At 37.4% G+C, this 72,089-nt stretch overlaps 3 protein-coding genes across 7 annotated transcripts; 1 reads left to right on the forward strand and 2 right to left on the reverse strand.

Annotated features, from left to right (window-relative positions):
• Positions 1-11,899: 11,899 nt before the first annotated feature.
• Scaf6 (SR-related CTD associated factor 6) lies at positions 11,900-19,201 on the reverse strand. 2 transcript variants are annotated; one of them, XM_076762203.1, is made up of 8 exons: positions 19,034-19,201; positions 18,348-18,518; positions 17,060-17,723; positions 16,910-16,981; positions 16,277-16,673; positions 15,801-16,204; positions 15,269-15,634; positions 11,900-15,037 (listed from the first exon to the last, which is right to left on the reverse strand). In XM_076762203.1, exons 1-8 carry the CDS (start codon positions 19,050-19,052, stop codon positions 14,743-14,745), a joined length of 2,388 nt encoding a protein of 795 aa, XP_076618318.1. In that variant the 5' UTR covers positions 19,053-19,201; the 3' UTR covers positions 11,900-14,742. The 2 variants fall into 2 exon arrangements, with proteins under 2 accessions (XP_076618318.1, XP_076618319.1); XM_076762204.1 differs by lacking the exon at positions 19,034-19,201 and having other exon boundaries at positions 17,060-17,661; positions 18,348-18,455.
• Positions 19,202-19,237: 36 nt separating this feature from the next.
• Eif3g1 (eukaryotic translation initiation factor 3 subunit g1) lies at positions 19,238-21,063 on the forward strand. The gene is made up of 3 exons (XM_076762238.1): positions 19,238-19,388; positions 19,700-20,161; positions 20,239-21,063. The coding sequence occupies exons 2-3, from the start codon at positions 19,714-19,716 to the stop codon at positions 20,649-20,651; spliced, it is 861 nt and encodes a 286-aa protein (XP_076618353.1). The 5' UTR covers positions 19,238-19,388; positions 19,700-19,713; the 3' UTR covers positions 20,652-21,063.
• A 117-nt stretch (positions 21,064-21,180) lies between these two features.
• Nep2 (M13 family metallopeptidase neprilysin 2) lies at positions 21,181-49,336 on the reverse strand. Of its 4 annotated transcripts, none has more exons than XM_076762206.1 (11): positions 48,830-49,336; positions 38,262-38,454; positions 29,427-29,572; positions 25,848-25,952; positions 25,521-25,766; positions 25,179-25,390; positions 24,692-24,868; positions 23,803-24,297; positions 23,148-23,439; positions 22,838-23,088; positions 21,181-22,605 (listed from the first exon to the last, which is right to left on the reverse strand). In XM_076762206.1, exons 2-11 carry the CDS (start codon positions 38,342-38,344, stop codon positions 22,267-22,269), a joined length of 2,346 nt encoding a protein of 781 aa, XP_076618321.1. In that variant the 5' UTR covers positions 38,345-38,454; positions 48,830-49,336; the 3' UTR covers positions 21,181-22,266. The 4 variants fall into 4 exon arrangements, with proteins under 4 accessions (XP_076618321.1, XP_076618324.1, XP_076618320.1 ...); XM_076762209.1 differs by having other exon boundaries at positions 25,848-25,904; positions 48,830-49,331; XM_076762205.1 differs by having other exon boundaries at positions 25,848-25,985; positions 48,830-49,329.
• Positions 49,337-72,089: the final 22,753 nt, after the last annotated feature.

Genomic DNA, 72,089 nt, shown 5'->3' on the forward strand with positions numbered 1-72,089 from the left:
ATGCAACATTGTTCGGCGCTGGAATACGAAACCGGCTAAAAAAAATTCACGCGAGCGCGCTTTCACCCTTCCTTCATTTCCCTAATATCTCACCGATACAATTCAACGATAGCCGAAGAGAAACCAGCTCTTTTTCTTCGTTCCGCAAACGAGGAGGATCACCGTGTCACGTAACGTCTCTGCGTGATGCAAATCCAGCGTTACGACGAGAAACATGCGGGAGGACTGACGCACGGAGAATCTAGAACCCAGAAAAGTCGGAAAATAAATTGAGTTAGAATAATTTAATACAAAAGATGAACGCCATTTTCTATTTTTCGAAAATGAAAACTAATGCTCCTTACTACTTCTGAGGGTTGTTCTGCGTGTCCTCCCATGTATCTGAAAAAAATAATAAATATCAGTACAACTATAAAACTATTATTTATTTATTTAACAGCCAACCTTTTAATCCCAGAAGTCGAATTTGATTTAGATAAACGGGAGAGTAATAAAGCTACTTCAACACGTTCACTGCCAGATGAAAACTGTATGATATTCTGCAAGATTAAAATTTTGACTTTACACTATTGTAAGCTACATAATCTAAAATTTGTTTGAGTACTTATTTTCGTAACCTTGTTAAAATTCACAAATTCCATCTAAATCGCAGTCGAAGTGTTAAAAGCCTTATTTGCTTGGTCCCTTCATACTGCTTGATGCGCCATCTTTACGTATATTCTGCTTCTTCTTCTTCTTTACCTAAAAATAAATAAAATAGAGCTGTAGTTAACTTCGACGAATCATGAAGTAATTTGAAGTACAGCTGCTCCGAACGAATAAGTGCAAGTATGCGCTTCGAATTGCTTGGAGAATCGTTACTTATGAAATCACGAAAATCGATTTTTGATCGTCGCGAGAGTTCATTGCCTGGCTATGGAAGGGATTGACGAGGGTGAAGCATGGTTGAGGGGAAACGATGATTTCCCGGGTGAAAGTGTGGGACGGGAGGGGTGAAGCAGAGTCTTGAGACGCTACTGACCAGGATGCGAAGTGGTGAACGCGCGGAGGGAGGGCATGGAAGGTAAGGAACGTTCGCCGGGCCGTGGAGCTCCGAGAGGAGAGGAACAAGCGGTTACCACGCTATGTGACACGTGCGCGTGACGTCACGGGGCCGGTCACGCGAGTACCGTGTGCTCCCGGTCACGTGTCCTGTCACGCGCTCGCTTCACCTCCCGCGCCCCACCGTTCCATGTCATGCCGCCACATCGACTGCATCCCTTCCTTCGAGACTGCCAACCGTCTCTCTTTCTGCCATTTATTTTTCTCTCCTTTTTCTCGTCTGTTGTCGATCATGGTCTACGCGCCTCGAGACTTCTCTCAATCTTTCTCTTGCTTACATTGCTGGACGAAACGATAGGACGCTTCGTACATACAGAGAGACAGTTGTCGATCACGAGTTTTTTTTTTTTATTAACGACAGCTAAGCCTCTCTCAGGCTTATGTGTCCCTTTGGTTGGTACATTGACTATACATTTTCTAATTGCACTTATGAATGTATGTACACATCTTAAGTATTAGCCTACGTAACCTAGTCAGTCTTGGGTTATTTGTACTTATTTTACTACTTATGCCTAGGTTATATTGATAGTCTATGGTGGAGATCACGAAAAAGTATTATGTACACTCTATTCGCCACGCCATATACATGTAGATATTTTTATGGTGAGATGTTAAGGCAGATGATACCTTCCAATTGTACTATTTGTTCCAAAGCGACGAACACTAAATATGAATTCCATATAAAGTGGGCAGCATTGTGGAAAAGACGAATAGACATGCTGAATTTTCCCAGACCGAAGCACTATGCAAAACTGTGTCTGTCAGGTTCTAGACATAAATAAACATTTTAACTATTAGAAGATTATTTAAGCGTGACCACTTACTTCAGCTATAAAATATGTTTCTATATATTATTAAGTAAGACATGCAACAGTGAAAAGCTTAGTTCCAACAAAGGTATTAGTGGATTTGGTTAGAAACTCAAAAAATGGGTCGAAGAAAGTCCCTGGAAAAAGGTGAAATCGGGTCGAATTCTGCTTTTACGTTCAGAAATGTATACATAGAACCTGTGTGGAGGAAAAAACCAAACTTTTTAGAAACTTAAAAATTGTATTACTGAAAAGTGGAGTAGAACTAAATAAAAGAGTAGTAAGAACTTGTATTTTTATTTAGTTCTACTCCACTTTTAAGTAGTACAGGTTTCAAGTTTCTAAAAAGTTTAATTTTGTATGAGCCCTCTGTGGCTCCGTGGCTTGAACACTTGTCTTCGATTCTCGAGGTCTCAAGTTCGATCCCACGGGACTTGGAAAAGAACTTGTAATAACAGGAAGATCTCACCAAATGTTAGTACTCGTTTGTCCATCATATTCTGTATGATACCTGTAATAAATTAGACTATCTTATATCTAGTACAAAAATATGAAATAAAATAATTGTAAGATCACTATTGTATAATAATATTTGATAGAATAATTGTTTCGAGTGTCTTATCGTTCTGTCTTGGACTGTATATCGCAATAAGGTTTCGACCTAAACCTGAATGACACATGAGAATTGATAGTCTCGTTTCTACGTTTCGACGACGTGTTTACGTATACCTGCGCCGTAAGGATTTTTACTGGGATCGTTTACACGGTTCGCTTGAACGATACGTCTTACTTTTCCACCTATGATTAAATATAACAAGGAAAATATTACTATCATTATTTTATTACAAAAAATAATAGTTTCTTAATTGTTCAGACGCGTAGAAACACAATTACAGAATCGAAAGTCCACTGGATGACCGTGTTGGTACGCTTTTAAGTTTCGAAGCAAACACAGATCGATACGAGTGATAATATTTAAAGATCGAAAGTCCAAAAGACACGACTGGGGTTATCTAAGAACCGAAATAAAAATAGACATCGTTTGCAGGTAAGTAACAGATACACGCGTGAGAACTGGACAAAGTTTGCAAGTTCAGCGAAAAAACATTGAAAGTGAGTGGCGATTAGGATATTACCGTAGATCCGACTCACGTTTATCGTGTTATACATTTCATGATAATTCTGTCCAAACTAAAGCGAATTACTAAAATGTAAAAAGTGCGAAAGCGATGATGTAATGGTTCAGTAAAGTCAACAGATAAATTAATATGGGAATTATCTGTGTATTACGGTTTAGCGATACGAAGAGACCCTAAATTCCGTCGATGATACGGAAAAAAGCGATTTGGATGACTTTTTATCACGAGCGCTCTACAAATAAAAATTCGTTGTACACAAATTGTTCTTCCGGGCAGGACTGATGGTGCAAACGAAGATAAGCGTAATTCTTGTCTAAATAAAAATTTCGAAGAACGAATAAAACAAAAACAAAAATTTTAATCGTACAATTAAATATTCCACGATGTATATGTATATATAAACAAATCTGCGAAGATGGGAATGTATGGAGTTCCTGTTTCCACCGGGAATTTTCAATATTTTTGGGTTTATTTAAATATCAAAGCCAAAAATGTATTTTCAGAGTGTCTGTTTGTTCATCTGTCTGCAAGTCTGTTTGTTCCGCTCATAACGCGAAAACACCTAACATTAACATTCTTGCACACGTGTAGACATATTTACAACTTAGTGAACATGCCACTTTACACGAGACTTTGATAGAACAAATTTTAATCCTAATTATGATTAAAATTTATGATTGTAATTACACGTATTTATAGTCTAAACGTTAATAAATCGCTATGGTAAATATTAATGTGCAACTATTATTTTTTGAGATAAACGTTCTTGAAAATTAGTCATTTTATCACTTATAGTGAACATGTCATTTTACACGAGACTTTGATAGAACAAATTTTAATCCTAATTATGATTAAAATTTATGATTGTAATTACACGTATTTATAGTCTAAACGTTAATAAATCGCTATGGTAAATATTAATGTGCAACTATTATTTTTTGAGATAAACGTTCTTGAAAATTAGTCATTTTATCACTTATAGTGAACATGTCATTTTACACGAGACTTTGATAGAACAAATTTTAATCCTAATTATGATTAAAATTTATGATTGTAATTACACGTATTTATAGTCTAAACGTTAATAAATCGCTATGGTAAATATTAATGTGCAACTATTATTTTTTGAGATAAACGTTCTTGAAAATTAGTCATTTTATCACTTATAGTGAACATGTCATTTTACACGAGACTTTGATAGAACAAATTTTAATCCTAATTATGATTAAAATTTATGATTGTAATTACACGTATTTATAGTTTAAACGTTAATAAATCGCTATGGTAAAGTTTAATGTGCAACTATTATTTTTTGAGATAAATGTTCTTGAAAATTAGTCATTTTATCACTTAGTGAACATTAACACTTTACACGAGACTTTGATACAACAAATTTCAATCTTAATTATGATTAAAATTTATGATTGTAATTACACGTATTTATAGTTTAAACGTTAATAAATCGCTATAGTAAATTTTAATGTCGTGCAACTATTATTTTTCGAAATAAACGTTCTTGAAAATGAGTCATTTTATCATCCAACAAACCAGTACCCTGCACAGTTCAGGTAAGTGGCGTTGAGTCTATTATTGGCATAGCGATTCGGAGTGTGTACTACTTGCGGGCAATTTCCAGCCGTATAAGTCTCCTTTACATAATACATACAGTAGCTACGGTTGACGAAGAGTAAACTTTTCTGAATAAGGTCGTTGGACGCCTGCATTGCGGATGTCGAAATGTTGTGGACGAATAGAAACGGAATAAGCACGTCAAACGGCCTGATCTGCGCTGCAAAATTAATCGAATTCAATCTCGATCATAATGCTCGCTCTAGACGACATACTTTTCTAGTTTTACGGGTCAGCCAGTGGTATCCAGATCTCGTTTCTGTTACACACGATTGGTCACCGCGCGCAGGTGATTACGTTCGTAGCCTGATTGTGCGACTGACTTAAAGTTGAAAAGAACTCGGAGCGGAGCCGCGCGGAAAGAATGCAGCTAACGATGGGTGTTTTTTCTTTTTCTTTTTTCAACCGAAGCGAGATTTACTCATTACGAAACATTTTTATAACGCTCTAGTCCGCTGACGGACTAGAAAGTATAAAAGTTCGCGATTATGTAAACGGTGGCCTGTCGGTGGACACCTAATTCCGATACGAAGTAACGATTCAATCTAGAAATAGGCAACGTTATTAATAGAGCGTGCCTCTAAAAATATAGAAATCTCAATGCTTTTCAAAGCATAACAATACGAAAGACGGTATGCTGATTGCAAATTGTTCTCACGGATATCGTTTGCGATCCAGAATAGCTCGATTAATTTTCATGCTGACGCTTCGATCGCGAAATACAGTGGTCGACGAAACTATTCGAACACTTGGATTTATCATTTTTAGCGCATCAAACGGATATGTTAAAATTTTTAAAACACTATAATATAACTATGTTTAATGAAACTAAATATAACTTTAAATATTACTATGTTTACAATAAAAGTTACATCGACGTCCAACCAGTGGAACATTTATCTTAGTTATCTGTTTTTATCAATATTAAATGTTTTATAGACGTGACGAAATCTGAAACCACATTTATCCGAATTTTCTATAGAGGGTGTTCGGTCCTGGGAAAAATTTTAATGGGGGATTCTAGAGGCCAAAATAAGACGAAAATCGAGAATATCAATTTCTTGATTAAGGCTTCGTTACGAAGCTATTAACGTTTAAAGTTCCATAATGACTGGAAATTTTTCAACAAAATTAAAAAATTTCAAATCGTTCTGGAAAAATTATTTTCGGTTGCGGAGGTCAATTACAATAATTTTTGGTGAATACACATATCCTTGAAATCCTACCCACTTTCCAGAAAAAAATTCGAGTAAGTATTGAAATTTTTGAACGAAATTAAAAAAATTCAAATCACACTAAAAAAATTATATTTAATTACAGGGGTCAATTACAAGCATTTTTGGTGAATAGACATACCCCCAAAATCCTACCCACTTTGTAGAAAAAAATTCGAAAAGGTGTGAAATTTTTCAACAAAATTAAAAAATTTCAAATCGTTCTGGAAAAATTATTTTCGGTTGCGGAGGTCAATTACAATAATTTTTGGTGAATACACATATCCTTGAAATCCTATCCACTTTCCAGAAAAAAATTCGAGTAAGTATTGAAATTTTTGAACGAAATTAAAAAAATTCAAATCATACTAAAAAAATTATATTTAGTTACAGGGGTCAATTACAAGCATTTTTGGTGAATAGACGTACCCCCGAAATCTTGCGCATTTTCGAGAAAAAAATTCAGTACGGGAGGAACTTTAAACGTTAATAACTTTTTAACGAAGCCTCCATCAAGAAATTGGTATTCTTGATTTTTGTCTTATTTTGGCCTCGAGAATCCCCCATTAAAATTTTTCCCATGTGTGACCAAACACTCTGTATATGTAGCTGTTGATACCATTTGTTTTCTAAAGAAGATTCATTAATATTGATTGTTCGAAACAGTATGATGATTTCATGTAACGAAGACAAATGGAATACCATAAACGCGCGAAATATAGCGCCATAGATGAATCACTATGTATACGATTTAAATGGTTCACGTTACCGAGAAAGTGAACCGCTTGGCTCCCGGTCTCTTTAAAGCGGCTACGAACTTGACGTATGCGCGAGTACGCGCGTAACGCGACCGATTCGAAAATAGGCGTCTTATTTTCTGCACGGCTCGGTAGAAAATAAACGCAATCTGTGGCAACTGCGAGTTATTTTTGATCTGGTACACCATTACGTGCATCGTGTCGCGGTTCGTCGTCTCGCTCGAGGACCCTCTGAAAAGAAATTATTGGAGCCAATGTTCGTCAATTGAGGGACATCAAGACGACGATATTTCGGTACCCCCAGAACGATGAATGTAACTGGGTTTGATAGGGGGCGGGGTCGTCGATTCGTTATCGACGAACAAGATCTTTAACCTTTGATTCCGGATTCTGCCGCGAGACGGAGCAATTTAAATTCCTACCAGAGCACTCGACGGATTCCTCTTCGAGCCGGAATTAAATTATGCATCGTCCAAACGGTGACCGTGTCTCACCGAGCCTACGTGACTTTCAGATCGAACGACTGCCGTGGGTGGACAGATGTCGATAAATATTCAGCGATGCTCGCGTGCTTCCGTCGCGTATTTTTGGATACCACGATCGTCGGGGAAACACCAATACCCGACGGACTTTCTACAATTTTATAAACAAATACTGCGTCTGTAAATACTAGCTATGAAACGTAAAGCTGCGCAGGGTCTCCTTAAAAGAAACTGATAAAAAGACTACTAACGCTATCTAATTTGTAGAATTATGTACTAATCTAACCTCATTTTCCAACATGGAGGTGCGAAATTTAGATTGACTGTAATCATTTGTAAATACTAGCTATAAAACGTATAACTGCACAGGGTCTCCTTAGAAGAAATTGATAAAAAGACTATTAACATTATCTAATTTGTAGAATTGCATACTAACCTAACCTCATATTCCGAAATGGAGATAGCATTGCATCTGTAAATACTAGCTATAAAACGTATAGCTGCACAGGGTCTCCTTAGAATAAATTGATAAAAAGACTACTAACGCTATCTAATTTGTAGAATTGCATACTAACCTAACCTCATTTTCCAATATGGAGGCGTGAAATTTAGATTGGTTGTAGTCTGATAACCTAGCAACTGAGATCTCCAGATTTGTCACTTCTTGATTTTTATCTATAGAATTATATTGAATCAAAAATTGACAAGAAAATTACAAATCTTGTACTAAAACAAGGTACAGAGACATAGAACTATGGAACATTGCTTTCGATTATTATCGATGTATAAAATGACTAATCGATCGACGAATATTTCATCCTTTCTTTTGCGCCTAACCTTTACGCAATACATTACTTTTTTACGTACACACAATTTCCGTTACGTAAAACTCGAAGACCGGTTGAATTAGCAACGACGCGACAAAGTGAAATTGATGTGCCCACGGTTTTAGAACAGAAAGAAAAAGAAAAGTTTACACAAGGGTCGCGAGAGGGCACCGCGAAAGCAATTACGTCACGGTGATTGCATCGCGGTGGATCGAGGTGCTTCCCCTCGATCATCACCTGAAAATCACGTCTCGCATAAATGTCCGCTCGTTTGTCCTTGGTAAATTAGAACATTCGCTCGCTCGGCGCATAATTATAGCCGTTACGACGTTCCCTTCTCGCCCTGGATAGTTCTTCGATTCCGTGGAAAAGAAATCCCGATAGGTTCGCGCGTTCCCAACGAGCACTCTCGGAACTCGGCTTCGTACTTGAACCTGAAAATCCTACGAGCGTTTCTTGCCTATTAATCCGTACGCGTATCTACTCGATAGGTTATGTTACGCTGTCTCACGCTCTAATTTAAGTTCCCCCATTACGAACCATCATCAACTAACCAATAACATAGAAAACTCCGTTAAAAAGCGATTACCTACTGTTTCTAAATTTACATAGCCACCGGTGTAACCTACGATTTTACAAACACGCAACGGATGTTAACGTACAATGTATTGCATCGTAAGGATGCCATAATTTCAGCTTCGCGGATACATAAAGTGCCAATCACTTCCAATTACCTGCCACGGTCGTATCAACAATTCTCGGACCAAACGATACTACGGAAACACGTTATTACACAATACGAGTTTTCTAAATGGAACCGAGTAAAAACGTCGCGCTTTCGAAGCGCGACTGCACCGTTGATGCAACCGGGCGCCATGTCGTTCCGTGATTCGACGCGCATAACGGACCAACGTCCAAGAGATGTCATTGCACACCGTCCACGAAATAACCAGTTCTCTGTTCTGCCGAGTGCCCGGTCGGACACATTGCGTGCACGTGTCGGTAAGGGTAAACGCGTGGTCGAGCGCGTGACTCGACGGCCGAGGCGTGCCCTTCTCCCGATCACGTGGAATGTAACGCGGTACATTCTCTCCTTCCTTCTCCCTCTCGCGTATCTACCGTCTCTCTTTCGCCGTTTCCTTCCCACCACGGTTTACGACTGCACGCGTTTCTCTCTGATTCACGAGTCACGCTAACCCGTTTTCTCTGTTCGCGTCGGCCGACACGCAGGTATGCCGATCACCACCTTCGTCATGGCGTCTCTTTGCGTGCACCTTTCGGTTATGGGAGAAAGAGAAGTCGCACGCGAGAGACAAAAAAAAAAGGATTGCTCGAAGTCCTTCTACAAGTATAACGAGGTTTACGACTCTTAACAGCATCGAGAAACGATCTTGAGAGACACTACGATCTTGGGACTAATGGTAGAGAATAATCGAGAACGTTCGTGCAGGTCATTCGAGACGGTGCTAATTTCGCTACCTCGATGATTATACAGAGTGTTCGGCCACCCCTGGGAAAAATTTTAACGGGAAAATCAAGAATATCAATTTCTTGACTGAGACTTCGTTGAAAAGTTATTAAAAAATTAAATTAAAAAATTTCAAATCGTTCTGGAAAAATTATTTTCGGTGGCGGGGGTCAATTACCATAATTTTTGGTGAATAGACATACCCCCAAAATCCTACCCACTTTGTAGAAAAAAATTCGAAAAGGTGTGAAATTTTTCGACGGAAAAAAAAAATTTCAAATCGTTTTGGAAAAATTATTTTCGATTGCAGGGGTCAATTACAATCATTTTTGGTCAATAGACATACCCCCGAAATCTTGCGCATTTTCTAGAAAAAAATTCAGTACAGGCGGAACTTGAAATTTTAATAACTTTTTAACAAAGCCTCCATCAACAAATCACTAATCTTGATTTTCGTTTTATTTTGGCCTCTAGAATCTCCTATTAAAATTTTTCCCAGGGATGTTGAACACCCTGTATATCACGAACAGATAAGTAAAATCATCGTACGAATAGCTGAGTAAGCGTAGTTTTAACCGTTTTGTTATCGACTATGCATTAACGCGTTAACTACAAAATTGTAGTGTAAAAAATAGAAACGTGTGTCCTTGTTTAACGTTTATTCATCACGTTGCAGAAATTGATAATGAAATTTTGATAAAGCCCTATATCGACATTGCCATTACCGACTATAAGGTAATTATAGCTTCGTTATCGTAACGCCGAATATAGATCGTCTAGAATGTTCGTTTGAAATTATTGATGGGTCTTGTTACCGATACCTACATATAAGGAAATCGCCATTACGAGTGACTATTTAAAGCTGTACCTTCAGGTGCACTTCCGGCCCAAATACGCGTCTCGAGTGCGAGATCCGGTTTCTGCGTGACGATTATGAGGTCACCTGCGACAGAGCGTGATTTATCGCCAACTTTCGAAAGGTAGCATGCTCGCCAGAAATCCGTGAATAACTGAATACAAAATCAAATTGTTTGCTTTTAAAGATTGCGCGGTCTGTCCTTAACATTATCAGGAATGTTTTTGTAACAATCGATGTACTTGCAATATCATCGTTCGTTTATCATTGGCAAATATTCGATCGTATGTAAAAAACAACGCGACGCGAAGACTTCAATAATAGATGAAATCTACACTTACGAAAACTTAACCGTACATTTGCAGTTCCATCGATTGTCCAAAGTCTTGTTTTTTTTTCATGTTACAATGCCTGCACAAGTTGTTACATTGATCCTACAACGTTGCAGAATGTTGCAATGTGTTGCAATCGACCGACAAGATCGTGATATGTCTTTATAAGGATCCATGGACGTAACAGGTCCAAGGAGACTACGAGTCGTTCTAATTTGACAGCGTCCGTGAAATCTACAAACAAGGGTAAGCTGATACCATAGACGAGGTATACGAGTAGACCTAACACCTTATGGACTCTTGTGGTCCAATCTGACTACCATACCGACCTGAAAATTCGGAGGTGACTTTAGCGTCCTCTTCTCAGAGCTGACGGTCAGTTGAGAAACTAATCACTGAATTGATGATTCTAATGGTCTACAATAGTGAATGTATTTCATTGAAATTTACTTACGAAGCAGAGCTCATAAATACCTACAAAAAAGTATTAAACGACATTTCCGTAGAACGTCAAACAAATTTACTAAAAATCAAAAACGAATTTTTAAGAAAAATCGACAGGGATTAGGTGCAGAAATTTTTCAGCGATATTAAAAAATTTCAAATCATTCTGAAAAAATTATTTTTGGTTCCAGGGATCAATTACAATTATTTTTTGTGAAAACACATATCCCCGAAATCCTAAGCACTTTCGAGGAAAAAATTCTTTACCGAATTTTATATTCCCAATGAATCGATAGACAGTATAGCTTTCATTCCATTAAAAAAAAATAAAATACCTGTAATTTCAATTTCTGTCTTACTTCCTCTTGTGTTCATTTCTGTAATCTATTGGTAATGTAACACGAATGGGGCTCTATAGCCCCAGAAAAATGGATCGAAAAAATACATTGGATGTAAAGTCTACTCGTATACCTCGTTTGTGCTGATGCACGACGCCATACTACTTGCAGTCGGTAAGATAACATTTTCAATTTTAGTAATGATAAAAAGTCACACACTCGGTATGGCGCCTCACGAAAACTACGATTTTATCGCCTACTTTTGCTATCTTTGTTTCCACATACTATATGCAATGAAAAGGAATTTTTAATTTTATTTTACTTGGAAACAATATTGTTTATAAATAAAGTCTTTGGAATATTATCATCAACGCGAAGAGTTATCAACAATAAGATGATGTTTTGTCAATGAAACGACTATTTAAAAGATTAGAGTACAGTTTTAACCACGTTACGAATTATCTTTCAGCAACATGTCTTAAATCACGCAATAGGTCGAGATAAGATTAATGCTCCTCCATGTGTAAAATAAGTTTATGAAAATGTCAATTCTATGTACACAAAGCGTTAAATTAAAAATTACTTAAAGAGGGAATATAAGTACGTATCTTGCAACAAAACGTTTTAAACACGCGTCCAGTATCGAAAATAAACGAACGAAACATTTCCTTACGGATTAATTTATCCCAACTCGCTCTTCGATAATCGGTACTTTCTTCTAAGAATACCCATGCAAACTTAAACGCTACGTTCTAAGAATAACACTTTCAGTAGGCGCGTGCATCCGATGAATACGTGCGGTTGCCAAATCGTTAACGTAATCTACTTTTTATCTTTGCATACTTTTCGAGTCCGAGTGTCACGTTTTACTGAAACGTGCTGCATCAGTTGACCGAGTCCGTACACGCGCGTATATCGTTTCCCACGAACGTGGCCGGTTCTTTTTAAAATATAGTCTTATGATCCGTGATAAGAAACTGATCGGTCCACGGGAAACGCGACTTTTCGACACGCCTTGTCTCGTCACGTTTGCCACGGGTTTTGCAACGTGGTGTCACGAGTTTTCTGAACGGCTCACCGACCGGGACGGTGTTCGTTTACGTTTACAGCGCCGTTGAACGTGTCTCTTCAAGGTCACCTTTAAATCGCTTAATTATCGCATAGGTGCATAATGTTAATTAATCGTGCTCCTTGCGGAGCATTGACATGATTGCGTCTCTGGACATCGAACATCGACACATTACGCATGTGCGTGACACGGATGGGAATACTTGCCTCTCCGTAAAACTGAATCCGGTCACAGTCACGCGTTTATCGGTAATCTTTGCCTCCGACAATATTGTCTCCATGGAAGGGTTATAGATATTACGGAATCATCGTCGAAACGAATGTTTAGGGTTCCTGAAACCGAATCATCTCTGATATAGTCGCGTTGCGTTATCAACCGATATTACGTCTATCGTGACATAAAATATTTATGACGAGAACGAATGAGTCAAAGTTGAGATTTCCAAGATTTAACACTTTGACTGCCACGCCACCCACATATGGGTGACAGAATTTATCACTATGATACCAGAAAAATTAATTCTCAAGTTACGACGACGAGGGAAATAAATTTGGATAGAATCTGTAAACTATAACAAGGTTGCAAAAATAAAATTCTAGGTTACGTAGCCTGCAATGGTCTAAAATCAAAATTTTACTTTTGGCAGTGAACGTGTTAATCTGTCTATTTAATAAATGTTAACGTTTCGTGCTCGAACCTTGAAATCTCACGTGAACATTTTACTAGATTTCTTTTTTGCATAGGTCTCGTACGAACGACTGGATGAAAAATATCACGTGATATAAAAAGAATATCTCTAAAGCTTCAACGACCTTGTACGATGGCTGTTATCTTCGCGAAACCGGTTCGCCGTTGGATTTATTTGGTTTCGATATCGACTGTCGCTTGGGGAGTTCAAGAAGGCAACTCACGATTAACAGTGTTGTCGAACATTAAATTGTTCTTAACCGGAGATTTTTCGTTCTTTTTTTTTTTTCAACACGCATACACGTGACAACCGACGATAAACAACGGCATAAAAGTAATCTGAGGAACGCTGGTATTCTGGGGTATCTCTAGTACCAATTAAATTAATTTTCTGAGAAATTCTCTACAGCAGTTCTGCGAGGTTCGAGTGTACGTCGAGCACGCATGCAAGTCATGGTAATTCTAATTAACCGTGCCCTGACTTCATTATTACTTCCCTTTCTCGTTTTTCACATTAAACATATACTGTCTTGTCTGTCGAGTTATCGTTATGTATCCAATATAATCATTTATTAATTTCCTAAATACAAGTACTTTTTTTTTTTTTTAGTTTCGTATTTCTTGCGTGCAAATGATGCCTGCCCGCAAAGTATTCTCTTATTCCCGTACACGAACAGGATACAATCGTTTATGTAACGTTTAGTGAATCAGTTTATAAGTTCACATGGGAGAAGAACGAACTCCAGTATTGTGTCGTGTGGGATACAATTAAAACATAAGCGTATGTTAAGTTCACGATGGACGATAACTGCGCGATTGGTCGACTTCGATTCCGTATAAGACGACTTCTTTAATACGATTAAACCGTCGTTTTGGTATATTTAAAAGTTACACTTTTCGTTCAAGTTGATCAAATTATTAATAGACAATTTATCTATTATTATCATTATTATTAATATTATTATTAGCGGTAACCTTTCCAAAGATCGATGGGTTTTGTACATAATGTACAATAGATGTATAAAACTGTTCTTTTTCGTATCATGCACCACGAAAATTCAATTTAGTAAATAACAGCCGCTCCTGGTGCACACGGTATCATAAACTTATGATTCTTGTCTTTTTTATAAATTGACAAGTAATCGTTAATTATAAACATTGTTCTCTTTTTCACCATTCACTCGTCGTATTTTCCTCGTGTGGGAACGTTACAAATAAATGATATTTGTCTCCATGAATGATCGACACAGCATTGAGAAGATATATTCGTTCTTATCTGAAGTATTAAAATATAAAATAATCGATCGTTATTCCTAACGTGAATATAAAATTACATAACATACATATCTGTAACTTGGCAATTTCAATAATAAACAGTCACTATGTAACATTAGTAGTCAAATGAGAAATACATGTAAAATTTATTCAACGACCGATAATCAGAAAAATACTATAGATCTTCGGAATCAATCCTCGCGGATTGTCCAGATTGTGTCGACCATGGGACACCGCGAATTCACACTGTACGCGATAATTATACCTGCCGTGAAAAGGATTACAGACGATTCAATTATTTTACTTGGTTATATTCAGTCCCGTTCACCCCTTTCTTCGGCACGCTCTTCCGCTCTCGCTTTCATTCTGGTAATAAATGCCTGACCTTTGCTCTTTCTAAAGTTCTCATATGGATCATTTAAATTTATACCAACGCCTTTGTATTGATCGTTTTTATCTCTAATTTCACCTCCCGATATGGGAGCCTCGATACCCTGTTCATTGGCACCAAGTCCTGCACCGCTCCAACCCATTTTCTTGAGCAACTGATGACCTTTATTACTTTCATCGAGACTAATTTCCTGAGGAGCTTTACTGTAAGTCGAACCGCTGAAAGTAAACAACGCGTAAGAATCATGCTTTATTAACACGTTGACAACCACGCTAGTTTTCTATGTCTAGAAGGTGTCCTCAACATTTGTTCAAATTACAGTGTGAAAAATCGAAATATTCGATGATAGTAAATAATTTTGTGACGCGTAAGTTTCAAGCACCGGTCACCAGTAATCACCATGGCAGTCAACGTGTTAAATTGTAAGCCGACTTTTGATCGATACTTACAGGAAGCTGGGCGGAGTTGGACTTCGATCTTGCCTGTCCATTCGTCTGTCGGGACTTCGATCTTTGTTGCTATTCCTTCTCCTCCTACTTCTGTTATTGTGATTGCTATTGCGGCTGTTGCGTCTGTGATTAGTTGCCGGAGATCTGGATCTGCTTCTGCCCCTCGACCTCGATCGTGACCTACTTCGCGATTTACTTCGATATCGTTTCTTTGGTGGACTAGGACTTTTCGATCTTGGCCTCAAAATTGGCGACGGTGATCTCGATTTTTGCCTTATACCAGCTATTATGTCCTCTTCCTTACGCTTACGCGCAGAATTCTTCGCTTTATAATACTCGTATAAACCTAATTTTTCCCATCCGTCGCTGAAATATATTGAATTTAACATGTATTTATCGTTAGAAAATAATATAAAGATTACCCATGAATTACTATTTATCATTCAATAGTAATACATGAAAAATCCTCGCATCGTTAAATTCAACGTTTATACTGTAATTTTATATCGTATAATTTATATTGTAACTATACCTGTCTCGCGGAGAGTCATGATTTGGTGGTGCATAGAATGCTTCTACAGCTGCAACTAGTCGATCACTTGGTGGAGCAGGCGGTGGAAGTCTAATAGCATCTGGATCCAGAGGTTTATATTCGGCGTCTTCTAATTTGATTAGAGGTACCATCAAACCAGCAGGAAGTTCATAGTAAGGCATACTAGGCATTAAATCTTCAACGGAAGGTTCGTGTATAACAGGCGGTGGACCAAATCCTGGCGGAGGTTTTGAAAAATCTGGTAATGGAACGTTCGTAAATGGCGGGGGTTCGCTTCCAGGAGGTACACCCCATCCAGGTGGTGGCTGACTGAAATTTACATCTGTACCAATTGGAGCAGGAGGGCCGGAATGAGTAGGTGGTATGGACATATTCTGCTGATTCTGTAGAGCATTATTTTTGGTTAGTATATACGGAGTATATAAAGACGAATTACATAGAAGTTATTGATATACCAATTGCGGTGGCGGCGGCGGTGGGGCTTTCAATTGTTGGTCAATCGCTATTTTTTGTTGCTCAATATTCTGAATTTGTCGTAAAGCATGAGTAACAAATGCTTGATGTTGAGTTTGATAATTATCAAAGGTTTGTTTCGTCGATGTTGTGATCGGTGTAATTGCACTGGCATGTTGAGCAACCAGATTAGCCTGATATTCGGACCAAGACGCACTTGGTTGTTTCAACTTATCTATAATTCCTTCATCAAAGTAATTATTTTTTGATTCCCACAAACTTAATAGTTTATTTAATTTATTAAGTTGTTCATCTGATGCAGCTAGTGAAGTGTTACAGAACATGGGAACAACAACACTTTCCATTGCCTTGCGAAGATCCATAGACTTTTTTCTTGCACTAAAGAAGTTTAAAGTTAAATATTGTGCACAAATACTATACGAAAATTATCAAACTTTATGGTTATGAATATTATTGTACCGAAATCGGAATATCGAATTTTACATTTGTTATACCATAAAATACATTTTAATGTAAAGAACATTTGTAGTAAAACGGAACATTTAATTAAGAATTTTATAAATGCTGCAAAATATGTAATCCACAAATAATTTCTAAATAATTATTATACTTACCAATGATGCAAGACATCATTGACCAAATAGATAATATGAAGTTTATGACTAAAATTTGATGCTTGAATTACTCTGAAATACACATTAAAAAATTAATTCTAACATTATTCACTTCGACCATTGAACAACTAAAATTGAAAAAATACTTACTTTTTTAATAAATGATCTGCAACAACTTGATTACTTTGTGGAGTAACTGAGTTCTGAAGTATCCAGGCTTTCCCTGCACTAATGCTGTCTTTAGTGCAACTATCGATAATAGGTTGTAACACTGTATCGAACGCAGCAAGATCTGTGTTTGTACTTTGTGCATTGTTTTGCAAAGCCGTTTCTTGAGCTTGCCTAACAGCATCTTCTACCCTTCCTTGTTGTTGTGCCATCAGTGCAGCATGTTGCGCAGCCAGATTTTGTTCCGATTGTCTAATTTGTTCTTGTAGTGTAGTCTGCTGCGATTGAAGGTTTGCTAATTCATTTTGAAGCCATCCAGGAGGCCCGCCAATGTTAACCGGTTGTGTAACTCCAGCAATGGGTGGATTCACACCTCCCATAGCACCAGGAACTGGTCCAATCGGTGGTCCTGCATTTCCTGGCCCTCCAATTTGTCCAGGTACTCCAGGTATAACGGGACCACCTTGATTTCCTACTGGTCCAATCCCCACTACTGGATTTAATCCATTGTTCTGAGTATTTAGGCCAGGTGCAAGATTGACGTTATTCAGTGGCTGAGCGACGGTAGCGGCTGTTTGCTGCTGCTGCGAAACGTTTAAACGTGGGTCTGCATTTTGCATTGGATTTATTCCTTTTTGCTTTAAAACTGTAAACGAATGACGGTGGATTATTGTAAGATGTTTGATTCCTTCAATGGATATTGAAAAAGTATACAAATAGTCCAATTTCTGTTGACTCTTATCTTCTACCAGTGCTTAATAAAATTCTTGGCATTTATGAGAGAAGTATATTGAAAATTCAGTAAGTCTTTTGAGAGCACTATACTCTTTCCCTGTTTTATATATACATATATATATATAGACATATGTATACATATATTTTTTTTTTTTTACAGTACTAGGGTATTACAGGGTATATAGTTATTGTAGATGGACTATAGTTCCCACATAGATTGAAGCAATATATTGACAATGTAGTCCGTATTAGATAAGCTCCAGTAAGAATCTTAAAACTACATCTTCTTAAAATCACCATTGCCAAGAAATAGAATATGTCTTTAGCTAAAGCATTCTGCTTAATAAATAGCAATCCCAAAATCTTGAAATGAAGTGCTCATATTCGATGAATAATAGTTTTGTATGTTCACTATGACGAATTCAGACCCTTTCACCCGTATCTCTTTTTCAAAGTCATTCCTTGTTCGTCGAATAAAGCATGGCCATTATGCTTCTCAATTGTTGTAGCTGTTAAGGGGCTGTATCCCACTTACTGGCTTGCTCTGTAGTCACTTTGTACTGATAGTAGTTGAAGTGCTCTCCGCCGAACAGGAAACCAAACTTTGGGTTGTCCTTCTGCTTGTTTTTCGTCATCTGCTCGAACTCTGGTCCGTTGCGAGCCACAAACTGTGCCAGCTTGTCTATGATGTTCCGTAACTCTGTATCTGGGTATTATACCAAAATCAATGGAATTAGTACAATGACAAACTACTTAAGAATTACTTATACAAATATTACAATATAGATGGCAATATTTAAATACAGTACTGAAATAGGATCTCTTATTTTTTAAAGTACGCAGTCCTAATTCAGCCCATCGTAACCTGAAAGATTGAATCTGTTTTGAAAGTTATCATTCTGTGAATATATCTACAAAAAATCTGTCCGAGGATATTTTAATTCGTCGATTAAATAGTTTTGTAATGGTAACCTAATGTGTTGCACAGGTTTACATAACCTACTATTTAGAATCTAATTTTTTTCTTTTTTTAAATATATCTCATTACTTCCGTCGTGTGGAAACTCACAAATCTTCAATTCTGACTAATTATAGTGCTAAAATGATAGATCACAAGCATTACGATTAATAAGGAAGGTGGAATGTTAATACGCTCTCTGAAGAGGGAATGTGCTAGACCGCGCTTGACCGGATCGCCAAATCACAACATTCGTTTCTTACCTGCAGGTGCCTGGTCCATTATCGCGACTACTATTTTACTTTTACACGGAATTCTATCACGTTTGTTTTTAGTCTCGTTAACACCTTTTTGTACACAATCGAAATTTGGCTTCGGGAAACATTATTTTCTCACAGTGAACACGACAACGCTAGACGTCGCCATTAATTTCGGAGTAATTCATGTTTCGTTAATATACCGCTAGGATCGCTGATATTCCAACTTAACACGCAAAAATTACATCCATTTCGACTCATTTTTATTCTCCTTAAAGGTTTTACTTTCCTGTCAATTTTTCGCAGTGTTTGTATTCGTTTGAATTTCACTCGTGATTACTATAGATTGCGACTATTTAAGGTAACAACATATTTCTAGCGAAATATAAAATATTTAGCATATTCCATCATTTTTGTTTTTATAGCGTAAACGTGCTTGATGGTGATATATTCATTATATATGGGAAAAAAACAATTTCTACAATTTCTTTTGCCGTGTTTTAATTTTTATCTTTCTAGAGGCCTAATCATTTATAATGAATAATTTTTATATAATGTTTATGTTACCAGTAATATTGTTCCATATGCACTTAGTAATTGATTTTACTATTTAACCTAAAAATTATCATGTCAACGTTGCCACATATTTAACGTACGTTTCGTTGATGTTAGTTGCATAGGTTTTAATGATGCCGGTAGCAGATGTAAAATCTAGCTGGGCTGATGAGGTAGAGGAAGAGGGAGGAGCATTACCACCACCTTCGGAAACTTATGAAAATGGATTCAAAGTTCTAACAGAATACAAATATAATCAAGATAACAAAAAAACCAAAGTGGTCCGCACATACAAAGTTGAGAAACGTATAGTTTCAAAGACAATTGCAGTGCGCAAAAATTGGGCCAAATTTGGAGATTCTGCAACTGATAGGCCTGGACCAAATCCTGCCACTACAGTTGGAGGTGAAGATGTTTTCATGCAATTCATTTCTAGTAAGGAAGAAGAAAATAAGATCGAAGAGGATAATCTTGATAAACTAAAGAGTATGGGAGATAAAGGTGTTGTCAAGTGCCGTAATTGTAATGGAGACCATTGGACGTCAAAGTGTCCATACAAAGATACTGTTCTTGCTGGAGGTAAATTATTTTGTTGCTGCAAATTTCCTTTCGAGAAAGTTTTAGAACTTTCAAATTTTATGGTATTTACTTTCCAGGAAAAGTACCAGATGATAAGAAGCCACTCAATGCTCCTGGTGCTCCTGGAGCAATGGCAGAATTAAAACCTCAGGGTAGCAAATACGTACCACCTGGGATGCGCGACGGAGGCAATAAACGCGGAGATTCTATGCAAATGCAACGACGCGATGACATTACTACTATTCGTATTTCTAATTTATCAGAAAGTACCACGGATGCAGATTTGGACGAGCTTGTGAAGCCATTTGGAACTGTACTCAAATTTTATCTTCCTAAAGACAAGCAGACCAATCTTTGCAAAGGATTTGCGTATGTACATTTCAAGTATAGAATGGAAGCTGCAAAAGCTATTGCTACACTCAATGGTTATGGTTATGACCATCTTATTTTGAACGTAGACTGGTCAAAGCCACAAACGCATAATAATTAAAATTAAATTTTTATTATCCGGGTTCCGCGGTATGAAAAAAAAAGTAAAACAATTTGAAACTGTTTCTTGATTGTGACACCAAGGGCAGAAGAATAAAGTATTTAATATCATGACACATTGTCTGGAGAGAGGCTCGAGTTAATAATAAAGAAAAAAAAAATATATTTAATCTCAATTTTCAATGCCTTGCCGAATAAATCTTATAGGGTTTAATAAAAAGTATATTAATAGTATTAATGCAGTTTTAAATTAAACTTGATAAATTTACGAAACAGTTTTTCTGCGTTTGGTGTCACAAGTTACCTTCATTTTTAATTCATTGAATCTATTTCATTTACTACTGTAAAAAATAAATGTATCTATTAAACTGTAATTTGTATTGCTAACATTGAAAATAAATCATTTACCATAACGTATTGCATTTATTAATTGGATATTAACAATTATTATTTTAAATCCAACAAAACATTGGTGTACTTTTACAATATGCACATTAAGAACCGAGGGGAAAGGAAATTTATGGGTAAGCTTATCTTCAATGTTTTTATATTAAAATTTTATACTCAACAAATACACTAAATACACTCATCTGTTTAAACGTAAAATAATACGGTATTGCAATAAATATGAGTATCGCGGTTCTACGTTAGACCCTATGCGGTACAATTGTCATTGCAAAATAAGAACAAAGAAATTGCGATAGAAATAAACGTTCACGTGGCACGTATATCCAAAATTAAAACGATACAAAAGTAACCACAGGCGTTCGTTACCTGTCCGTTAAAAACTACGATTAATACTACGTCGCCTAAGTACTTTGAAATGGTAACTCTAATCAACAACCTTACGCTGCTCAACGGAGCCTAACGAATATTATACAGATAGCAAAAAAAAACACATATATTAACTTTTTGTCAGTAAAACAATGTCATTTGAAAATATAATTAACAATAACTGTATTTTTTTGTTTCTCTTTTTGCGCGCGCCAGCTCGAAGCTTCAACCGAAAGACCGTTTCACTATTTATTGTCGATTCCTATAAAATCATCACAGTTTAACGTGTTCTTTACCGACGATCGAATCCAACTTGGTTTCGCAATTTCTAAACGCAATTTTACAAAATTGAAAATTGTCATGACGCGCCGTCTCGGTATCGTGGTTTCTCCTTATTTACAATACTCATCAAACTCTAACTTTCTCTTATAAAAAAGACTTATATATTAGCAAACAATGTTAGTAGATGCGCCGTTCAACCGTGTAATTTAAGTTGTTCGCGAAAACGATCCCTTTGGTCATTCTTAGAGATCATGCACGATCGTGCCCTCAACGTTGAATTCCATCAGTTTCACCGATCAAGCACAGTCACTATTACTCCCTTCGAGCGGATTCCATCAAGATCTACACAGATACATTAACATTCACACGAACCATATATCCATATGAAAGATAGTCTCGAATGAATCCAGGGTCGTCGTGTCTCAGCCGAAATACCTGAAAACTTGTTCGACCGCGAATATACTCTTTCATTAAACGTCGCGTTTCAAAGAACAAGTTCGACTAACGTCGAACAGTCGCTTCTTCAACTTCTATTACCTCTTAGTTCGTCGACGTATAATTTACCAGACGGCGCACTTCTTCTCGGGATTCATTTTCGAACCGAGCGGACATTTGAAATCTTTCGCGAACTCCTCCATGTTGGAAAGCGGGCCCAGAACACGGAACTTCCCTGGACTGTGGAACCCGGTGGTGATGCGGAGCTTCATCGCTTCCGGTCTGTACTTGCTGCACCAGGTATTCGCGGCGCTTATCCAGAACAATTGTTCCGGCGTGTACGAAAGTCCTGGCAATCTCTGTTCAGGATTATTTCGCCTGACCCATTCTTTGTACGCCAAGTAGGCCTCTTTTATTCCGCCATTGTCGGCGATGTTCTCACCTTGGGTGTTTATACCATTCAACTGTAACAGACATACATACTCTAATGTCTTTTTATCTAAGACTTGGTTGGGACTAGACTGTGCCTGAAATACAGATAGAAAAAAGGATAATAATTCATTAATAAAGTAATCTTTCAAGAGCTCACTTTGGGAATCTATGCGTCTGCAATTCCTATAAGTACTTGTGCAAGGAAAAGTGGCTAAATAAAGACACAGAAACGACAGATGACGTAATAATGGAAGTATTTGTTACGTTTAAGGCAACATCTTCGACGGTGTAATTCCCATACTGATGAATGATACACTCTGCTTTTTCAAGGTACTTCTCCTTCGTTTGCGGTGCCCACCAATCGACGAGGTTTCCATTTTGATCGAATTGCCTGCCCTGATCGTCGAAACCGTGCGTTATTTCGTGACCTATGACGAACCCGATAGCGCCGTAATTCATGTATCTTGGTCGATCGTTGCTGAAGAAAGCGCCTTGTAGAATACCGGCTGGGAACTCTGTGAAAGAATTACGTAAATGTCTACTACCAGCCAGCTTTTATTAGCGAAACACTTACGAATACTGTTCTCAATCGACGAATAAAACGCGTTGACGATCGCTGGTCTTCCGTGGGTTATCCAATCGCTCTTATTTACGGGTTTACGTAGTCTACCGAAGGAATATTCCAATCCAAAGAGAGTCAGATTCAGGATACCCTCTAAGTAATTGTCAGTTGTCAACTCTAGCTTTTTATAAAATTCTTCCAGCTTATTATCGTCCAACAACTCGTCTGGATACGCGATGTGAGTGGACATGGAGGCTGCCTTGCTTAAAGCGCTCTTCCTCGTGTCTTCGTCCATCCAGTCGACCTGAAGAAACGGAAAGCTCTTTCAATGAGGATGAAATAAATATAGCGAGGATGATCCTTCAATGGTCTTCACCGATCTATTCCCTCCTACACGACTTAACTTTACATTTGCACAGCGGATGGCGGGTCTTTTTGGACCCAGATAACACTTGTTCTTCATTCATTCTTTTCCTCTATTTTCTAAAACGTTAATATTTCTAGTGTTCATTATGCAAACTGTGACTGTTTACATTTGAAGAACAAGTCTAATAAAATATTCCTTTAATAAAACTAAAAACTATTTAGGACAAACTTAGGATCATTGTGCTACTGCAAAATGTAAGGTACGGGTTAAAAAATAATATTCTACGAAATTTCTACGCGCCTTCTTCAATATCTTGGTGAATTCTTCTCTGATATCGGCCACCATCTCCACCGCGTTCTTCTTGGCATCTTCTTTGAAGTATTTCCTCACGTAAAGGGCACCGACGCTTATGGCCAGGCTACCGGAAACCGTATCGATGCACTCCTTCCACCTGGGCTCTCGTTCCGTCTTCCCGCTCAATGCCGTGGAATATTGCAATTGCCTCTTTCGAATCTCTTCGGTGAGATAGCTCACTGACGAAGCAGCTGCTCGCCACATCACATAGTTCGCCTGAATCCTCTTCGGTGTACTAACCAACAGCTTCTCCAAGGTTGCTATGTAACTGGGAACACTGACGATCACGACTTCATCATCGTTGACCTGAACGTTTGGCGCCAAAATGGTGTTGAAATATTCCTTCCACGGTATGCTAGGATAAGTCTTCGATAACTCTTGCACCGTCATGGGGTTGTAGAGGAGGGTAGCGTTGCGACGCTTCTCGTTGGGCAAAGAAATCTGTGAAATTGATATTCCACCAGAATATTAAATGTGCAGAACTAGGTTTTAACGATTTTAAATAGGTACTTAAAACTAATTTTAATCCTAGGACAAGGAGTATACATTATACTGTTCAAAAGTACTGTGGGGGCTTGCTGTATGAAAGAAGTGGAAAAGAAAGGATAGAGTTGACTCATCAATAAGTCAACTCTATGAGACCCTGCCTTAGACGCCATTTAATGGCCAATTAAGAAATGTATTCGACGAGTGCTTGTGAGAGAGCGTAGCCCTCTGCTGGCGAGTACAGGAGGTGTCGCCACAGTACAATTTTATAAAGCAATTTTTATCGCGTTACAATAGCTTTTTGACGAAATGATGAACTTTGAATAAATATTGTTATCGAGAAACTTACGTTGGCAAGTTCCATCTCGAATTCCAAAGACTCCTTCAGTTCTGTTTGCGCTCTAGTTTTGTTAGCTCCAAGAATCGTCGCGATATCGACCATGTAGCTGTAATAGGCCTGCACGATTTTGTCATCGAATCCCTTTGACAGATATTCACGCGAGAGGCCAAGCGACGCTTGATCGAGCTGCAAAAGCATACAATTCCACGTTAAACGTCGACTCAACTACTTCTTGCAGTAGCATATACATTATTTATCTACTAATTGCCGTTGCACGATTCTGCTAAACGACAGAGCTTTTAAGATGCGAACAAGTAGCGTTTATATTGCCAATTCGCGCGTCGTTTTACGACTAACTTCTCCACCGCACTGATGCAATACTGTTTGCGAACGATCCCATGGTAAACATTTGGAACATAAATTTTACTATTACACACGGTGGTTTCATCGTACGCGTTCGATTCGATGAATGGAAGGTTCGTCGTCGTATACGTACGTCGATTATTCGTCTCGTGCTGTTCTTCAGATCGACTCCGACGCTGAAATCGATGAAGTAATCGACGGAGTAACCCGTTGTCCGGAATTTGTAAACCGACTCTTTCCAATCGAATGCATCTTCGTTCCAATTGTCGCCCTCTAAAACCGGCCAGCCGCCAAGGTTTTGCAAAATCTTCAACAGAGGTTCCAAACCTTGCTGTTCGATGACCGCTGAAATAATTATCGTTTCGTTAACGGATTACTCTTTCACTTAGCGATTCGAACAAATTTTCAACTATTTAAAAAAGAATAATATTGCTTAAAGATAAGAGAATTCTTTCGCGTCGTAAAATGTATTTACTTTTGTTTATGCAAGATTTGTACAAATTCTTCGCGAGCCTGAAGGGTTTTGGCTCGTTCGGCGCGCTCTTCTCCTCGATGCTGGACCTCAGTTGATTCTGCAGCTTGTCGCTGATCTCTGTGAACGTGTTCACGCTCGTTTTGTCATCAGGGATGTGTGTGTTCTTCAGAAAACCACCGCAAGCGAAATCGTAGAAATCGTCGCAGGGTTCCACCTCGGTGTCCATGTTTTTCAATATACCGGATGCTGGAGTTTGCAAGCGATTAACGAAAGCTCCAAGAGACATTTACAACAACGTTAAAACGGAACGTGAGACTTTTTACTAACCCGTGTGAACGCATTCTGGCGTGTAGCAGATGTCTTCGTCGCAGGTCGGTCCTCTGTCTACAATTTGAATGTCTTTTGTGTTCTGATATCCGTTAAGAGCGTCGGCTGTGGATGGTAATCCCTCTGTGTTAACGGGATCTACTCTCGTGCAGGCGCGGATGCAGGTACGGTTGGTGCACAACAGAATGCAATACACGATGCTGTTAATAATTGTTAGTAATTGCTTGTTCTCAAGCTGTGCCAATAAGCATTCATTAATACAGATGAAGTGAAATGGTAAATTAACACGGTGACTGCGAAAAGCCAAATTCATAAAAACAAGTGAATTTTTTAATAATTCACCTCGCTTTCAAATAGCCAAATGGCGTATATTCTACGTATTACTCGTGTTTGAATATTAAATTCTAACAAAAATCCACGGAAAATGGAACAAAAATTGCGAGTTACATTGAAAAATATTTGCAACGAACGAATGCATGAATTTTTAGCGAGCACGATATGCCACGATTATAATTATTTTGAAACGATCTATTTTCTATCGTTCGTCTAGTCATTTCGTTGTTTCGAATTGATTATTATCGATTGCAATGATGGATTAATCTCTCTTGCGTTGGATGATCGTGGGATTTGTTTGGTTTTAATTTGCCAATGATTGCAATCCAATTTCCAAGTATCACGCACAGCAAATACAGGCATTGATCGAACCAGAAGTTGGCAAATGTAAAAAAAAGTGTAATGGAACTCACGACGTACAGATATTTACATATCTCAATTTCATCGGTTCCCATTAGTTGCCGCTGTTTAGTCAAAGGATATTTGTTTGGAAAATACGTTGAATATTTTCAAAGTTTTATCAGAAAACGGAAATACGCGTTTTTTAAAATATTCTACATTCGTATACTGCCTGAACAGAAATGAGAAAAATTACTTTCTATGCAAGTAAAATATTAATATGCATTAAATGGTTGTATCAAATATTTAGTTTTTAGTAAACACAATGGTATACATTGTCCCGAATGAATAAAAAACACATTTAGAAACTATCTTTACAATTAAACTCTTCCCGTTAAAGCAACTCGAACATAGAATAATATTTGTTGCTCGCGGTGCCATTAGTTATTACCGAATAGCTTTCGAACGACCGGAAGCGGGCTGCTGCAGGTGGGCCGGTGGCTTTACGATTCGCGAGACTCGAGGATCGAGACACTTTCCTCAAGAGCGATCTATTATTGATCCTCCGCGTCGTTCGAACTTTTTATTCATTCGCAAAGATAACAGAAAAGAAAAGTAAACGTTTCGTGGGCGCCATCGACCGACTATTAGCTCCTCTGGATAAAAATATTTCGATGATTCAGACCTACGTTATTTTATGAACCTTCCGGTAAGGTCGCAATCGACACTTAATAAAAACATACGAAACGACGAATATACAATACCCGGCACGTGTGAGTAATATTAAAAACAAATTACTGATATATCGCGGTGCGTCAGAGCCGATATTCTTTATTGACGTCACTGTTCTTGACGTCAAATTACGCGGTTTCGATTCAACGCGGTCAGTTTGTTTCCTGATTATTATAACAACTGTAACGTACGATGTTGAGTATGTGAGGAAATAATAGAGTCGCGTGCGTAATAGTAGAGATCGTGTGGGATCGCGAACAATACGTTACATGGGATCTCTTGAACGCCCAAAACTTTATTTGGCACGAGCTTATTGGAAGCTCCGGATCATATTTATGTTCTCTGAGTCGTACACCCTGTATATTAACGTTAAATATAAGTACGTGTGTGCGTAAGCGGCGAGGTGCAGCTAAAAAAACTGTTCTAAAACCTAAACTCATGAATATCATTTAAATGTTTAATAGTAGAGAAAAAGTTAAGTCAGCCATTGCTCTGGTACTCTGATATTCGATATAATGATCAGTGGCTCTTAACTTTTAATGGAGCTCCTTAAAATTCCTGAATATTAGTCAAATTAATTGTTCAGATATAATGCACCAAGCAGGACGAAAACCAAATCAGGAGCCTTCGAGACCTTTTTAGTTTCGATTATAGCAAATTTTTGGTAGTCGATAGAATTTATATTAACACTTACGGAACTAAGAAAATTAATTCTCAAGATTGGATGTTAAAGAAAATAAATCTAGATAGGACTGTTGAATTGTAATTCAATTTATTTTTATTTTCTTTAACATTCAATCTTGAGAATTAATTTTTTTAGCTTCTCGGTAAAAAATCGATGTGTCAAGGGGTGAAAGTTTTGGTTAAACGAGGCTATAAAAATAAGTTCTATGAAAAATTGTGGATATGCTAGTTTCCAATTGTCTAAAAACTAAGTTTCGTTTTCGTGGATAATTCGACTACCAGGCGATGTATTAAGTAATAATATTATATTAAATTGTTAAGCTTTGCTAACTTTGTAACTGTGCTTGCTCACCGTGGGTTTGTCGGTAAAAAATGACAAAAAAACAAAATATGAGACGAGAGACGATAAAACGACTCGCGAGTATTACAAGGGAACGTTCGTCTCTCGAAGATGCACACGTAAGAGCTGTACGGAAAAGAGTTGCCGGATCATCGTCGAGAAACCGGTTATTACGTTCATTTGTTTATTCTTGTGAAACGAACAGGCATTTCGACGAATCTTCCCACAGCGTTGTAAAAATACACGCTGCTGAGAGGCGAATTAACTTGTGGATGCTTGAGGCCGGGTCGCTTTTGACCCGCACGAAAGTTCCTTTCTAACACGTTGCTAACCAATATCCTCGACTATGCTACTTTCATTTTATCACCTTTCGTGAATTCTCTAGTTTAATGAAATTAACAAAATATCGTAATAATATTTGAGACCACAATTAAATGCAGAAGACAACAGATATAATTAATTGCTCTTCGATCAGGATATATAATCATTTCCTCTTTGTTGATATTTTAGAATAAGAATATCGTAATAATATTTGAGCCCATAATTAAATGCAGAAGACAACAAATATAATTAATTGCTCTTCGATCAGGAAACGTGACCATTTCTTTTTTGTTGATATTTTAGAACAAGAATTACAGACAATAATGTTACACGAATTTCCCAATTTTAGACAAATACCAATCTACCCTTAACTATAGGGTTTTACACCATTATATTCCAAATCAAAATTATAATATTTTGTTTAAAATCCTTATCGAACGATTTATTTGAGTAAATATAGCTACTGTTGGGACCAGAACAGAACAGCCCTAACAATAAGTGGCATCATGAGGTTAGGGGAACGCTTCTCTGCCTGGCGTATGCGTTTCCATGTCAATGTATCCGAGCCAAGATAACGGTCGTGCCACTAGTGTTGTAACTGTTTGTGTTTGCTGAACAACGGCCAACAAATGTCGCGTTTGTAGGTTGCGTTTAGTCGCGTGTGTCACGATGGAGTTCGCATTTTGACCAGTAGGACATCCTTCCAGGATTTCTTTTGGCACCGCCCGAATTTAATCGCGATAAAATTAAATTCCAGTTAAATTGTACGCGCGTACCGATTTGTTTATCGAACCGTGCCAAGTCGCGTGCAATTTCTTGGACGTTCTTACCGTTTTTCGACGAACTGCAAGACACAGTGTTCGCCGCTAGAACCCCGAGCGCAACAGCTAACGCGATGCACAAAAGGATCCCGGAAACTGCGATCACGGTCAGCCCTCGTTCCAGCGCCGATCGCCTTTTCCACCATGTTGGATTTCTGAAAAAAGAAACGAGAATAAAGTAAATCGAAATTAAAGTCTGGGTTCTTCTGCTAAAAATTATTTAGCTTGAAAGATATTTTCTGCATAAAGGCACGATGCTCTTGGTCGAACGAGTCAAGCGATGGCTTCTTCTCCCGCGTAAATATGAATTTTACGAGCCAGTTGATGGCAACGAATAATTTTTACGCTTTACGACAAACGGTTCGTCTGAATTTTAATGCTCGTTCTACATTGTACGCGAGATAATGGGCAAGGTTTAGCTTCCTTCTGTGCTTCTGACCTTGGAAGGAAGCTGACAAAGATCCGCAGACATCGATCTTGTCTATTGCGCGCTGCAAAAAAGGTGGAAAAGCAATAAAATTCAGATTTTAATGGGAGCTCGAGATGGTTCGCGTTAACGGCACTGAAATCCTTGGAGCTCGACGCGAATAAACCGCGAAATAATTTGCAAGAACCGAGTCAATGGCGACGAGACGTAGAAGTTCCAATGTTCCATTGTGTGGAAATTCAATTGTTCCGATCAAATAATAATTACACGGTCTCGAGCAAGGGAAACAGATTAATTCGCTGATTAATCAAGGTACGATAGTTTGTTCTTTCTTTTAAATAGGCTTCGACTTCTTCAAGATGCATCTGTTGTTCAGTGTTCTTTCGAGTTCAATGTCGTGAGAAACTTCGAAGCGAGCCATGCTTGCGTCAAGCGGAGTTTTATTAATGATTATACTAAGCAGAATGTTGGTATTATAGTGACATTCCTCTTTACGTAAGTGTTGAGACGAGGTATCTGACAACGAGAAATTAACTTCTCACGAGTCTCTGCACGGAACGATCACATAGTTATTACGACGATTATCGTACAATCTTGTCTCGCAGAGACGAATCGCCGCGGGCAGGATTGGTGCAATCTGTTATTTTTTCTTTTCAAAGATCCCGAATTTAACTTCCACGCCTTCTTTTTGGTACTATCACTATTCTTTTTACTCGTTCGCGATGTGCAAATATTATAACATAATGGAATACTTCTTCCAAGTTTTATAAATCGACGAGTGTGTACACTGCTTTAACGATTTACACATCTTATATGTTTCCATGATATAACCATAAAACTTTTCTAAACGCGTAGTCGTGTTTAATCTCTTTGCGTCTTAAAGTAGAATCGGTTAGAGAAAGTCTGACTGCAACGTTCAATTACAATCCAACAAAATTAAGTGGTCGCTTCGGGCGACTCTGGGAAATTATCTTCATCGTACCGTTAGGCTACCCAAGTTCAACTTGCTATTTTTTTATTTTAAAATACTGCAGTTTCGATATGTATATAATTATAAGTGGTACCGGGTCTTTATAAGACCCACTTGTACACAAAACAAAAAGAGAATGGTGACTAAAACCTCGTGAGATCGTAAAGTGGAAAGTTTCAGCTAATAAATTGTTATTCTCTTTTAAGTTTGTGTCAACGATACGATAGATTAACAATGACGTATTGAAAACTAAGCAGAAACACTAGGTCTGAGACAATGGAAGGAGTAGGGCATAATCAGCCGAAATTTTGTTTGTATTTGTTAATTTGAGCAGATCCCTTAAAAAGTAAACAAGTAGAATGTTCATAACTTCAGGAAAACGAAACTGAAAATTCCTGCCAGTAACAAGATTCGTGCAATTATCGGAATATCGAATTTAGTATGAAAGAGTTTCCCTGGTATATCTTGGCTATCTACGGTCACTGCTGCTGACTCTTTTCACCTCCATCTTTATTCGTTTTTCTACTTTCCATCAAAACGCAACGAAGTTCTGATTTAATTATCGATCAAGTTTCTACCGTGCATCTGAAATTAGAAATCACTGAATACGTGATTCTGTACTTTTTTATCGTTCTACTATAAATATTAATTTCTTAACTCCACTGCTTCCTTAAACTAACATCAAAGAATTCTTGCCTCGAAGTTTGAACCAGTTATGGACACTCTTGAGTTTCTGATGATTTCTTGAAGAGATCCAATAAAAAAAAATCTATAATACAGTAGATTTAATATTTATCCCGACTATTCTTCGGTAAATGTTATGGATTATATTTCACACAAACAAAGAAGCAGTTGATGAATAAAGCAAAGGAATTTTCTATATTATATTCTTCATTAATAAACTGTATTAATACATTACCGATGTTTATCAAAAATAAATTTTTAAGAAAAATCGACGTGGAGTAGGTGCAGAAATTTTTCGACAAAATTAAAAAATTTCAAATCATTCTAAAAAAATTATTTTTAGTTGCAGGGGTCAATTACAATCATTTTTTGTTATTAGACATACCCCCGAATTTCCACGCATTTTCGAGACAAAAATTCCTTACCGAAAATACAATCTGAGGCCAGAAATGATAGCCCAAAATTTCATGCGAATCTTTAAAATGTCATAACTCCTGAACGGATTGGCCGATTTTAATGTTCAAAAAGCCAAACTACGCGTATTTTGGTGTAGAATATGTACAAATAGCAAAAATAATCGAAAAGTTGGTCCTTGACCCCGCAAAATGAGAAAAACCCAATAAAAATGGTCCAATTTTCAAACAGCCATAACTCCTACAATAGTGAATATATTTCAATGAAACTTTTTCCTGAAGTAGTGCTCATGGGTACCTACAAAAAAGTATTAGACAACTTTTCTGTAGGGCGTCAAACAAAATTACTAAAAATCGAAAACGAATTTTTAAGAAAAATCGACAGGGGGTAGCTGCTCAAATTTTTCGGCGAAAAAAAAAGTTTTCAGATCGTTCTGAAAAAATTATTTTTAGTTGCAGGGGTCAATTACAACCATTTTTTGTGAAGAAACATACCCCCGAAATCCTACGTACTTTCGAGAAAAAAATTCATTACTGAAAATATAATGTCTGACCATAACTGTCTGGTTACTCTGATAAAAAAAAATTTCGAAACATTCTGAAAAAATTATTTTTAGTTACAGGGGTTAATTACAACCATTTTTTGTGAAGAAACATACCCCCGAAATCCTACTCACTTTCGAGAAAAAAATTCTTTATGGAAAATATAATGTGTGGCCAGAAATGTTTCTGTAATTTTATTATCTGTCTCACTTCTTCTTGTGTTCATTTTTTAAACCTATTGATAATGTTGCAAGCGGCACAAAAATGGTAATAGGTGTCTAAAGCTCTAGAAACGTGGGTGGAAAAAATACATTGAATTAAAGTCTATTCGTATACGTAGTCTGTGATTATATTCCTCGTTTTTATCACTTCATATGTAGGTATAGTCCAATGATCCGACATTGCCCCAGTCCCGAGTATGCTTGATAATCGCAATTTTACTGTATAAAGTAAATGTTGCAGAACCTTCTTTTCTTTGCAAGTCCTGTTTTTGTAGTACTGCCTATGTATTGCTTCCTTAAACCAACAGCCAAGAATTCTTTGTCTCGAAGTTCGAGTATCTTTTGACCACTCTTGATCTTATAATGATTTCTTGAAGAGGTCAAATAAAAAAACGTCTGGAATATAAGGCGAATATTGCAGAACCTTTTTTTCTCCGCAAGTCCTGTCGTATCAACTGATTGTGAATTATCACAGAAAATTGAGCCGAATAATGCGAAAGCATAGAAAAGATAAAATTGATATTTTTTAGCATAACGTATGCCTAAACATTAGATATCTATCTGCGGCTACTTTGTGGTCCGTGGACCACTGGTTAAGAACCACTGCTCTATATAGATTCTGTTTCAAGCGCTATTTCTGTCAGATCTGTTGTTACCTTGGAAGGTAAACATCGATCATTGTCCATCATCTCACAATGAGCACCGTTACGCGTTATGCAATTGACACTCGGTAGCAGCGATGTAACAATTAATTGCGGGTGTTTTCTAATAACCTTCGATCAAATCGATACGATACCGTGCAATACGTTTATCTTTAGCTTCTAAATATAAGGCGTTCGCCGCTCGTGCGTCTCGACGTTCCGTTTTTACAGACGAAGAAAGCGCTCGATGAAAATCTTGGGTCGCGAGAAAAAGTTGATAAAGGCGGTTCTTTTCTTTTCTCTTTTTACCACGTCGAGCGTACAAGTTGGCGGCTTACCCTTTTACTCTCGATAAATAATTACCGTGGAACGAGAATGTCGCAACTGGTCGCGATACACTTTTAGAGCACCGTTACGTGGAACTTGATTGCCTCTCGATAGCGAAAACGAACTCGTATCGGCGACCAAGCGTGAACGAACACGGTTAATAGACGCCATTCGGTGTTTCCGAATACGGTATCCGTTCCTTTATGAATATTTACTGCATTTAGAAGATTAGGCTTCGTCGTCTTTCCTTGACACACTTGCTTCGAAACTATCCCATCCTTTTTCGTCTCGGTAATTATTTGTTCGTACACGGTCAGTCTTCAACTTTTTGCGCGTTTATAACTACTAAAAAATTGTTTAAACTTCTTGCTTTTCTTATGTATCTTTATTTAGAACACCTTACTTATCCATATAGAAAAGTGAAACAAAATAGAAACGTGTTTTAAAATTGACTAATTTCTTTACGAATTCAAATCCTACAAATTATATTATCTTTCAAAATATTTAAATAAGTTATTAAATTTATTGATTCTGTAACGAATACTAGTTTTCTAAACTCAGATGAAGATTCACACCCTCGCAAACCGACGCCAACATCCCCCATGCGCGGACGTTTCTCAAACTTCTTAGAGAAAAATTGTAATTTTCTTTACACGATGTTGCTACATCCCGGTCATTTTAAATCTTCGTCTCGGAGATAAAAAAGAGTAAATGCTTCTAAAAAAAAAGTAGCACATTCCTTGAACGCATGCAAACGAATGGACTCGATTCGGTTGCACGCAAGAAGGGTTGATATCTCTGATTACAATACGCTAGAGGAATTAAAACGTTACGTGCCAAAGATAGGTAAATACGATAAAAAACTAATTCTAACGAATTGCACAAGTTATGTATTACCATTTTCTACGCTGCAACGAAGATTATATAAAACAAAACACTTTCACCTAATAATTGCGTGGATTTCGTTGCTGTACAAAGTTAAAAATAAACGTGGATGTTAAAATCGTAAAGTAGGAGTTAAACGAGCATCGATACACTGTATGCACGTGTTTAAATCATCCTCATCAATCATAGATTCGATTGTAATGGAGTTCATCGGTGAAGTACAATCCAAGGCTAACCAGATATTTAATATCACGTAACAGAGAGAAGAGTACTCGACCACATTTGTATACATAATAAGATACTTCTATACTTAATAAATCTTTTATACTAGCCATAACTTTGAATACTACTTCATTTGCATATGCAATGTTCGCTGCAAGCGTAGCAGAACTATGCATCTCGAACACAAATGTCATAACGGCGAAACTTTATGGACCTTGACATCTTCGTGCGTAATATCAAATTGTTATTTTGCACTGCTAGTTTCTAACAGTTGTGACGTAAATCGAAATTTCTCGAGGCGAGCTTCTCGTGGTTCTGCGACCTTATTTATGCTGCACGTTTGTAGTTTGCAACTTTGTCTCCATTCTTTTCTTCGTATTTTTTGATACATACGTAAACCATAACAGAACGTTAATTAGGAATACTGATACTAGTTTCTAATTCTGAGCTTCGATCCATTCATCTACGCAATCCAAGACACACAGTTGCATCGTACGAGACAATACAGAAAAATGACCATAGTTGGACGCAGCTGACGTTACGTTATGGCTCTGGCGGCCATTACGTGAAATTACGATGAGGATTAACGATCATCGAGCAGGAGATCGAGCGTTGAGGGCAGCTGCTGGTTACGATAAAGACAATGTAAATAAATTAGTTTCGTTAATGCGATTTCTCAGGCCGCGTACTCCACGATGAACGACGCCGAGCGTAGTAACGAAGTTCGCGACTCGAGTGTATTGACCTCGTCCAGGGACGAATGGCATCGGGACGCCTTGCATCGCGCCGCAACGATCGTGTCAACGGCCTGCACGCGCGCGGGAAACCTAAATGCTAGCCGTCGAATCGGCCAAGGTGAATCCTTTTCCCCGGGAAAATGTCACTGGCGCGCGTCGTCGACGTCCAACGTGCGAGGCAAACGCGTTTAATCTCGATACGATCGTTTATACCTTCCTGGTACCATCGATGGAAAACTTTTTGGATATCTACACTGAGGGTGTAGAGATATTGGGTTAGAAAGTTGGAACGTTAAAGGTTTATAATTTAATAAGCGTAAGTTTAAGTTGAGAATGTGAGAGTCCATAAATAATTAGAAATAGAAAAAAATATATATATACATATGGTACAAATACCAAAGAGGTGTAATTGAAAGTTAAGTGTGAGATATGATGAAGGGGTTGCTTTGCATAATTATAAGAGAAAAGATGAAATGCCTGAAGAGTAGGGTACCACACAGTGTATTTTGTTTATTTTTATTTTTGGCTATTTTATCTTGTATTTTTCTAATAAATTTTGTTTTAGGTTGTCTAGAAATGGAGATCAAAGTTTATTCGTTTGGATGTGTCTTTTACTGTTATTTGGTTTTTATTTCTAGTTTTGAGGAATCAGTAATTTTAAGATATTCGTATGTATTATTAAAATGTGTGTAAGTTTAAGTTCAGAATGTGAAAGTCCATAAATAATTAGAAATAGAAAAAAAATATATACATATGGAACAAAGACCAAATGAGTGGTTAATTTCAGAGATGTAATTGAAAGTTAAGTGTAAGATATGATACAGAGGTTGCTTTGCATAATTATAAGAGAAAAGATGAAATACCTGAAGAGTAGGGTATATCTATTATTGAGATATGTGTAAATGTAAAAGATTAAAAATATGTATTTCACAGAGAAAGGAAAAGAGGTGTTATAGAATCTTTGAATTTGAATTATCTATTAAAGATAATTTGAATTTGAATTTGAACAGTCTGTAATATTTTTTTTTTAACAGAGCCAAAACAGAGTCAGATTGAAACGTGGAAGATCGAATTCTATATAGTTAATTTTGTAGCATATGGATACATACAAATAGCGTAGCGTGATTCATTCGATTCCCAACGCTTTATTCGAATTAAGTGTGATAGATACGAGTGTCAGCTAAGTAGATAATTCAGTTTATCGGATTCCTAGAGCAATAGGTCTTTATCAAATCTTGTGCCGCGGAACATAGGTATATTCTTAATCGTTAAAGCGAAACGTTTTTCTTTTCATTCTAATAAGGGAGGACACGTCCATTGATAACTTTATACAAAAGTGTAAAGTCTGCTAGGGTTGATAAATTAAGCATTTCCAGTAGTGGTGCATAGTTATGGCCGAGGACAGACACAGGTTGACCTACTCCGCCAGCCGCTACTCTAAGAAACTTGTTGCACTCTTCCCAAGTATACATTTCGATGAGGACGGAGGTCTTATCAATGATTCACTACGTTAAATAACCAATTTTTCATAAAATAATATCCATTGAGTCATCGTTCGATTAAAATTTTATTTATCGAATAATCTCACACTTCTTTCTTTCATCCGATGCGAAATTATCAGAATCGACTTAACGATACGAATGTTCTAAGTTTGAAATTATGGACTATCCTAGAGATTCTCGAGGATTGAAGGTGGTCACAATTTTAGGCTCCTCGATCACCTAGATAGTCTTTCCCGTAAATATTTTGGATTCTTTTGGTCACTATAGCCTCTCCACCCCTTCTATTCGCCACTGATTTGTTGTACAATCATGGTGACTGAGAATACGCCGCTGAAACGATAGCAATGTCGCTGCAACTCGATAAACAACTCATCGTAGAATAAATCTTTGCGTATGTGACTCTCGATTCTTATCGTTTGGACCGTTGATACGAAAATTGATTTCCCCTCACGATCGAATTTCCGTACCATTACCCGTATCGCGAAGTCGAGCGTGACCGCCCCGCGACGTGAGAACTCGGCAACGATCACCCTGACACACTTTTCTCGCAGCACGAACCGAACGAAACAATCGGCGAATGCAACCGTGAAAGATCGCGGATATGAAACAGCGATCGCTCGATCGATAGGAGTCGCGCGAATCCTCCCTCTGTGGCGAATTGTCGGCGCATTTATTGGATCGTCTCGTAAATTTTCCATGTTTTGAACAGTCCATTTTGGAAGAAAGGGTAAGACACCTCCAATTACGGATAATTAATTTTGTAAAAATTAAGAAAGAAACGTGAATTGAATTATACTTTAATTCTTTCATTACGCATGAAAATAATAGATAGAAATAAGTATTTTTGAAATTTGTCTACTACTACGACGTCGACTGATTCTACTTCCGGTTGAAGAAAGTGCTAAGGAACGGCGACTCTTTGGATATTAATAAAATAATAAATTCGCTATGTTGTAATAGAAGTTGTGAAAATGAAAAATCATGTGTTTCTACGAAATGCATCGAAACTAAGAAAATTGAAATTTTCCTAAAATTAAGACTAAGAATTGTTGTATTACCGGGTTCTGTTAAATATTCGACAAGGACGACTTTGTTTCATATTTTTTAAGAAATGTTTCTTTTTGAAATAATGGTATTAAGAAAATTTATACACACGTAGAAATGATAATCTATTCTACAACTCTGAGTATTGCAAAATAAATTAGGATGTACTCTAAAAAATTTTAAAACCATAGTCACCACTATACAATATCCTGTAATTGGGCCTCTTACCCCATTTCTGGATTGAATACTATTTTCATGTATCCGGCAAGGATCTTTTGTCGACCACAGCCTTGAATTTTGACCATGACCATAATCTTCCTCGCATGCAAGTTAGGTTTAATCGTGGGTCGAGATGGTTCCTTTAGCAGCTAAGATCTCCAAACGTGATTGCATTTGAAGCTCCCGTCAATTCGTGAGGTGCCTATTGGTCAAATTTTATAGTTTCAAAGTCAATTCCAACTACTTTGTTGCTTAATTTAACATTATACACGAATTATTACTATTCGAAAAATGCATACGAACGAATTAAAATTTTTATCTTGATTTATCATGTTACAGTTTCGGATTTAAATCAAAAATTTTTACGAAAGAATCAAATAAGCGGTAAAAAAATGGTAACTGGATTTGTCCTTATTTAACTTGCACGCAATGTTTGTTCCACAAACTGGACGAGGCAGTAAAAACTATCTTAATACAATATGTAAAGTTTCGAGCGGAAAATCACGTCGCATAATCCAATGATTAAAAGTTGGGGAACGCACACAGTGGTAATTTACTGGGATGAAGCAGTTAAAAAGTTATCTCATTTCAACTTGTTCGAACCGATATCGGTTGACTTCAATTAAATGTAGCCTTGGGTTCGAGCAAAATTGTCCCCGTATTCGCTGCTTCCAAATGATTTTAACGAACATAGATTATTTTCACAAAAATATTGTTTTCCAACTATCGTTTGACGTCGATCTTCGCGAATAACGCAACCATCTGTCGAAAACAAATCGAGAAAAAGTCTAAGAACGAACGCGCGTACGCGTGGGTCGACATTCGTTTGAAAAGTTTTCATAAATATAGTTTTTTAGCCGGGGCGACATCAGCCGCCATTGAAGCGGTAAGGTCTCCCCTAACTCTGCGCCATTTGCCCTGGGGACGACGAAATTAGGGCCTCGGTCGATTCCAAATTTGTCGCATCACTGACCAGGCAATTATACTTCGTTGCAAAACCTCGGACAGATTGCTTGAACGATGTAAACAGTCTGCAAAATCAGTGTGTAGCAATATCGAGTGAAAACGCGTAGGACCTGCTTAAATTCATGGAGTGCCCACGTTCGTACCAACTTTTAGTAATATCGAATCAATGTTCAACAAAATGAAAATCGAATAAATACTTTGCAATAGAGGTAAAACAATTTCCAATGTGAATTTTTGAGTGAATCTTCTATAAACACGATAAATCTGATTTTATTTAACGTCTTCACTATGCAAGTGACAAGGTTTAAGCACATAAATAAAAGAAGAGACTCGTAGCTAAGAGGGGCTCTTTAAAATTAAAAGACGAACTTAAAATTCGCTTTCCGTTGAAGGAGAAACGCGAAACCGTGTCGGATTAAAATGGCACAAAACGACCGTGGACTGCATGTTAATAAATGCATGGCCCTTGCACGTGTTCGCGAGATAGCTCGACTTTATCTTTCTATCTCATGGTTTGTTCTTTTCGTCTTGAGATCTTGAAATATTCTAGCATTCGAATCTAAATTTAAGGAAGCACGTACGAGTAAAACGACGTACAGGGTGCAGTTTGAAAGGTGGATCAAAGAAGTTCTCTTTTATGTTAAGGAAACATCCTTCCTAGTTACGCAAAATATAAAGGACTCGATCAATTAATATTGCACACTGTACTTATTTGAAATGGATCGAATTGACCTCGGCTCGTTTCGTTTTCCCACGCATTTCTTCGTGACTTCACCCCTACCTCGGTATCCCGATCACGATCTTCTTATTTCGACTTCGTTCGAGTGAATCGTAATCGTCAATTATCGCGAATTACGCGATCGCCTCATTTCCGCAAATTATGCGGTTCGTCTCGTTTCGCTTGTCAAATCAACGCGTTGATTCTCCAGTTTCTGGCCGTATCGCTTCACAAGACGTTTCCTCAATTTTTCAGTTCTACGCAGGACGACGGGCAATCTTGTAATCGTGAACGTTCTCGGAAAGTCAAGTGTTCTTATTGAACAAACTGAACGTGGGCGTCCAGTTGTTTTTTTTTCGACAATGAAGACTCAAATTTTGCGAAGCGGTACCGCGGTTCGTCTCGATTAATTTCGATTGGATTAATTGGCAGCGATCCGAACCTTTCGATTGACCTCTTTTAACGGGAATTTTTAATACGAGGGGACCTCGTTCCCGTCGACGAGCGTCTTCAGGATGGACGCGATAAGGAAATACGAGAGACCGTCGCCGCGCGGAATATAAATTCGTTTGACCACCTTTCAGGAGTTTCTAGTTCCGCCCGGCATAATTTCATGCGGCTTCAAGGCGACTGCAAATGTTTAGCGCGGAAGCGCCGTGGCACAAAGAAACACGAAAAGACAGAACGTACTTAAGGTGACTCGAAATCGAGGATCTAGAATCATTGCAACGATGGTCTCGGTTCGTAATTCGTAATCGATAGTATTCTGTATTCTCCGTTCAAGCAATAGAATGTCCTAATAGCCTTCGGATCACGAAGGCTATACTGCATCGGATTTCAACATATCGCGTGTGCTTGAGATACGATTGCTTCATCTTTCTATCGAAACAACCGATCGAGATACAAAGAGAGACATTTTTACAAAATTCTAAACTTCTTCGGTTCTGCAAAACTTCCTATTAGATCGAGGACTGTCTTTATTATTAATTTAAATGGCGTAAATTTCTTTCTATAGACGATGAAAAAGACCCAACGTGTATATCTTCTTCAGGAAGTAACGCATAAGAAGTTGTTTATCTTTCACTCGTTATTGCAAATTTTTATCCAGATAGTGGTTTTATCGAAACAGTTTTATCTCTTGTGGATATACATCGATAACAAGCAAACATTATTAGTTTGAAGTAATACAAATAAATGTTTGCAGGAGGAAGACAATATTGATCGATGTAGATTGCTTCTCAGTCAACTTTTCGCACAATAATCCAGCTGTAGTATGGATATTAATATTCCGTCGTAAACTATAACGTAAAGAACAATTATCGTTAATATTTCGTGACGTTAATGGACAGAGGTGTGTATATGGGTAAGTTCAGTTCTGCTCGAACGATTAAAGGCATTGGTCTCGAGCACCGCCGTGTGGAGCAGTTACTTCCTGTAGAAAGTAACGGGTCTTTTATGGAGAGGCCAAAGAAGTGTGGGGTTTGATAAGACAATGATCTGTCGGCGAATGCAACCGGCTATGCATCAGAAGACAGACAGAGGAAGATCGTCGTTGCCTTTCAGTCACAACGACGTCGAGAAGACAAGCATAATAAAAAGGGAAGGATTGTATGCAGATCGCTTTTAAATTAAACAAACAATATACATCGTTTGTTCTCCATTGTAATTTTAAGAAAATTGACTCTTTTGTATTCTTCTGCTATAAGCAAATCTGAGATACATCGTTTGTTTCAAAATCAAGCAAACATTTTAAACAAATCATTACAAGAAAAATGCAACACAACGAAAACTATGCGTATTATTAGGTATATTTAGGTTTGATTAGGTTTTTATCGATACTGTTTTGTCACCAAATAAGAAACTGATTATAATTAAGTAACAGACTGGCGAAATCGTATACTACAAAGGCAACCTTCGATCGTTCAACAAGAAGTTTGCGTATTATTAGGTATATTTAGGTTTGATTAGGTTTTTATCGATACTGTTTTGTCACCAAATAAGAAACTGACTATAATTAAGTAACAGACTGGCGAAATCGTATACTACAAAGGCAACTTTCGATCGTCAAACAAGTTTGTTTGCGTTTGAACGAACGGAAATCGATTTCGAAATTCGATGTCCGCCGGGGATCGTACACAAATATTTATATGGTGCATCAGCACACACGCGTATCGTTGTTTTATAATTCCTCGATTCGCGAAAAGTCGCCAAACCCGCTTGCAACATCGCCACGCGACTTTCATAACTCGTGCGAGCGCAAAGAGCAACACACGCGGTCTCTGCCTCCCTTTATTGTATGATCGCGAGATTTCTCCGAGTTGGTCAGTCCGAGGAAGTCGAGCACAGCTCGCTTTCACTTCCCCTGTTATGAAATTACTGAAAAAATTTGGGAAAAAACAGAACATTCTACCTGCAAGGAAAAGGATAACTTCTGGAGATACCTGGAGGAATTTTGGTACTTGTCACAACTTGCACTTTCCTCCCTCGACTTCTTCCAGCATGCCAATAGAATAACAATCGATTTATCGACCAGCGCGTGTTCAATTATCTGCGTCATCTTCGTTGCAACGTACATCGAGCGTACGCAGAAAACACGTTGGCGGAATTGCCGATGGAGGAAACGCAAGACTAACCTGCACTACATTTATTAGATAGCAACGAATTTAATTAAACCGTCGACTATGAAATTATCGACTAACAGCAGACGATGCCGATGTTGTTCGTGAACGTACAATAACCTACCGTTACAAGTATTGTAACAGAAATGCAGCTCCTGTGTAAAAGCTGTTAATAATGGGTCGCTGGGAAAGTGGTTTTACTTTTTTAATTAATAAAAAGTAAACAGTCACGGTTACAGCATCTTTAAACTTTCGATCGCTTAATTTATTTAAACGTAACGAACTCTGGTAAACACGACAAGTTTATTAGGTTCAGCTGCTATTTTTTTAACTCTAGAGTCGCTGTATATTTTTCAAGAGTTTTATTACGCAAAGTTTGCAATTCATTTTACCAGTGAGTTTGACCTTTATTTTTCGAAACTCTGACTCCGAAAATTACTCGACTGTGTCGAATTTGTAAACCCAGCAAGCTCGTTAACGTTATCTCTTCTTTCGATCGTTTGTTTTTCGAACGTTTGATTCTTCGTTTTTAGAAGTCAAGATCGCGGTTTATATTTAACGAAATCTCTTGTGCAAACTTTTTTCGATGTCTCTCGATGTTCCGAAGATACTCCGCGAGAAAGAAAATCCGCATCAAGGGTTGATTTCGTTCCCTCAATTTGAATGAAACATTGTTTTGAAGTACTCTACTTGCATGCAATATTTTAAAATTTTCTGAATTATCGGATTTCCAATGTTTCCTCGCGAATATATTGTATCGTTATTAATTGTCGATCGTTAGCACATTTGCAGCAATATTTTCAGTCCAATGTCATTCCCATCCATTGTTTCTGTTTCATCAAGACAAACGATCGTCGCGAACAAATATTGTCAAACATGTTATTACGCAATCGATGATATTTTGATAAATTGCTGAAAGTATTGGCAAATTCTGCTTTTCAAAGTTCTTCCTTGTAACTTTGGTCGACCCAATTGTTTACCACAGTGTTAACGTAAAACTCAAAACAATGTTTTATAGCGATACGGAATCGATTTCGCGGTTAAATCTGCGTCAATCACGACTCGACGATAAAAGGGCGCTTTAAACTGCTTTTCGTTTTCTCGATCGCACAAATTTTTCATAGAATAAATTCACTGTCCACTGATACATGTATACGAAGGTAAAAAGTAATGGGTCATTAGTTGTGCAATCGACGTAAAGCGGTTAAGTCAGTCGCTATTATTTGCTAAGAATGATTTAGGAGCCTCCGCGCGGACAGCTTGAAAGAACCAAGATAGTGTATCGGAAATTGACGTTAAGGAAACGATAAAATGCATTGACTAAAATGAAATTTAGAACGCGTAGTAAAAACCACGAAGAGAAACGCAGTTGAAGTTAAATAAACGTACAAAACATTGCAAACGATCGTTTCAACGAGCAGCCATCTAATTACAAAAAATTGACTATTAAAGTAAAAACAAGAGCAAACAGATGGAAATAAATAACTCGAATAATAATTTTATATCGGATTTCATTTGTACTAGTCAAGGAGACAAATTATTAAAAAACTTATATTAAACTTGGGGGAAAAAGGATCTAGGAAGATGATCGTTGAAAAAACTGGTGCGACCAAGAAGCAAAGATTGAAAGTGAAAATACAATATCGATATCTGATGTTCTGTGACTCGAGGAGTGGCACCAGAAGTTCATTACTGAACAATAGCTGCTCGATCAGAGGATCGATCCGTGCTGAAGCGTTTACAAGCCAACAGATACGAAGTATAATACGCTCAAGCATGAAAGTGGCTTCGAAGGACTTTCACCGTTCGGAGTTTAAGGACTGATCGTTCGATACGTCTTACAACTTGCGTGCACACATGCGTACATTCGTTTCCTCTTCTCGAAATACGTGTCGCGTTTACGAATTCGGGCGCGAAACGTTTTTGACGCAATCGCTCGTAAAACACTGTCGGTCGAGAAAATACAAAAACTGCTTCGCGATTGCGAAGCAACGTTAAACGCTATGGTGAACGGTCAATGCGGAAATTTCGAAGAAAGCGTGTCAACGCGTCGCGAAAAACAAAATAACCGCGGAGAAAGAGATTTCTATATGTAGAAATATGGTTCGTGTTCTTGTAAATATTTCGTGAGATAGTATCGACTCTACCCCCTCGTCGAAAGTATTTCTTTATTTATTATACGGGTACAAATTAATAAGTAGTGTACAAGAGAAAATGTAATATTTTTACAGTTGAGATAAAGAACATACGCGTAGAATAGAATTGATATTAAGATTTATAATTTAATTAATAATTTTACCCATGAAAGAAATAAATGGATGGGACAAACAAGGGTACCTTATTTTTGTCTCTTTACGTTAATCGACGTAGACTATTGTGTTCATTCCTAAGTGTTACGAAGTTACTGCCTTTCGAATTATAGGAGCCATAGACATAACTAGTTTTATTACTATAATTGTTGTACAATTACCGTCTATACGTCTGTTTATGATGTTGTATACTTTGTTGTACAGCGTAATACGAAGCTGCTATAATAAAATCTGGTATACTCAGAAATACAACTGGTCCCCAGCCTTGGTTGAAAAGTACAGTTAATCCCACTCATATTCGTATACTATAATAGAAATAAACGAAAAGAAACTACTAAAGTTGCTTATTTTTACCAAGTGTTGTTTATTACAACTGTGCTATTTATATTTACGAAGTCTCTTTTTGTTTAACTTCACTGTTAAACAATACTATTTCACGTTATACTGCTATTTGTGTAACTATACACTGTTTATACAAACAGTATATTTTTGTTTAACTATACCTGTTTGTGTAAAGAGTAAAGAAATCCAATAATACGTGTTTTTCCACCCCCCAAGTAGTAACCCATCCTGTACTGCACACGACCCAATGATGCTGCACTTGGTGATCAGACGAAAATCAGTGTATCCAACGTAACAATCCTTTTATTAGTTTTACTTTTAATTTATTCAAACTTAAACCCTCAAACATCACAATGTATACAAAAATAGACTTATAGCAGCTTCAAAAACAACTTAATTTATAAGAAACAAGCTTCCTTTCATTTATAGTGAATCACCATTACAGTGCACGAATGACGAGTGGGAGTAACTGTATACGGGCAATCAAAATGAAAGTACAAGCGCGGAAAATATTTCTTCTTGCAACGAGGTGCATTACTTTTCGTTAAGATTCGTGGAACAGCAGGTCATTACGTTTGTGGGAAAAACAACGTACAAGTCGATATAACTATCGTTGCACCTTGTGCCGACCCATTGCATAAATTGTTGCATCTGTGAACTCAGGAAGTTCGTTACACATTTTCCACCGATTACGCAAACGTTCGACGATCTTTCGGACGCATTTGCAGGAAGGAAATCACGCGGACGAATCCCAGGTTTTCGATTCTAGAAACACTTTTCTCTCTTCGCGAGAAGATCGTTAGTAATGCGATGCTAATTGATTTCGTCGACTAGGAAGAACATTCGAGTTAGCGACGATCTGGTTTGTCGCTGCCTTGACTCATTGGCACGCGCGTGGAAAGGAGAAGTCTAATGAAAAAAATGATCAGGAAACTTTTAGAGGAAAAGATAGCATATCTCACTGATATAAAAAAAAATGTAGCAATCGTGGAAGCTATTTTTCTGCTGCAAAACCAATATTTCTCGTTTGATCAAATTACAATGTATTTAAAATTCTTTTTTATTTTCAGTGATGCATAGTTTTCCTAGATAAAGAGATAAATGAGAAAAATTTTGTGTAATACATTCTGAAAGCTGAGTTCGACATTTTATGAACTATAGTAATGCATACCTAGTTTTCCTCCTTAACTCCTCACGTGAATGGTCTAATTCATCATTAGACACTGTCATAAATTGTTTGACAACGAAATAAAACATTCTTAAAAACATGTTGACGGTTATAAGTCACTAATTGCAATGTAAGACAAAGTTCACCACACATTAAAGGACAGAGCTACCAGTAAAACTGCCAAAAACAATGTAGAATGAACCAATCTCAGAATAAATGGCATGTATACGCCTAATAATACCTTTGAATATTCATGCAGTGCTGTGTTTTGTACGTTCGCGTACTACTTTATAGCTCATAATTAATCCTGAACGTGCTGGACATGTCGTTGAGAAATTTTGTAAGTAACGCGCGAACATGTTAGTACCAACGCTGGGTGTTAAATGGTTAAAGGTACCGTTCTCGATTATTGACCCCGTTATTTGAAAGTTTCCCAATGTCGTGCAGTAGTCATCGCGGAAAAATGTTCGCTAATGTTTCCTATCGCTGGAAATTCTATTTTGCCATTATCACCAACCGTTAGGAGATAGTTCAAGCAAATAGAAACTAACAGAAGTGCTTTAAACAACCTTTTTTATTTTGTATTCTAACTGATATATTTACTCTATTTTTATATACACTTAAACTTCAACCCTTTTCATACTATTAACCATTTTTAGTCAATGAAGTTAGATATATACAGGTAATGAAATAAGTTGAAAACGTCGAATAAAATTTTGTCTTATAATAGTGTAGATTTTTATCAATTATCCTTTGTTGATATCGAACTTTTTCCACTATCTCCTTCGATAAGTGCAATTTTTTAAACCCTGCCTTGTTTTCGAGACAAAGACAAACAATTCCCATCCAACTGTACTTGAAACTAATATATTTTCCGATATTTTTTAAATATTCTTTGTGACTATTCTGTATTGAAAAGATCAAGAGATAAATTCTATGTTCCTTCCATTCAAACTGTTCGTCGCTGTCGATTCTAGTTTGCAGCGTAATATTATAATTATACAGGGGGCAAGGAACCAATTTGCTCTAGAAAAATAATTTCGATAGAATACTCATTTCAAAGGTATAAGTATAAGAAAGAAACTTGTTCAGAAAAGTGTGCGTGTTGTTTATACAAATTCGCGTTATTCGAACACATAAAGCTCGAGTTTAATAATTTGCGCGTGTTCGAAGCTCTCAAAACGTGTGAATTCGAACGATTTGCATAATCTTGGAATTTACCGAGCGGTATTGAACGATCCCTACGTGCGATTAACGGGCAAATTTTTAAGAGCTTTCGAGAATGTTGCGGTTATAACAACTGCAATAGCACGGCGTAACATCAACGCCTGGGCGGCGTGCTTTATCACCCGCGAACCCCGACTCGCATTGAAATCACGGGAGTTCTCTCGAAGAGGAAGAACAGATTCTTTGTTTACATAATCCACCGAGAGCAAGTCGAGTTTGCTCGGTCGTCGCGTAACGCGGTCGCTGTAACTGTAAAAACATGGAAACCGAGGAGAAACAACTACCGGTGTGGTCGATTTCAGGGGACATTATCCTTCTTGTTATCCGTTTGACTAACAATCGTTCTACGCGTCGCGATTTATCAATCGTTATCTGCGGTCAGACATCGCGTTTCTTCGCGTTTTACGTCGTTCAAAGTGGACTCCCAGATAAGGAGTTCTTTTCCAAGAGAAAGCAACAAGATTAAACCGGTAAATGCGCGTTACCGATGGTGTGTACAAGCTCGTGCGCAACTATGTTAAATATGATCTCTGGTCCAGGTTCGTAATCGTACTTCCGTCAAACAGTGTCAAACGACGTACGCTAATTAAGTTATAGACACACTCGATGGGTCCAATTATGTGGCCCAATCCTTGCTAATCGCTTCTTCCAGCTACCTCAGGTGTCTTATTTAACTTGTTGAGCTATAGATTTGTCGCACGATGCGTCTGACAGATTTGGAAAATTATCCGATAATCGATACGATGTTATTTATAAACGTATATAATCTCGAATTGTAAATTAACTATTAGTCGATTACAAATCGAGGGCCATCGGGATCCTGCTGAAAGGTGGTGGCTAAAATTCGTCGAAGAAAATTTGAATTTTACGAAATTCTTACAATCCTGAATCTCCGCCAGAGGACACGCGATCTGCCTCGTACGCAAATAATAATAAACACTCGTACTGATAACGTTCGAGACAGTCGATCGTAAGATCCTTATCAACGATAAGACACCTCCATGTGGGTGTATCATTTTTCGTTTCAATTTCAAACTACGTTGTTTACAAGTTCACGTGCTTGCGTGACTGTTAAATGTCAATGTATTAAAAAGAAAGATGTTCGAAGCATAATCCTGCGACCGCGCATCCAATTAAAAGGAACCCCAAAGACAAATAATAAAAGAAACGTCACGAAATTTAGCTAGCGCGTTATCCCTTCGACGATTAAACAAATTATTGAAACTCACTTAATGACCGTCTGCTTCATGCTGTTCGTCATCCTCGAACCCTCGTTGTCCCCTCGAAAGCTTTTTCCCGCACTTCTTTTCGATTCTGTTCGAAAAACTTGTTCACTGACACATTACCACGTACACTTCCGTCCGCCAGTTACAGCCCTCCGCGCCACTTCTGATTCCCTTTTCAAGCGGGCACGATTCACGCGGTACCCGGAAACGGTGTTCGTGATCCGTTTCGAAATCTTCTCGTCTCCGTGGTCGGTTTCTGGGTCGAGATTCGTCCTCGGTTGCGGACAGGACTACGGTTTCCTCGCCACCGGGGTCCGGATGTGAATCGGTTTGGACTGTTAGCGCCGGACTGAAGGAGCACGCGCGTCTCTCCTCGTATTTAAACGCCCTCTCCCTACCTCTGTCGCCCTCTCTTTCTCGTTCCCATTCTGCCGCGTCGCGTTTCCATGCTCTCCTCTTCGTTTTTCCGCGCGCTCGGAAACGTTCCGGCCGATCCGGCGAAAATCTCGGCGGCTCGATCGCCGGAACGTTCACCCATCCGACCACCCGCGCGACGCGTCGCACAGTGGACCAGAAATGCATTCGCGACGCGACAAAAATAATTGATTTCGCCGTGAACCGTTCGCGTACGATCCTCGAGTCGCGGCGATTCGTTGATACGCGATCGTACGCTGACCAACGCGGCGCTTTCAACGCGTTCACCGCCATGACGATGACCATTTTCTTTAACACCTTGACTTTTTATCGAGGAAAACGTTAATTCTCGAGAATTGTCTAAAAACAAAGCTTCGATTTCCTGGGCAATTTCAATAGTTTGGTCTGCCAGTCAAAGTATTAAATGATACTTGTAAACTTTTAAATAATTTCATTGAGAATGCTGTAGAATAACAACTACATACGCCACTGGATTATTGAATATTTTTTTTCCCTCGCTATAATTTGAAAAATATGGAAAACCGATGTGGCAGTCAACGTGTTAAAATATAATACAATGGCGAACAATGTACGTATTGTTTATAGTCTTGGTTCTGTCGAAAGTAAAAATCCCTGGGGAGATTTAATTTTCGAGCACTTTTTCCAGTATATTTACATACATATATTTATCCATAACATCGTTGATGCACGCCCACGCCATTGAACAACCCCCATGTTTCACAGTGACTTACAGATTATGTTTATCCATCACAGTATTGGACTTTCTCCGCGTCGATACGCTTCCATCTAATTTAAAAATATTGAATTTACTTCCCTTTAATATTTATAGTTCTTCATAAAGGAGACTTTTTTATAGCTTCGATCGAAAATGAAAGATAAACATTTCTGTTTTTAAAGGTGAAAATTAAAATTTAGATATATTGAAATTTTAAAATGCACCTATGAAACATGGACAGATTAATTTAACGACAGAAAAAGTCATAGATTTTTCTACAAATGGAATTTACGATTAAACAAAAACAAGCAACGAGTTATATAACATTGTTTTTCTATCAAATGTTGACGTTTTGGTGTTCGCGAAACGGTATCACGTATTTTCAAAAAAATTAATTCTTTTTATCAATGTATCTACGTCTTCTGCTAAACGTATCATTTTTCTTGTGTCTGTGGAAATTATTACTTTCGTGTCAACTCAACACACGTTTCTTTGTGCTATAATGGTGTAGTGGATGATATTGGTATGGCTGACAAATGGACTTTGAAATATTTTTGATTGTCGTAAAATAATTGTATATTTGTTGCCTCGACATAGTAACAATATGCAAATTGGTTCTTGAGTAAAAATGAGTTTCACAAAAAAATATATGTATCTCCTTAATTCTCTACAAATATAATTTAAAATGTTGCTTGTTCGAGCCGACATACAATGTAAATTAAATATACATTAAAACTGAGGATTATGGATATTTGCAAACGTTAAAAAAGTTGCTGACGAACTCAGAGGATTTTCAAAGGGTTAAGAGATTTTAATATTTTATTTATTTGAAATTGGTTGCAAGATGTATCTTAACATGTTAGATTCACTTCGATGGTAGACTGGGGATACGAAAACAATGAAGAAAGTTCATATACACATATGCACTATATAACCTCGTTCCCGAGTTATAGCCATTTTTGTACTCCAGTAAAGTGCAGTTGCTTACCTTCACAGGAAGTGCTCGAAATGGCTACCTTCGACCCAAATACAAGCCCGTGGACGTCGTATCATAGACTTTCTCAATCTTTCAAACGTTCCAGGTGTAGTTTTCCTTTTTTTTGTATCAAGAGTGACTAATATTTTTCCCCCAAAAAAGGCATTGAATCTCACATAAAAGGTATTATACCAAATAGGGTCTAAAATACATACTTTTATTTTGTTAAAACAAGCTCTGTAGCAACAAGAAAACCAGAACTTGCTATATTTAAGTAGTAAAATACTTCGTAGGCTCGAACTTTCTTTTTACGACATCTGCACGCCCCTAGGGGGCGTGAAATCCATAAATCGAATGAAACGAATCTTCTTTAATAATTTCACGTAATTTATTCGCGTTGATTATTTCGTTTCCGTTCGACTCCTTTCTCTACATCGTTCCCAAAGTGTTTCTGTAAGATTGTGGCGAAAGATCGAGCCGAGCATGTCATTACCTTAACGCTACGGTCGTTTAAAAATTCCTTCGCCTCGCGCGAAGTTGTGCTTCGTATCGTTGTACGCTCGAAGAATCCAATCTTCCGGCAAATTATTGGTAGCGAACGGAAGTAACGTCTATTCAAAATATCAACACAGATACGCTGATTCATGATTCTCTTTGCCCGACAAATCGAACCAGGACTATTCTTAGTCATTCCAATTTGCGCCATCGTAGAACCAATATTCGCTATCTCATTTAACGGTTGGTTTCAGACACTTTTCATTAACTTCCTCGACCGATTCGACGTCAAACAGACGAACTTCCCGTACGTACCGAAATAATTAAATTTCGATTCGTCAGTGAAAATAATTCCAGTCCGTCGTTCTCGAGTCCATTTAATGTAGTCTTTCGCTCGATCGTACTTCACAATTTTAGTTTACGCAATCACATTCGGATTACGTCGAACAACATAAACACTGAATTTTAGCTCTGTGTACGACGAGCCTTTAAATGATCTTGTTCAAATTCTATCGAGAAGAGTACTGTACGCTTTTTCTGAAACGTGAAATTTATTTGTTTCCGCGCTATCAAGGTATTTAAAGATCACACTTTCGCATTATTGTTCGACGTCTCTATCGGACACAGATACCGTGTAAGTCAGTGATTTCCGAATCATCGAAAAGATTAGTCTCTTCCTCTGCACAGGCAACGCGACGTTGAGATTACTATGCATCGCGGAAGCATTTATTTTGTCCCGTTGAACACCGATGCGTAATGCGCGGGTGGCTGCACGCCACGTTTGAAAAACAATACGAGAATCGCAACGAGTACGATAGCTTCGCCGTAATTGCCCAGTATTTTCAAATAGTAGCTTATTTTACAATTTTAGTTGCCTCATTAACCCGAATCGCAAGATAAATCGTACGATACGACATTATTATAAACGGAACGAATGTACTTGATTGAAAAGCAAATCAACGTCGATGTATTGTCATGTTATTAAATATACAATATTCGTACATTGTATTACACAATGTTGACGATTGTTTGCTTGTGAATAGATATGAATCAGATTCACGTTAGATACGAGTAATTTTGATTGAATACAAGTCATATATGAGCCGTAATTTGCTATCATATATGCATTGATATATTTAAACACTGACATTGTATTATAAATGACATTAATAACAAACATTAATAAACTTATGTTATTAATGTATCGTCCAAGATCATATCTAATCACAAGCATTTATGATATATCAATACACATGTAATTATGTATTGCTTGTATTTACAACATGTTGTGTTTTGATTAGTCATGTAAAATACAATTATATCTAGCTTTTGAAAATAATATTATCATCTAGGATCTGATATGACTACCTACTGATACGCGCATTGTTTGGTACGATTATGTATTGTCTTCTACCGCCAATTTTTATATCTAATCGTATATATTTCTTAGTGAATCTTGTTAATTGTATTGTTATCGTTCAAAGCGTAATAGAATGGATATTATGATTTTTGCATTCGCGAAAACGTATCGAAATTGAGCGAGACTCGGGACGAAAAAATCTTTACCTTGACCAGAGTCATGTTTACCCAAAGTTGCAGAATCCTCGAACGAGAAAGACCATGCACGACAACCTAATAAAAGTTACAGTTTAGCGGGCGTATATTTACTGGAATCCCCGGCGAGATTCATTTGTTAACGTCCACTGTCTAGATACGTGGAAAGTGCGATGCGTAAGTTTGACCGAGTTTCCGAAAGTTATAGAAGCCGTCGCTAGTCTTCTAGTTCCGTGGTTCAAAACTATTGGGCGCAAACTTTAAAACTACTGTCCCAGAAACAGCTTTGAAACTCCGTGGATCTTCAACCTACATAGGGTGAACATACAGACGAGGATCGTATCGTTATAAATATCAATCTGTGTTTTATTCGATGACCATCCAATTGGAACGCTCGATTGATTATTCGATATACATGCTTCTTTTATTGGGCGAATTAGATTTGCCAGCAACTTCGCTCTGTCCTTAATTTGACGAACAGAGACAAATCTTTCTATCGAAGAGAACATCCGAATAGTAAATAAACGTTTAATCGTTAGTGTGTGACGAGCTGTCATTAGCCAGTGATTTATTATTATTATGCAAACAATCGTTAACGACTAAATTACCCAGTTTCTTGATAAGGACACGGTTAAATACGCGTTACGTTACAGGCTCAATGGCGAAGCTTCCATTAGTAAAATCTAGTATGTTAAAATCGTTAGAGAATTTTAAGTATGTTGATCGGTAAATTATGAAATATTATTATAATAAATAGACAGAGTATTCTTTTCATTTAAATTCTGTGATACAGTAACCTAGTTCTGAAATATATCGGAATCTACAAAATTTATTATTATTCCAAGTTATGGAGACAGAGCACAATTATAACATTAATCAATTTATTAAACGTACATCCTACTATTAAAAATTCCTACATTCTTATAGTGCCACTCTATTGTGCGTTACTTTACATTTTCAAAGTACTCCGGTGGGCTTCGATCCAAATTTTGATACTATTTTCAGTGTTCTCTAACGTCCTTTAAATTATTTATTGGAATGGAAACTTGTTCTTTGGTTGGAGTGTAAAATTATTTTATTCATGATCTCCAGTGATACTCCCATCACATAGTATGTGATGGGCACATACTATCACATGTTTATGGCATAATTGCAGTATTTGAAAAAACTTGTGTCTCCGTGACTACCAAAAATAAATGGAAACCTGTTCGTTATTAAAGCCATAAATCTGGATGAAATATAAATATATTTCACTCCTAAATATATTATTATATTATAAACTAATTCTTATAAGGTAGATAGAAAGGCATATCGATGAATAAAATACACCGTATCGAAGAAGTTATAAGAAAATAGAAATTTCGTAGTCGTGAAAAGTAACAATCAAACACTAGGATGGAAAAGGCCCAAAACTTTCGACGTTACATGCCTTTTTAATGCAACAAACGACATATTTCTTTTTATATTATCGATCCAAGGGATCAGAAATCGATTTGGAACAGCCTACACGTTGGCATTGTGACAATCCCAGCACGAGCAGCGAAAAATTGCGAACAACCAATACCGAGGGCAATGTTAGCTAAACTTAGTCCACTGATTACCATACGGTCATGCAAGTCAAATGGATTCCAGGCAATTCCGATTTCTTTTTCTTCCTACGAGACACCACACTCCTTTGCCTAAATCATTTCTCGGAACTGCTTCTTTCTACACGCGTCTCTTATTAACCCTTTACTAACCCAATTCGACTTTATTATTTACATAATCCTTTTTATACGGAATCCCAATTCTGATTAAGATTTAATTTGCGTAAGGCACTTTCCGCTTTTCTTTACAACGATTTCCTTCTCACGACTCGCTATAAGAGTAAACAGATTGTAACATTACTAATCGTACCTTGGAAAATGATTCATGGCATTCCTCGCCGCACTTTCGAGAAGAAAATTACTCTGAAATCGCAACGTTCAAAGAAAATAACGACGAGTCCGTATCTTACAATGACGAGGCGTGGACACGCGCGATGGAAACAAAATGGAGCGAGCAATTCCTACCACGGAAATCGTTCCCCAACCAACGACTTCGAATAGAATTTTTCGTACGATACGAAATTGTAAAACGTGGAAGGGTCGTGGAAACAAGCAACGAACGTTTCGTCGACAAACATTATATTGCAAGAAAGTTACGGCTATTGGAAGTGTTTATTATAAAACCGTATGAACGTTTTCCGGTACCGAATAAAACCACCACCTCGTTTTATAAACAGGAAACTACACTAAATTTTACAGTGTACGACGTTCGAGCGTGCATAGCGTCTGGTATGACACGATACAGAACTTCTCCAGAGTGCAAAAATAAAACGGGAATTGTAAAATGATGTTTGGTTTTGTTTTCGAGAAAAATCGCTTTCAGCGAATGCGCCACTCCGATTCGATGTCGATTTTCTCGAAAACGAGCACCCTTGACAGAAATGTTTGTCGTACGTTTTCGATCTACTTTTGCGCGCAGAAACAGCCACTGTCGTTCCCGATGTTATCGTTCCCCGCTTTGAAAGTGAAATTCGTAGGTACGGAACGCAATTGTACTCAAGGCTCGCGTCCATTGTATCGTTAGGCAGTTACAAAACGTGACTATCACCGCGTAAATCGTCTAATCGAGAACGATAGACGAAGAAACGACGCGCGTAATCGAACGTACGCGACTGTATGCCGGGAAATAAAATGGAATTACTGTGTAAAATTAACAACAAACGATAAGATACGAGGGATCAGCGTTACGCGAAAATGTTTATCGATCCTCGAAGATATCTCGATCGTCAAGGCGATTCCATTCCCACGACAGCACCTGCCAATGCATTTCGACCTTCACCTTCTTTACCCGATTCGCAGAAAAGTGTTCTCCGTGGCGCGGAACGAACGATGCAACCCGCGGATTACACGCCGCTAACGAACTAAATCATAGTCGAAGGAATATTCTAGCGTCCATATTAACCTGAATTGCACGTCCATTATTCTCACCGTTGGGAATAATAAACTGGTGAGACGTACTGTTTTCAAGTCAGACTAGAATAAGAATCGAATAAACGAACTGGAGCGTGTACATTTTTATTCTCTGGAATAGCAGGCAACAAATAAAGTATTAAATTGGTGCATACGAGACCTTTGTGTATTTTCATACACTAGAGGAAGATCCAGACAACTAGCAGACAAATTAAACATGGACTACGGGACTATCTCTGGCACCAAATGTAAAGTTTAAGCTATAAAGTTTCCAAGAGGAAATTGTTTATGTTTTGAGTCATTCCTTTTTACTTGTTTCCATGATCGGCGTGGTACCAACGCTGTCATTGATAACGAATAATCATCCTTCTTAGTAATCGTCGTTTTAAAATAATTGTGATCGAACAATACTCCGACAAAAAGTCTGATTCTTCCTATTCTGAGGTTGCGATCCGCTGAAACGGTTTCACGTAATCTATGCACGGCTGGTCACGTTATTGTTTGATACCGATTGCACCGCTACTCGTAGCAGAAAACAACAACGTAGTTGTGATAACAGGCTTCAATCGGAGGCAACTGCAATAATGCGTTCTTCTTTTGAGTCGTTCGTTGATTAGCTTAGCGATCTCAACAATGGCTAAGGTCAATCGCGGGGTACCGTTATGAATTTCACCTTACGTCCTGTCATCGATTCGCTGGGCCTGCAAACGTTCTCTGCAAACGATATCTCGATCCGAGAAGGCTGACGAGCCGCGAACGATGAAATCCAACTGGAGTAAGGTCGATGAACCACAACCAAGGAAGTGTGTCGACGTTAATTAAAGAAATCCCATCGATTATTGGTTGACACTTCACGCTGGCAGAGGGGGAAAAAAAAGGAAACGTCGAATCACGGGCGTTACCTGTCCGAAGATAGGAGAAGCTGCAACGGAGCTTCGAGCCAGATAAAATATCTCATTCACGTAAGGATTCGTCGTTTTCCTCTTTCTCCTGGCCGTAGTTGCGTCGGTGTCAAGTGTGTGTTCCGGGCCATAAGCTCGCGGAGAACGTAAATTTGAACGTCCGGATTCGAGACAGGTTCTTTCGTCTATTTGTGTCTCAAAAGAAACCCAAACGACTATCGAAAATTGTCACTTTGAAATATAGAGCGTGATAAAGTACAGGCAAGAGAAAAGGTTGACGAACGTTGAAATTGATAAAAATATTTTTGTAAGAACGTTAAAGCTCCTCGATTTCATTTTACGGGATTCGTTAAAAATACTGTTCGCGTGACTGTGAAATTAAAATTTCTACAGTTTGTTTTCGTAATTACGTAAGCGTTTGCGTAAGAAATTAATTGCAAATTATAAAACAAATCTTATAACTCGAAAAGAAAGCGTTTTTGCAGATACAATCGTCCGAAGTTTCCTCACGCTCAAAATAAACAGAATATTTTACTAATATTTGGCTAGCTATTTCGAGTACATCCTGCATTTGAATTTCCTGTAACACATAGTCGCGTACATCTTCAAACATATTTTCAAAATTTGCTTTGTGTACGTTCTTGCGCATAGACGTATAATTAAGATATTTCCTTCGTTTACACATTAAAATTGACATAATAGGTAATAAAGTCTCAGATATTCCATTAAAATGCTTCATCGATGCTCATAATATTAAGCATCGAGGGATATTAGCGAGATAAATAGACGTTACACATGAAGTAACTACATAAAATATTCTATACATTTGATTTTAACTAAATTCTTCTTTTTGATCAAGTTATAGAGACTCTTGAGCAAAAATGTCTGTTTTCCCAAGCAGATAACTAATTATGGTCAAAGGCAAATTAGTCGCCTTTGACTCGACTACTTTCCCACGAGCGAAACGAAATTTTAATTTCCTTCCTCCCGTTTCTCCCGTCTGTCAGTAAAAATCTAGTCTGCTTTTACAAATTTCTAGTCCTCGGGCTGTCGCGGAGCAAAGTGTTCGGAAGACAGGACCGCGTAAAGTGTACGACACGGGGTTACATAACTCTGACAGTTGGAAGGATATATCTGGCAAGATCTCTGCAAAATTACTGCTGAAAAGAAAGTTCCGACCGTTGACCTGAACATATGTTAGCCGAAGATCGGAGGATACCGTTAGTGTGACGCTAAAATGACCGCGATGTCAGGGAAATCTAAATTGTCGTAGAAACCATCCACTGGAAAAGGTGTCGCAAGAGAGATCCATTTGTTATCTGTGCATCCAACATTTTACTCACGATTTGTACATCGCTATAAGAAACATACCGGTCTACTTAAGTTATATCAAACTTAGAAACATAATATATTACCAGTTCTTTACAAATTTGTTCCAGTGAAAGCAAGAATATTCGAGAACTTCTATTGCTCGTAATCACAATTTAGAACAATGTTACATCTTTATTTTGATTCAATCGCGCACGTTAGCCTAATCTTCGATATTCACCACGAGTCTGGCAGTGTCGAATAAGGGTTGCAACCTTCCAGTTAAAAATTCTATCACCTATCGTTGTTTAGTACGCGACTCGGAAGTCGAATGATAAATGACATTGTTATGCAACGTTGCTACACAGGAAACTGAAAGTTTGCACGTTTAGATTAACCACTCGAGGTTACCAAATGTAGGTTAAAATTTGGTTTAGTTCCCACTACTCGCATAAACGCGCTGCTGGAGACCTTAGTTAAGTTTTAGCACTTTTAGGTAACTTTTAGCGGATACGAACGACGCCTTCAGTTGTTGGAGGACAGACTATGCTAACGCATTAGCTACAGTGTTGAATAAAATTCGATAAACTTCACGACTGAAAATTACGTACGACGTTAATCGTTAACGGCGATCGCAATCACATTAATCGTGACTTATTTACGACGATTGACAAATGAATAATTGATCGTTTACGACGATTGGCAATTGAAGTAATCGTTAGTCCCGTGGTGTCAATCTTCATTAATCTTCGATGTCTAACAATGTAGATGCTGGTTGTTTAATTGGCTTGGAACCAACGTTCCATACGACTGATACTTATTGCTAGTTTTTGGCGACTCTCCCTTCTACGATGAAAGTGTGTCTCTGCGGTTTTTCGTTTCGCACCGATCCATGGATCTTTCTCAATCACAGTTTACTCGTTGCTAGTTGTCGTAGAGACGCGAGAGAAACGATCCACTCGACTGTAAACCCGCAGGATAAGGCATTATGCGTCGTAATTCAGAATACAGTTATCGTGGACGATATCCGTGGCGGCGTTGCCCCGATATACGTTCCAAAAACGGTACTTTTGATCATCTTGGGACTATCTATCCAATTTGTTTACGCCCGAGTTTAAACCTCGTCCTGGATTCCATACTAACGCGGACGATCGTATACAATCGTGTCGATAAGTTCGCGAAGAACGATTTTTGTTGAAAATCGATCAGTCAGCCGTCCAAAAAATAGTTATCACAGTACATTTTAATCGGAAATAATATAAAAACAGAACATTCTCGGTAATCCATCTAGAGAAACGAAAATAGAAAGGAGAATATGAAAGTTAATTTCTTTAAGTTTATTAATTATTTATTTAAAAATGACTACTACTTAAAATGACTTTACACTTTCGAGAAAATAATAACAGTGATTTACACGAAACCAAAGAATTTTTATCGTCGACTTTCAACCAATTCTTCAAGACGAGTTAACTTATTTAGCTGCTGTATGTACGCGAGATGCGAGAAAGAAGAGAAAAAGTTCGCATAAATTCGTGCTCGCGTGATAATCGGGATGAAGCATCAAACGCGATTCTGACTGAAGGGGAAAAAAGGCCCGGACGAGGCGCGGATACAGTTATAACCGTTGCACGAGACTACGGCGCGTAACTGGCGCAGGATTCTAGAAAATTAAAAGCTACGAACGCCAGGAACTCGTAATATAATTAGCTTCAGGATACCGAGTACTCGTCCGCGAACGCCCAACGATAACAGGAAATGCTCCACGTTGACTTTTTGCATAACAGTTTACGGACAAGGCTCGTTCGCTTTGGCTGCGCTAATCGAGTCAGGTGCCCGACGCTCTACTTTTAATGACGTTTTATCGTACAACGCTCCGGCAAAGTCGAAAACTATCGTGGAATATGAAGAAGCGATCGTTGGAGGATCGTAGCGATCTATAACGCCCGTACTCCGCTACATTCGATCAAACGCGATAGTAATTCTTCGATATTACACTGAACTCATACTCAAATTAATATAGACTATTTTTCTACAATAGGAGGCCTTATTTAATGGAAACTACATGCATCTGTTTTGAACAATTACTTATTTGCTATGGAGATATCGATATTTTGTAGAAGATATGGAACATGCTTGCGACTCTTAAATAAACACGATATTATTTTTTAAATATTACCCTGAACTTATGCTCAAATTAATGTATTCTGTTTTTCTACGATAGGAGGCCTTATTTAATGGAAACTACATGCATCTGTTTTGAACAATTACTTATTTAGTATGGACATATTGATATTTTGTAGAAGATACGAACATGCTTGTGTCTTTTAAATAAACACGATATTATTTTTTAAATATCACCCTGAACTCATGCTCAAATTAATGTATTCTGTTTTTCTGCGATAAGAGGCCTTATTTAATGGAAACTACATGCATCTGTTTTGAACAATTACTTATTTAGTATGGAGATATTGATATTTTGTAGAAGATATGGAACATGCTTGCAACACTTGAATAAGTGTCTCTTATTTTACCACTGTTTCTGTCCCATTATGCTATTCTTTTCTAATCAGATTTGTTAGTAACAGTTATAACACGAAGACCATCATACCGTGGAAAGTCGTGTCCAAGAATTGTGTAAACAAAAAAGTGGGGCGATCGATGCAACTGAATTCTGAAAAAATGGTGAAAATTCAGATACCCAAAGAAGAGGGATATTCAAATAAATAGCCAGAAAAATAAATACAATTGAGTATGCCAATCGTTCTCGTTTAAAAAATAAGGAAAGCCTGACAAGGAAACTGTATTTTGCCTTGAATATTTAACGTAAACGTTTGAAAAATTTCGAAAAATTGCTCCGGTAAGATCAATTTCGTCGAGTGGTTATTTTCGAATAAAAACAACATTTTCACAACGGATAACTATCGTCGACATTGTCTGAGCCCACGGATGTTTCACGCGTATTATACTCGCCAAAGATGGCCTACTTACTAGCAAACTCTAATTGTTTTCCTACTAGTTAAACACGCGACGTCGCCCTTATCTTTCGCGATGATAAAGCGATTGTACGGGCGACGCGCGAGTGGTGAGCGAATATTATCAATTAATTACATGACACCGCTCGTCGTTATTTTTCCACAAGCGTCGAAACCTGTCTTAAACTGGGATAAGTCGAATTAGGTCGATTATGCACGCCACTATCATAGACGTTTGCGTTACGCATACCCGAGACACTTATACGAATACATTGGCGTAGGTATTACTAGGAGTGGCTTCGTAACAACGTACAACCAAAGTTTATCGAGGTTATCCCGTTAGGCTCGGGTCACCGTTGACCGTTTTATCGGAGATCGGCCCCGCGTATTCTTCTCTCTGAAAGTACGCCTCACCTTTTTGAGTCGTTAAGCGTCTCGATAACGATACACACCGTATTCCGACGTATCGTAAGACCGAGCCTCCCCATTTGTAGGCGGCGGCCATTTTGATATTAAGAGTTACTGGAGAAGAAACCTGTTATCGGCCTAGATATCTCGATCGGCTAGAGAAACATTTTGGTCTGGAAGATCCGGGTTCGAAATCTGATCGAACGTTTATTTCCTTCTCTCTCTCTGAACTTTACCCTTTACTCGTCTTATTCTCGTTGCCAAAAACGCGCCTTCCGCTTAATAATATCGATGAAGTCAAAGTACGCTAAACGCACGTGTTTCTTCGTCAATTTATTTCTCAAATACTATCGAGATCACACGAGCCGTAACTAACAAGGGGACCTTACAGTCGTGGACGTTGCTTTTGAAACGATAACAGGTACAAGTTATAGTATATTATATTTAAAGTTTGGTACGTACAAAGTAAAAGAATTATTTAAAACTTTACAGAACAGGATTAACGATTTTGATAGTGGACTCGAATACCCACCAAGTTACTTTGTTTCTTTTATTATTTTGAAATGCAATAATATATTTTATTTATTATGTATATATGACATAAATATTGAAACAAAAAATCCTTCAATTTTTTGAAGACTTTTTCAAAACACAGTAGTAAGTGCAGTAGTAAAATAGAATTATATGTCGCATATCTTTTTCTATATTAGCCATCCGTATTAATCATTATCAAATAAATTCTGTATTTGAACTATGCCCGACAATCATAAGCGTCGATACTTACGATACGAATGACTAATATAGAATTTACTTGATAATGACATATAATATTGTTTTACTACTATACGTACTACTGTTTTTTAATATTTATATCATATATTCATAATAAGTAAAATATATTCGTACATTTCAAGATAATAAAACTTAATGAATCATTTTATATACGTTTAAATTTAAAACATACCTCAATTTAGATAATAAAATTTTAAAAATACTGATAACTCTCTTGCAGTAAATAAGAGATTAAAAAATTGACAAACGCAGGCAATTCCTCGTAAAAAAAAATAAGTTGAAAATGAAGAATAGAACTTTCTTGAGACAATCAAGTATCTGTGTGCCCATTTTCTTAAAAATCTACGAGAATTCCGTAAAAAACTTACAGCAAATTAGGTTGCGCTATAATTCAACGAGAACCCATTTCGCCAGTTAAATTGCCACTAACCTCGACTCCGGATCTATCAGAATCTAGTGATAGATAGTTCGAACCTATCGAGCATCACGCTGATCCATCAGAACCCAACGGAAGACGAGACAAGCTAGTTAAACCTCGGTTTGATCCATCGAACGTCAATGAGGAACGATCTACGGAGTCTATTTGTATCCGAGCCCCTAAGCAGTCGTTACAACACGATAACGCGCGAGTCTGATCGTAATCAAAGTGATCAAAACAGATCCATATTCGTTCCTGAGCGGGAACGTAGAGCTTGTTACGACGTCGAAACAGAAGCATTTTTTACGTATTTTTGATACGAGATAAATCGTGAATGTGTACGACTGTTCAGGACGTGGAGAAACTTTGGATGCTCGTGTCTGTATTTTAATAGAAAGCTCTGTTAAAAATCAGAATCGATATCAACCGTCGAAGGAGTAATAAAAGATTGTTGGGTACTCGCGAATCTCAATTTCGCGTGTGATTGCATGCCAGTGGAAAAAGTGGATTTTCCGATGGTTAGAGGCACACAGCGAAACTAATTTTAAATATATCCCTTCAACGTCAGGCGCATGCAAAATTGATGAGGAATGGAAGACGGTATTTTATTGTCCGACAACTTCAGGGACACGAAATGCTATTTGAATTTTCGCGATAGCTTCGACGATCTGCATATTCAGGGACACGTATAACCGCATTTTAGTCGCGTTTCCAAGAAAATCTAACCATTGCATTCGACGAACGAGTGTCGTTGACCAGATGAAACGTTCGACGCGCCAACGATGACGAATAAAAACTAGTTTGCAAGTTTAATTCGCGAAAAAGGTATGTTCGTTTTAAAAAAAAACGACCATAACCGGAGTGTGGGATGAGGCACATTCTGTTGAATGATGTATAAGGTATTCTATGGAAAGTAGACATTTGGGCGAGACTGAAGCGATAAAGCGTCGAATAGCTGTGCGAGACAATTTTCACGTATATTTATTTTTACGAGAATAAAATCTTAAAGGAACTGCGTTTAGCTACATTCTTTGTTTCTACAACTCGATTAAATCCTTTACTGCACGTATAGTATTTGAATCTATCTGAATACAGCACAACTGAACTCGTTTCTAAACGTTAATTCATCCTCATACATAGAGTAATACCATTCGATTTAAAGAAACGAAATTCATCTCGAGCTTTCTGTATCTCTATTTAGAAAAATATACTTAATGTTAGTGAAAGTAATTTCACATTTTTCAACCAGACACAGCATCGATACTCTTCGAGACGTTCTGCCGGGGAACAATGCTTCCGTTTCAATGCAAATTCGCGCGTAAAAAGAAAAGAATCGTGTCACGATTTCTACCTGTAACGAGTTTCTTCTGTTCCTAATACAATTAGTACGAAAGCAGGCAATCTCACTCGATGGCATTCTAGACCAGCATTTTCCAAACGTGCTCCGCGGAAATTCGTAATTAACAACGAATAAAAACAGATAAATTTAATGTCTTCGTAATACTTGACAATATTTTTATTTAGTCGTGGCTTCGGTCGAAAATTATTTTGCACACTGACAAAAAGGAACGAAGAAGCTTGAATGTAAAAAATAATAATAATTTAATTCTAACGCAGGGGGTATGCAAAAAATTTCGAGTTTGAGAAAAACTAGTTTGAACGACGATCGGGAACAGTTCAATATTGTTAAAGAATTCTAGGCCAGTGGTTTCGCTTTCCTGAATAGTCGGCATTTTGGCGCGTTACCTTCAGCGTTGGCCGTACACGCTTACGTAAATTGTAATTTGCGTTAGAACCGCGTAATTTCGTCGTCCGCGTGCACGAATAGTACCCGCCGTGAGTGAATCCGCCGAAGCGACTCCGCGGTTGACTGCACGATGAATATTCATTCGTATCCTCGACGGGTTCCCTAATAATCACGCACAACCGACGCCCGGTAGCATTCTACGACCGAAGGATGTTTACGAAGCAATCGGACGATCGGACAAGCTCCGGATTAGATGTACAATGCGCGTGGATCTCGTTTCCGCACAGTCGATCTCTAAACGAACCGGGTATTATTTGACATTTGCATAAGAATGCAAAAGCTTCTCGCGTTTATCATGTCCGTTGAATTTAAACGACACGATTTTCGATGGGAACGATCGATCGATCGCGCGAAAACCTGTCGCGGTACCGTGTCCTTTTTCTTCTGCTTCGACGATCGAATTACAGGTCGAAGGAGGAGGGATTCGTTCGATACATTGTAAAGAATTCTACGTAGAGAGTGTAATGGGTACAATACTGCTCTGAACTCAAACTCAAATTAATATATTTTATATTTCTACAATGAGAGGCCCTATTTAGTGAAATGCATTTGTTTTGGACAATCGGAAGAATCTAAGCTCTTTTACTAATTCTGTAAAGGATGTAGTATATACAGTAGAGTTTCTATTGTCCGGCATCTGGTTATTTGGAATTCTTCGGTAAATGATACGGATTATATTTCACGGAAACAATGAAGCCACAGACACATGGATCGAGCAGTGACGTTGATAGTAAAAAGTTGACGAATAAAGCGTAGGATTTTATATATTTTACTTTTTACTAATATATTGTATTAATATATTACCCATGGCTGTGTTTATTCAAAATAAAGAAACGAATTTTTAAGAAAAATCGACAGGTAGGAGGTATCTTTCTCGGCGAGAAAAAAAAATTTCAAATCGTTCTGAAAAAATTATTTTTAGTTGCAAGGATCAAATACAATCATTTTTGGTCAATAGACATACCCCCGAATTCCTACGCATTTTCGAGAAAAAAATTCTTTACCGAAAATCTAATGTGAGGCCAGAAATGTTAGCCCAATATTTCATGCGAAACTTTAAAACGTCATAACTCCTGAACGGATTGGCCGATTTTAATGTTTAAAAAAGCAAACTACGCGTATTTTGGTGGAGAATATGTAGAAATCGCAAAAATAGTCGAAAAGTTGATTCTTGACCCCGCAAAATGAGAAAAACCCCATAAAAATGGTCCAATTTTCAAACAACCATAACTCCTACAATAATGAATATATTTCAATGAAACTTTTTTCTGAAGTAGAGCTCATAGGTATCTACAAAAAAGTATTAGACAACTTTTCTGTAGGGCGTCAAACAAAATTACTAAAAATCAGAAACGAGTTTTTAAGAAAAATCGACAGGGGGCAGGTGCTCAAATTTATCGGAGAAAAAAAAAAATTTCAAATCGTTCTAAAAAAATTATTTTTAGTTGCAAGGATCAAATACAATCATTTTTGGTGAATAGACATACCCTCGAAATTCTACGCATTTTCGAGAAAAAAATTCATTACCGAAAATCTAATGTGAGGCCAGAAATGTTAGCCCAATATTTCATGCGAAACTTTAAAACGTCATAACTCCTGAACGGATTGGCCGATTTTAATGTTTAAAAAAGCAAACTACGCGTATTTTGGTGGAGAATATGTACAAATCGCAAAAATAGTCGAAAAGTTGATTCTTGACCCCGCAAAATGAGAAAAACCCCATAAAAATGGTCCAATTTTCAAACAGCCATAACTCCTACAATAATGAATATATTTCAATGAAACTTTTTTCTGAAGTAGAGCTCATAGGTACCTATAAAAAAGTATTAGACAATTTTTCTGTAGGACGTCAAACAAAATTACTAAAAATCAGAAACGAATTCTTAAGAAAAATCGACAGGGGGTAGCTGCTCAAATTTTTCGGAGAAAAAAAAAAATTTCAAATCGTTCTAAAAAAATTATTTTTGGTTCCTGGGGTAAATTACAATCATTTTTGGTTAATACACAAACCCCCGAAATCCTACGCACTTTCGAGAAAAAAATTCATTACCGAAAGTGTAATGTGTAGCCAGAAATGTTTGTGTAATTTCAGTTTCTGTCTCACTTCCTCTTGTATTCATTTCTGTAACCTGTTCATCTATTCGTATACTTCGTCTACGATTATATTCCTCGTTTTTAACACTTTACATGTAGGTATAGTCCAATTATTCGGCAGTGCCCCAGTCCCGAGTATGGCGAATAATCGGAATTTTATTATATTTGTTACACCCTATAGACAGAGGTGATTCTACATGCAACATCAAGGCAAAAAGAAAGTATAACATTTTTTCGTCCGGAGTTTCGTTTTCAAAAAAAAGACCAATACACCAATGCTCGGATAACTGCGAGTGATTTTCGATTGAATAAGTGAACGGTAGTTATCCCCTCCACTGAGAGAGGACTCCCCTCGACACACCACACGAAGCTCAACATCGAATAGTGTAACCTGATCTGGGCTCGAATATCGATGAGACAATACATACATAGTGTATAGTACAAAGATGAAACTTTTTTATTCTTGTTTCTTTTCTTAAATAAAACTTTTACCAATGTATTTGCAAGAGTTTTCCGGTTAAAATAAGACCAAACACGACATAAATTGTTTTTAAGTTACTATTTACAAGTTATCGTGTTTGGTCTTATTGTAATTAGAAAAACCTCACAAATATATTAGGAAAGGTATCGTTAATAAAAAATAAAGAATAAATAAGTCCTTCGTGCTTCCGTAACTAAGAGACTTCGTTCACGTGTTTCTCACAGTTATTTGCTGCATATCTAACTGCATAAAATAAATTAGCAAGTCTAACGGCACACAAAATATAAATTCGATTTTTAAGAAAGGACATTCTATCTCGTCAAACGCGTCTAAAACTTAAATGGCTCCTGACATTTATAATGAAAAAAAACCCAGTACCACGAAGGTGTCAATTATCGTAGTTACTAAAGGAGCAAAGCGGTTAATTTCAGTTATATTTTTATTTCCAACTTGTCGGAGGAAGCGGCGGTCGTATAATAAAACGCACCGTAAAATGTAACCTGCACCGTTCGTGTTCTGTACCATTCTGCGTGTACAGTGTGCGTTCCGTTATACCGAAACGCCATCGGCAATGCTAATGAGGTAAATTGAAGTCACAAATGAGCCGTAAAAGGTCCGGCAATCCTTTCAATAGGGATCTTCTTCGTCTGTTATTTTCCTTTCACCGAACGAAGAAGAATACGACATCGAGTGAAATAAATCCGTGGTCTCGTCGTCTGTCGAGATACCCGACGATCCATGTGCAACAGTTCGTCTTTAAATCTTAGGTACACAAATTCGATTTCGATAAACGCTCGTAAATTTAGAACCAAACGGCGTTTGCGTAACCTGCGTCAAATCGAATCGGAGAATAGGAATGCGACGATCATTACCATTTTGATAAACAAAAAGCACTACCATTCTCGAACAGAATTAACAGATTAAATTTTCCCTTGGTAATGGACGAATTCGATTCGTTGTTGGCAGATAAATGATCGATTCCGGATGCACGGGTGAATGTAAAAGTTCTACCTTGTTAAGGGAAACATTTTCTCGATCATTTGTGAAAAATAAAGGAAAGTTCTCATTGTTCCGACAGCTTCTACAGAATCAAATATTCCTGTTTCGCATCGCGCACGTCGGTCTGATGTAAAAATAACGAGAACACGTCTGGCAACAATAGTATATTTTTCGTCCTTAATCACTACTGTCTGGAATTTTATTTACTCACAAAAGTATCTCTCGGTTTCTTACGTGTGCAGTTCTAAGTACAAACGTTAGACGACTACTTAACAGATTTTTATTTACGGAACAAATGTTATCGTTATTATTCAAAATATACAGTTACTCGTATTCGTACACTATAAATGGAATAAAAGCTTATTTCTTTTGAATCGGGTCGTCATACAATGAAATACTAAATTAAAAATAAAATTTGTTTGGGAAAACACCACGTGTTGTCGATCTGTTTATTGCTTATACTATTTAATTAAATTACTCTATCGGTTTTGTAATTGGGCATTGCCCTTTAATATTGAAATAAAAAAAGAAATTACTTCATGAATAGAGAAGTAACAAAATGTAATAAACCAGATTTAGTAAAAATAAATGGAACAAGTTTCTTTTCATTTATAATTATCCACCATTATAGTGTATGAATACGAGTATATTTAGAACATTTTGAATTAATTAAAAGTAACCAATAATTTTCCTTTAAATTTGCAATATTTATTATTCTATTATTTTATTATATATTATTGCCCTTTAATATCGAAATAAAAAAAGAAACTACTTTATGAATAGAGAAGTAACAAAATGTAATAAACCAGATTTAGTAAAAGTAAATGAAACAAGTTTCTTTTTATTTATAATAAACCACCATTATAGTGCATGAATAGAACATTTTGAATGAATTAAAAGTAACCCTTAATTTTCATTTAAATTTGTAATATTCATTATCCTAACTACATTGTAAGAAACTGTGAATACATTGTTGCAAGGTCCCAATATGAATACATTGTTGTCCCCTATGTATGCTTAAAAAAAAGTCGTACAGAAATCTTTCAAGATAAATATATTTTCTACTGAGGGACCATTGACAAAAATAATCTGGATTCACTAAATACATTTTCCCTGTGTCCTCTTTATGATCCACGAATTTTAATCGTACAGTACGCTTCTCTTTTCGATAAATTCAATAAAGCAGGCTTACCCGTTGACGGTGGTCATTTTATAGACGTTGTCGAAGATGTTTTCCCTCACCGATCGAACGCTCTCGTCTTTCGTATTGTCTTCTACTTCGAGGTTATGGAACTTCAGCGTTCTCGCGTTCAAGAAGTCCGGCTCCTCGGAGTTCATTGTCTGCACTCGAGGGAGTCGCCTTTCGTCGCGAATACGGAAGTCACGGGTGACGGGAAACGGAATACCCTCGAACGTATCTGATCCCAGCCTCTCTCGAGACCCACGATGGCTGAATACGTATTCGATTCACGCGCGTTGTTTTATGCGTTGTAAAGAGCCTCGATGCCGAAGACTCGTCCTGAATTGCGTTCGCGACTCGAGCACTCTGTAGACGAATTTTTCTTCTCTGTTCCCTTCTAACACGCTTACGAAACTGCCATTTTGAAGACCCTCGTTCGGTGGAAAAGAAACGAACATCGAATTTCTATTGTTTCGAAAACAAACTATCCTTCGCGTTAGGCGAATCGAGCGCCACAATGGAGCAGCATCGCCTGAATCGAACGTATCGTAATATCTGAATCTATCGATTAAAAATTTTTAAACCTTCGATGCACTGTGTTACGGTTCCATGCGTATGTTGTTAGTCTCGATAACATATTTGTTTTGTTCGTGTTGGCAAATTAATATCGTTCTATACATTTCGAATATTTCGTTCGTAAATATTAATATTAGTAAAATGATCCTCGATATTGCAAGTCTTTTTCTTGCACTCTTCGTGTTATTAAACCTTGCATTTTCGAAGATGATTGCAAGAGGCACAAAATGCGCGTTGCAGCAATCTTGCACTTTTCGTAGAGTGCAATTTCTATTTTGTCTACATGCGTTGTTCGTTTCGTATCTTCAACGCAGGATAAATGAATATGACAACTTTTACATCATCCATTTTGTCTGTGGGACTATTGCTTCAACCCTTGTGTGACTATTGCCGGAGGCAATATTGTCGGATACATATATTTATTATAAAGAGGATCGAGATCCTAGTTATAATACCAAATTTTCCATCTCCTTCCAGGCTCCCTTACATCCGCAAGTAATAATCCCCAGGTCACATCGCGTGGAGGTTGCTACGAATCGAAACCCGCCTTATACAGGGTGTTCGACCACCCCTGGGAAAAATTTTAATATGAGATTTTAGAGCTCAAAATAAGACGAAAATTAAGAAAACTAATTTGTTGATAGAGGCTTCGTTAACAAGTTATTAATGCTTAAAGTTCCGTCCTTACAGAATTTTTTCTGGAAAGCGGGTAGGATTTCGGGGGTAGGTTTATTCACCAAAAATTATTGTAATTTATCCCTGCAACTAAAAATAATTTTTTTAGAACGATTCGAAATTTTTTAATTTTGTCGAAAAATTTCTGCACATATTGAATTTTTTTTCTCGAAACTGGGTAGGAATTCAAGGAAATGTCTATTGACCAAAAATCATTGTAATTGATCCCTGCAACTAAAAATAATTTTTTTAGAACGATTCGAAATTTTTTAATTTTGTCGAAAAATTTCTGCACATATTGAATTTTTTTTCTCGAAACTGGGTAGGATTTCAAGGACATGTCTATTGACCAAAAATCATTGTAATTGATCCCTGCAACTAAAAATAATTTTTTTAGAACGATTCGAAATTTTTTAATTTTGTCGAAAAATTTGAGCAGCTACCTGTCGATTTTTCTTAAAAATTCCTTTTATGATTTTCAGTAATTTTGTTTGACGTCCTACAGAAAAATTGTCTAATACTTTTTTGTAGGTACCTATGAGCTCTACTTCAGAAAAAAGTTTCATTGAAATATATTCATTATTGTAGGAGTTATGGCTGTTTGAAAATTGGACCATTTTTATGGGGTTTTCCTCATTTTTCGGTGTCAAGGATCAACTTTTCAAATATTTTTGCGATTTGTACATATTCTCCACCAAAATACGCGTAGTTTGCTTTTTGAAACATTAAAATCGGCCAATCCGTTCAGGAGTTATGACGTTTTAAAGTTGGGCTAACATTTCTGGCCTCACATTAGATTTTCGGTAAAGAATTTTTTTCTCGAAAATGCGTAGGAATTCGGGGGTATGTCTAATAACTAAAAATGATTGTAATTGACCCCCGCAACTAAAAATAATTTTTTTAGAACGATTCAAAATTTTTTAATTTCGTCTAAAAAAGTACTTACTCGAATTTTTTTCTCGAAAGTGGATAGGATTTCAAAGGTATGTGTATTCACAAAAAATGATTGTAATTGATCCCTGCAACCAAAAATATTTTTTTCAAAATGATGTGAAATTTTTTAATTTAATTTTTTAATAACTTTTTAACGAAGCCTCAATCGAGAAATTGATATTCTTGATTTTCGTCTTATTTTTGCCTCTAGAATCTCTCATTAAATTTTTTTTACGGGGAGACCGAATATCCTGTATATCTATTTTCTTTTTTTTTTAATTTCATTTTTCTATTTTCTATCTTTTATCATCTCCACTGTAATACTTCCTCTCTTCTACATATGTTTCCACACCTGACCCTGGCAACTAATTTTTCGCTTCCTATACATGGTCGAATATATTGCATTCCTATCTATCTTATTAATTATAAACTATAGACAGACTTGGTTGCAACGATCGTTAAAAGACCGATCAAATTTTCTCGATATAACCAATAAATCCTACTTCTAAAACGTTCTACGGACAAAGCAAAAATCGATTGCAAGACA

This window comes from Colletes latitarsis, chromosome 3 (genome assembly GCF_051014445.1).
Source record: "Colletes latitarsis isolate SP2378_abdomen chromosome 3, iyColLati1, whole genome shotgun sequence".
Lineage (NCBI taxonomy): Eukaryota > Metazoa > Arthropoda > Insecta > Hymenoptera > Colletidae > Colletes > Colletes latitarsis.

Excerpts from the sequence above, each read along its gene's own strand:
- Scaf6 (XM_076762203.1), bottom strand. Across the intron at positions 16,982-17,059 it reads GCAGATCATTTATTAAAAAA|AGTAATTCAAGCATCAAATT; the intron begins GTAAGTATTTTT and ends TGTGTATTTCAG. Across the intron at positions 15,038-15,268 it reads CCAACTCCGCCCAGCTTCCT|CGGTTCGACTTACAGTAAAG; the intron begins GTAAGTATCGAT and ends GTTTACTTTCAG.
- Eif3g1 (XM_076762238.1), top strand. The coding sequence starts at position 19,714 with ATGATGCCGGTAGCAGATGTAAAATCTAGCTGGGCTGATGAGGTAGAG. Across the intron at positions 20,162-20,238 it reads AGATACTGTTCTTGCTGGAG|GAAAAGTACCAGATGATAAG; the intron begins GTAAATTATTTT and ends TTTACTTTCCAG.
- Nep2 (XM_076762205.1), bottom strand. The coding sequence starts at position 38,344 with ATGGTCATGGTCAAAATTCAAGGCTGTGGTCGACAAAAGATCCTTGCC. Across the intron at positions 29,573-38,261 it reads GTATTCAATCCAGAAATGGG|AAATCCAACATGGTGGAAAA; the intron begins GTAAGAGGCCCA and ends TTCTTTTTTCAG. Across the intron at positions 23,440-23,802 it reads TCACCAAGATATTGAAGAAG|GTCGACTGGATGGACGAAGA; the intron begins GCGCGTAGAAAT and ends CCGTTTCTTCAG.